The 60,948-nt window shown below is 41.1% G+C and overlaps 2 protein-coding genes across 3 annotated transcripts; one reads left to right on the top strand and one right to left on the bottom strand.

Moving 5' to 3' along the window:
* Positions 1-712: 712 nt before the first annotated feature.
* On the bottom strand, positions 713-1,327 carry LOC117058911 (calmodulin-binding transcription activator 2-like). Its single transcript, XM_033170325.1, is given in 3 exon segments — positions 713-1,000; positions 1,002-1,112; positions 1,114-1,327. Coding segments are annotated over 3 exon segments (465 nt in total). The 5' UTR covers positions 1,195-1,327; the 3' UTR covers positions 713-727.
* A 4,477-nt stretch (positions 1,328-5,804) lies between these two features.
* TMEM245 (transmembrane protein 245) lies at positions 5,805-53,307 on the top strand. 2 transcript variants are annotated; one of them, XM_033168946.1, is made up of 18 exons: positions 5,805-6,421; positions 12,021-12,138; positions 13,169-13,270; positions 13,587-13,697; positions 14,925-15,113; positions 16,949-17,118; positions 25,346-25,369; positions 33,053-33,157; positions 33,499-33,581; positions 35,644-35,734; positions 36,902-37,000; positions 37,512-37,643; positions 38,280-38,402; positions 42,330-42,475; positions 48,314-48,414; positions 48,897-49,071; positions 50,181-50,375; positions 52,050-53,307. In XM_033168946.1, the coding sequence occupies exons 1-18, from the start codon at positions 5,864-5,866 to the stop codon at positions 52,093-52,095; spliced, it is 2,568 nt and encodes an 855-aa protein (XP_033024837.1). In that variant the 5' UTR covers positions 5,805-5,863; the 3' UTR covers positions 52,096-53,307. The 2 variants fall into 2 exon arrangements, with proteins under 2 accessions (XP_033024837.1, XP_033024835.1); XM_033168944.1 differs by lacking the exon at positions 25,346-25,369 and having other exon boundaries at positions 5,849-6,421.
* Positions 53,308-60,948: the final 7,641 nt, after the last annotated feature.

Here is a 60,948-nt window from a genome sequence, read left to right as displayed (position 1 = left end):
CCATCAGGTCCGGACGACTTGGCCGCCTCCGTCTCAGCCTTCACCTCGGGGCCGCCAGCAATGTTCCGGACCTCGGTCAGGGCGGGGTAGGGGGACGGGCGGACCTCCACCTTCGGGGAGATGATCCGGTGCTTCGTGCTGCTGCATCGGTGGGGGTGGGGGACATGGCCGGGGCTGCAGAGGCAGGCGTGAGTCCGGGGAGGGGGCTTGGCCTGGTGGCTCTCCAGGATCTGCTGCACCAGCTGCTCAATGGAGGAGCCGGCCGTGCCGTTTCCGTTGCCGCAAGTCCACTTGATCCCGTGAAACAGGGGTGGCCAACTTCCAAGAGACTGCGATCTACTCACAGAGTTTAAAACTGGCAGTGATCTACCCCCTTTTGGGGGGTTCAGGTTGAGGTTCTTGAGCTTTTTTTAGGAAGGAAAGCCATCCATGTTTTGGGGGTTTGGGGTCAAAGTTGAGCTTTTTTTTAGGAAGGAAAGCCCTGTTTTGGGGGCTTCAGGGCAAAGATGTAGAGCTTTTTTAGGGGAGCCAAAGTGGCTGAGCTTTTTTGGGGGGGAGCCAGTGATCTACCACAGACATCAAGTGATCTACCAGTAGATCACGATCTACCTGTTGGACATGCCTGCCGTGAAACATCGGCCTCAACTGGCCAACCAGCTCTTCCTTCGACCGCTTCAGCCACTCCTCGCGGTCGCTGTCGATGGAGCACAGGATCTCCCCGCAACCCTCAATGGCCGGAACGTTCAGGTAATGCACCAGCACAAGATCCGGATTCTGCAGCAGCCAATAGCAGCGCCGGTGGAATGTAGGGACGACGGGCGAGTGGACGTAGCAGCCGGAGAGACACTCGGCGCCTTTCACTTTCAGCTTCATGTGGTCGGTCCTCGCGGGTGGTCTTGCCGTCTCTCCGCTTCTTCCAGCAATAGCCGTCCTTCCGGCATTTCACCTCCTTGCGGTTGTACAGGATGATGATGGAGCCGTTCTGGGGTCTGGTCTTGGGGGGAACACGACGAGAGCCACTCTTCGTGTTTCTCCAAGGTGATCAAGTAGGAAGCGATCTCCTCGCTGGTGTTCCAGCGCAGACGCTCCTTGGGCAAGGCGGGACACTTGGGGGATGCAGTCCACCAGCTTCTTGGGCAGGAAAACCTTCGGGTGGTGGTGGTTCTCAGAGACCTCTGTGGCTTCCTCGTTCATCTCTAGAGCGTTGAGTGGCAACAGCGTTATAGTTTTTGGCCTGGGGGGCTCAGATCAGGACGCGTGAGGACTGGGATCAGACCTGCTGCTGCTGCCGGGGCCGCCGCCGGCGCTCGTGCCCAAGCTCCGCCGCCTCGGCCACCATCCTTCTCGCCTCCACCAGCACCGGCTGCGGCTCGGCCCCTTCCTTCCCCTGCCCGAGGGGCGCGCTCCGCCCCAATCGCTGACAGCTCGCCGTGGCCCGGCAGCGTCCCCTGCTGCATCACGCTGTTTTCTCATGTTAAGACCCCTAGATTTATTTCACACGTACTACTAGCACTCCAAGTGCCCCCCCCCCCACATTTTATATTTATGCAGCTGGTTATTCCTGGCTAACCTTACACTTTTCTTACCAAAATTCATTTTGTTACTTTCAATAGGGACAAATGTAAAGTGTACAGATAAACCAAAACAAAATAAAATAAAAAATTATTTCCAGTAGCACCTTAGAGACCAACTAAGTTTGTTCTTGGTATGAGCTTTCGTGTGCATTTCATGTGTGTCGTCAACAGGTTTTCCACACCTACCAGCTGATCACCCATTCCCACCACCCTTCTGAGTAATACCCCTCCCCACTCCCTCACTAAATTTAAGGGTCTGGTGACTTCCATCTCAGTGTATCTGAAGAAGTGTGCATGCACACGAAAGCTCATACCAAGAAGAAACTTAGTTGGTCTCTAAGGTGCTACTGGAAATATTTTTTTATTTTATTTTGTTTTGACTATGGCAGACCAACACGGCTACCCACCTGTAACCAGATATACCAAATACAGAAAAAATTAAGGTGCCAGGCTACATAAAGTGTTCAAAAGACCTGGCTGGAACAGAAAGGTATTCATGTGGCACTGAAAAGATCCCAAGGGTACACTAGGTTGGCGTTTCTAGGACAGCTGTTCCATCTCCCTGGTTATTGCCCATCTTCCTTCTTCAATCCATAGTTCCAGTTACAGGTAGGTAGCCGTGTTGGTCTGCCATAGTCAAAACAAAATAAAAAATTCCTTCCAGTAGCACCTTAGAGACCAACTAAGTTTGTTCTTGGTATGAGCTTTTTGTGTGCATGCACACTTCTTTAGTCCATGTTCTTTAAATCTTAGGGTTAATCCAAGGATGAAGGCCGTGAGTTGGGTCTCTTGCTCAACCTACTAAAGCGCAAACATTGGAGCAATGCAGTAGGCTATACACTGTTTCAGCAGGTGGCAGCAGCAGCAGTCTGGTGACACCTCCCAAAGCAACTGAGCAAGTTGCAATATTATTTGCAATAACTGAGCAGATTGCAAGTCTGACCAGCAGCTGTTAACAGAAAGGATGTGTACCTACTCACTTTTGGTCTCTGCTGCTGCAGCCAATGGGAACAACAGATCAAGATCCCAGCCAGCAGAAATCACTTTGAAGTTTCAAAGCTGATAATGCAGTTCAAAACCTCCCTTTCCCACCCAATATATTTTTATTGGTTTTCATACAATTTAACAACTTCAATTCAGTTTCAATACACTATTCTTTTACATTTGACTTCCCATCAACCTCCATGATGTTTATCTACAAATCCTTTATCAACTGCCTTAAACAGATAACATATATCCTACATTACATCCCTTCATTCCTTTGCTTATATTTCCAGCCCTGCCTGCGATTTCATTTGACTATAATATTTTCTCAGAGAGTCTCCATTCTTCCACAAACATTTTGTCTTTTTGGTCTCTCATTTTTGCTGTCAATTTCGCCATCTCCATATAGTCCAATAGTTTTAAAGCCCACTCTTTTCCATACAAAAGGTGGCAATCACATACCGCCAGCCCTTGAGTGTTTCAAGCTAAACCCCTAGCACAGTTATTGTATGGGGCTCAGATTTGGACCCTGGATCTACAGCTGCTGTTCAATCTAAGTTCCTAAGGCAATTTTTTTCTGTTCCATCCTGTGTTCCAAATGCTTCTTTGTGCTTGGAGTCAAATCTCCCCTCTGCTGAATGACAGATTTGGTGTAGGACATTTAATTATTGGCTTTGGCTAAATTTAAACCCCACTGGTCTACTACCCTTAGTATCGCAAGATTGTCATGAGAGCTCTTGGACTACTTTTCTGGTTTATCACCACAAGAGTTATTAATACAGAGCTTCAGTAAAGCAAATAATTTAATCAGAAAGAGCCTATATATGATATATAGTGACAGAATAATATGGCCACAATAAGGAAATTTTGTCCATGGTATGATTATTTTCCACCTGGTCGTTTTGATACGTTGGCACCCTATTTGCAAATTTTAACAATTCCAAAATACTGGCGCGCTTTCACTTACGCAATATTAAATATACTGCCTTCAGCTGTACTTGAGAGTAGATTTCAAAAATTTCCACTGGAAAAACATTTATGCCCATGTGGAGATGGCAGTATTCAATCAGTAGCTCATGTGCTTCTGGCTTGGTCCCTTTATAAAGATTTGAGGAGTAAGGTTATTACCCTTCTTCTACTACCCATACTAGGTCACTCAACCATTGCTGTGTCCTAGCAGCAAAAACTGCAACAAAATTAGCAGGGGTAATTAGAAAAAAATCTATTATTTGATTATTGATATAAACCCCCAAAATGTATTTCGTATACTGTAGTTAAATTGTTACATCTATCTTCAGTACATTGTAGACCTCTGGATATAGGGTGTTATATAAATTCAATGAATATATAATAATAATAATACGTTTTATTTCATTGTTATGGCTAATGGCTGATGCAAATAAAAGGTTCTCCCTATTCTGATTCCATTTCTGCTCATACAGAATTCTGGCTACAATTTTAACTTTTTTTGGAGCTCTGCCCCTATTATTCCCAAAAGAATAATTCTGGGGCATTTTGGGGGGTGACTATTTTAAACATCTTTTTCAATTCAATGTGTATCATTTCCCAAAAGCCTGCTGCTTTTTTACGTTCACCACATATGACTGCTTGCATTTCCAATATTTATTTGATACAGTTTTGTACATCTTGGCCAGTTTATTACTTGTTAAGCACCATTTGTATATCACTTTCAAATAGTTTTCCTTTAATGTGTAACAGGCAGTAAATTTCGTATTTAATTTCCACAACTTTTCCCATGCAGCCATATCAACATTGTGTCCCAAACATTTAATCCAGTATATCATTGCAGACTTAACCAATTCGTCTTTCATTTCCGATTCTAATAGCATTTTACACATTTTTTGAAATCAGTTTCTCTTTACCTTCTAACAGTGTTAATTCAAATTCAGATATTTGGTCTATTAAACCAAATACCCTATCTTTCTTAAATAGTTCTTTAACTTGATATTGGAGTCATTCCATCACCCACTTCAGGACTTCTTGTTTTTTTAACTCACAACCATCTCCAGAGAACCTCAGTATTTCTCTATTTGTAACCCATTCCGCTTCCATAATCAATTTCTTTTGCATGCATGTCTCTATTGGGGATAACCACAAGCTGTTTTTTTTCTTTCAAATAAGTGTTTATATCAGGTCTACACACTATATAAACTTCTTATAACATGATTTTTAAAATCTTTCAGAACCTTCTCTAAAGGCTTGTCCTTATACAGCGAGTATGCAGCTGTTTGCATTGCCATTTAATTTGTGTAGTCCATGTAATTTCACCCCCAACACCAAATATGATGCTTATCACATATATATTCAGGTTGATTTGATAACCAGGCTACAAACCCTCACTTGGTGCTGCAGAGCATTTATTTCAGTGCTTCTGGCTGGGTGCATCAACTGCCAATTTCTACTAACTGCACTTTTCACACCCCCTACTTTCTCAATAGTCATTTCTTTTCTGCCTATGCTCATAAGCGTTTCCAATGAGCTACAGAAGAGAATAGTGTAGCTATATCAGTCAGTAGAGCATGAGACTCTTAGACTCAGGGTCGTGGGTTCGAGCCCCATGTTGGGCAAAGGATTCTTTGGTTGGACTAAATCAGTGTTTTTCAACCACTGTTCCACGGCACACTAGTGTGCCGCGAGATGTTGCCTGGTGTGCCGTGGGAAAAATTGAAAAATTCAAGAGAATTACTTTATATATAGTCAATATAGGCACAGAGTTAAAATTTTTAACATTTTCTAATGGTGGTGTGCCTCGTGATTTTTTTCATGAAACAAGTGTGCCTTTGCCCAAAAAAGGTTGAAAAACACTGGACTAAATGACCCTCTTGGGTCCTTCAAATTTTCTATGAATGTGTTGTTTTTTTAAAAAAAGCAAGTTGTTTTTTTTAAAAGATGGCACAGCTATCTGCAGGCATGCTCTGCCTGCGCGTAATTGGCATAATAAAAGCAACAAATCAGAAGGTGGGGACAAGCACAAAAGGGAACGCCTGTTAGTGTGAATGGGAACCCAGGCTCCCCTGCCAAGACTGCATTTCCCAGGACCCCTCAAAACCATGCCACAACCTGGGAGAATGAAAAGAACTACATCTCCCAGCATCCCCCGCGGGCTCCAGCCAAAGCCACGCCCTGAGAAGAAAAAGAACTACGTCTCCCAGCAAGCACTGCAGGCTCCCGCCTAAGCAGCCACCTGAGGAGAAAAGAAAACACTACACCCCCCAGCACCCTCTGCGGCCCTTTCCTCTGAGGCGGCCCCTCAGCAGCCGTCCGGCGTCGCCGGCGCCTTTCCCATGGCCGAGAGCGGGGACGGCGGCGGCGGCGGCTCGCCGAGCCCGGAGCCTGCGGCGAGCCCCGGCCCTCCTGGCCGGCCTCCTCCTCCGGCGGCCGCGCTGCCCCTGCCCCGCCTGGAGAAGCCGCTGCGGCAGGCCTTCTACAACACGGGCGCCCTGGTGCTGGCGGGGCTGTGCTGCGGCGCCGCGGTGCTGGTCTACTTCATCCTGGAGGCCTTCCTGCGGCCGCTGCTGTGGGCCGCGCTGTGCGGCACCTTCCTGCACCCCTTCAAGAGCTCCCTCACGGCGCTGGGCCGGGCGTGGCTGCGCCGCCTGCGCCGCTCCGGGGCGCCCGTGCTGCCCGCCGCGCTGCTGCTGCCGCTCTGCTTCGCCAACGCCGCCGCCGAGGCGCTGGGCAGGCAGCTGCTCCGCCGGAGGAGGCTCCTGGTGCTGCTGGGCGCGGGCGGGCCGGCGCTCTACGGATGCTACGCGCTCGGAGCCTCGCTCGGAGCCCGCGCCGCGCTCGCCCAGGCCGCGGGGATCATCGGCGCCGGGCTGGATTGCTTCAGCAGCCTCTGGGTGAGTGGCGGGAGGCGGGCGAGGGGTGGCGCCTGCGGGACTTATGGGCGGGGGAAAAGAGAGCCTCCGGGGCATGTGCAGAGCGCGCGGGTCGCATCCCAGGTGCGGTTTTCCCCCGCCCTTTAATCGCAGCCCTCTAAAGCGCGCGCGCCGCCCACACACATGCACTCCCTCGGTTAGGACAAGAGGATGCGGCTTCCCGCAAGGTGGTTTTGGATTGCTCTTTGGTAGACCTGATTACGCCAGGAAGAAAGGAGAGGGGAATGAGAATGCTTCACACCTACACGGTGGTGCAAAACTGACCACTAAACCAGATGATTGTTGTTTAGTCGTTTTGTTGTCTCCGACTCTTCGTGACCCCATGGAGCAGAGCACGCCAGGCACCCCTATCCTCCACTGCCTCCTGCAGTTTGGCCAAACTCATGTTAGTAGCTTCGAGAACACTGTCCAACCATCTCATCCTCTGTCGTCCCCTTCTCCTTGTGCCCTCAATCTTTCCCAACATTGTGCCCTCAGTCTTTTCCAGGGAGTCTTCTCTTCTCATGAGGTGCCCAAAATATTGGAGCCTCAACTTCAGGATCTGCCCTTCCAGTGAGCACTCAGGGCTGATTTCTTTAAGGATGGATAGGTTTGATCTTTTTGCAGTCCATGGGACTCTCAAGAGTCTCCTCCAGCACCATAATTCAAAAGCATCAATTCTTCGGCGATCAGCCTTCATTATGGTCCAGCTCTCACTTCCATACATCACTACTGGGAAAACCAGAGCTTTAACTATACAGACCTTTGTCGGCAAGGTGATGTCTCTGTTTTTTAAGATGCTGTCTAGGTTTGTCATTGCTTTTCTCCCAAGAAGCTTTTGTTGTTATTCAGTCATTCAGTCATGTCCGACTCTTTGTGACCCCATGGACCAGAGCACGCCAGGCACCCCTATCCTCCAGTGTCTCCCGCAGTTTGGCCAAACTCATGCCAGTCGCTTCGAGAACACTGTTTTTTTATGTTGAGCTTCAGACCATATTTTTAGCTCTCCTCTTTCACCCTCATTAAAAGGTTCTTTAATTCCTCCTCACTTTCTGCCATCAAGGTTGTGTCATCAGCATATCTGAGGTTGTTGATATTTCTTCCAGCAGTCTTAATTCCGGCTTGGGATTCATCCAGTCCAGCCTTTCGCATGATGAATTCTGCATATAAGTTAAATAAGCAGGGAGACAATATACAGCGTTGTGGTACTCCTTTCCCAATTTTGAACCAATCAGTTATTCCATATCCAGCTCTAACTTCTTGTCCCACATAGAGATTTCTCAGGAGACAGATGAGGTGATTAGGCACTCCCATTTCTTTTAAGAACTTGTCATAGTTTGCTGTGATCGACACAGTCAAATGGTTTTGTGTAGTCAATGAAGCAGAAGTAGATGTTTTTCTGGAACTATAGCTTTCTCCATAATCCAGCGCATGTTTGCAATTTGGTCTCTGGTTCCTCTGCCCCTTTGAAATCCAGCTTGCACTTCTGAGAGTTCTCGGTCCACATACTGCTTAAGCCTGCTTTGTAGAATTTTAAGCATAACCTTGTTAGCATGTGAAATGAGCTCAGTTGTGTAGTAGTTGGAGCATTCTTTGGCACTACCCTTCTTTGGGATTGGGATGTAGACTGATCTTCTCCAATTCTCTGGCCACTGCTGAGTTTTCCAAACTTGCTGACACCTTAACAGCATCATCTTTTAAAATTTTAAATAGTTCAGCTGGAATATCATCACTTCTACTTGCCTTATTATTAACAGTGCTTTCTAAGGCCCATTTGACTTCACTCCCCAGGATGTCTGGTTACCTAGAAAGCATGTGTCTTTGAACTATTAGGCTGTGTGGTTAGTTATGGGGAATGTAGGAACTTGAACACTGGATAATTTTGTCTTCTTTCCTGTGTTGCTCTTTCTTTTTCAATCAGCTTTGGCCCAGCCCTACCTCTAACTCAAAATAAAGCAGCAAACAAGAATTTAAGTAGGGTGGCTAGGTGAAGAAAATATGGGCTCCTTGAGCTTTAATGGGTATGGAAAAGAGGGAATTTCAGCAGGTGTAGCTTTCATGCTCTTGTGATAAATCACAGCCAATTTGATAGTTAACTGGAAAGGTATGGCAGAAGGTATTGGGATAAATATAGAATATAATGAATAATGAATTGCAGTCACTGAAACATATCTAAGATAATTTCAAGAGGTGCAGATCCCAGGAAAGATTGACCCAGGGCAGTGTGCACAGGGCTTTAATTGAGCGTTGGCTCTGCACTGGAACATGTCCAGTTTCAGCACCTAGGAGATGTGATGTAATGGGGAATTTTGTGGGGGATCTCCCACATCTTGAGTATTTAATTGCAGCCACTTGGAACTGCGTCCACAGATAAGGTTAGACAGAATGTAGCTGTGGCTACATTCTGGAACTTGCATTTAACAGAGATCAGTCTGGAAGAGGTAACCTTAAAAAGTGTGCCTCTAAGTACTGTATGTGCAGAATACAGCATCTGCATTCTGGGCTGACTACCCTATTCTCTGATGCTTCCAGTTGTCCTTTTGATCCCCTTCCACCACATAAGCAACCCTCCCTCCTCTTCCCCCTTCCCTCTTCTGTTCAAACGTGTTTATTGTCTCCCCTATTTTCAAAAAGCCATCCCTTGATGTATCCTCTCTCTCTCTCCTGCCCTTTGTCTCCAGACTCCCATTGTGTTTGACTCCCCTTCTAACTCAGAACTTGATTTTTTTCAGTCTGATATGTTCTCCCTGGATTCTATTGAAACTACACTCACAAAATCTCTGTTCTGCCCTCATTATATACCTTTATGCTGTTTTTGATACAGTTTATCACTCTCCTGCTTGGTTCCTTTTATGCCTTCGTCTAGGTTTCTATGGTTCTGTCTTGATACGGTTTTTTCCCTACCAGTTTAGGCTGAGTCCTAACCTCACTTATCTGGAAGTAAGCCCCACTTAATTCAGTAGGACTTACTTTTGAGTAAACATGGTTAGGATTGAGGTGTTAATCATTCTTTCAGTGTATTATTATTTTTTCAATTTATATACCACCCTTTATCAAAAGATCTCAGGGTTGTGTACAACATTAGAAACACAATACATCAGTACATAGTAAAAAGCACACTGACAGACAGATTAATAGTAAAATAATCATAGTAATAACAGCCCTTTCCACACTTTCACAGACCATAGATTATTTAATAGTCATAGGCCTAGGTAAAGAGGACTGATTTTGCCTGGCGTCCAAAGACATGTAATGATGGCGCCAGGTGAGCCTCTCTGGGGAAAGCATTTCAGAGTCAGGTAGTCACCACAGAAAATGCTCATCCTTGGTTTTTTCTCTCTGCTGAAGTCACTTGGGATTTGCTTTTGGCCCTCAGCACACTATTTCTGGTTGATGGTATCAACTCTCGCTGCTTTCTGTGCCACATATGGATGACATCCAGCCCTACCTTTCTACTCCTGAACTGTCTCCCTTTCTTCGATTGTGCCCCCAATTAGTGGTGGTGATTTATAGCTATATTTTTTATGTACCAGAAATGTGTATCTGTGTTTTTATGTTATGAGCTATTTCTGTTTGTGTGGGCTTATAGCCGAAATAAAGATCTACCTATTTATCTCCCTTTCTTCAGTCCTGCATCTCCAGCTGACTCTGATCATCACATGCTTTTTGGTCATTTCAGTATGTCCAAAGCCAAACTTTTAATCTCCCTTCCCAAGTCCTACTCCCTTCTAATGCTCCGTTTATCCATTGACAAAGTTACCATCTCCCTCTGATGAACAGTCACGAACAGCTTTATGGCTGAGTCCTCCTTGTTTCTTGTGTTCAGTCTGTTTTTGCTCTCTCCCTCCCTCCTAACCCATGAGAAAGTACATATGCCCTCACACAAACCAGCAAAATTTTTCAGCTTCACCAGGTATTTTCCGCTCAGAGCTCAGCTAATTATGCAGAACCTGCTAACAATCCAGGAGGAGCCCCTCATGTCTAGACAATCAAAGAAGGCAAACAAAGAACTGGAAAGCACTTCTTTCTTCCCTCACACTCACCCGCACAGGTGGAAAAAAAGAGGGGAAGATTTTTTTTTTTTGGTGGTGTTTATGTTGTTGGTTTCCCCTAAATAGCTTTCCTCTATATTAAAAAGGAAGCTTTTTTAATTAAAAAAAGCTTCCTTTTTGCTAAGGGATGCAAGTGGTGCTGTGGTCTAAACCACTGAGCCTCTTGGGTTTGCCGATCAGAAGGTGTAGTATGGCATAAGATCACTGCTCAATTCACTTAGCCCTGAAATAAAGACTTGTAGATATGTGTACCGTTTCAGTACATTCCTCTTTTGCACATGTAAAATCTCTGTTTCTTATGGGGTACAAACATTTTACAACAACATGCAGTTTGTGTTTTTGTAATATATGTCTGACTCTTGTAATTAGAGGTCATTGGAAACCCAAAGTTATGAAGCATGCTGAAGAGTGAAATCCTTTAAGCATTTGCCCTTCTGACATCAAGGTTGGCAGTACTTGGCATTCTTTGGGGGGGGCATTCTTGTCACTAGTGACATATGGCAGGTGCTGTTAACGTTTCTATTGGTTTTACCATCAGGAAGGATTAGCACATGTGTTAGTGTCATATTGCTGTGCTTAGTATTTGTATACTGTAGTCTTTTTAGCAAGACTTTCGTGTTGGTGAAGTCCTTTGTTGCTTTCCCTGCCTTTTCTTAGTTACCATGATACACTTTGGGAATTGTAACAGGAACTTCTGTGAGAGTTCCTGAAGACTCTCTGGCATTAATTTCACTCCCTTATGTTGTTTCACAATGAATAGCGATCACTAACAAAACAGTACTTGGGTTTTGGTTCTTCAAAATGACTACTTGTTCCCATTAAACTAAAAAACATAGGGAAGCACAGTAAAAAAAAAAGCTGAATCCAGTATATAATACTGGATTATATAGGATTTATGCCTATATCAGGGATGGCCAGAGGTGGCACCATCTTAAAGTAAGACCTTCAGTTATAGGTAAGCACTCGGGCACAGCCAATAAGTCTCATATAAAATGCAAAGAGGAGAAGTAGTATGGCTGGGCAATATATTGATATATCATCCAAAACTGGTTTGAAGTCCATATCATGATATCGGTTTCATATTTTTTGACCTGGCAATACTGGTATATCGTGAATCATGGGTGTGTATGTGCCTGCTATGCAGAAATCACAATGTGGGAAAAACCGTGAAGCCAGCCAATGCCTCTAAATAGTTCCATCCTTATTTCAGATGTCGTGATATATCTGTATATCACAATGTTGAAAACCATATAGCACCCAGCCCTAATGTATGGAATAGCTCATCATTTAAAACCACAGAACATCTTTTCCTTTCCATTCTTGTTGTACCTTGATTTTTTTTTTTTTAAAGAGACAAGGCTGCTAGGGACTTTAAAAAGCTATTTGGATTGAAGGAAGCCTGTGCTTGTTTTTCTTTTAATGTAATCTGTTTTTATTCTGCTTAATAATTAAAGTTGCCAGTTGGGCAGCTAGCTTGGGTTTGCCAGGAGTGAGTACTGATAGCTGTTTTATTCCCATTTCCTGTTAAGATATGGACCTTGATAGCAGGCTATCTATTGACTGTATTATTCAAGTGGAACCCAAGCACTGAACGTTACTTGAGAACAATCTCTGTTCCTGTCTGGATTCTACTGCTCTTCCATTTGGGTGAGTAACCTCATTAAAATATTTATTTCATTTATTTGTTGTTTTTCAGGACTTGGCTATACAGTGGACACTCGGGTTGCGAATGCATTCCATTTGGGAGGCGCGTTTGCAACCCGCTGCGTCTGCACACACGCGTGACACAATTCGGTGCTTCAGCGCATGCGCAAAGCGTGATTTAGCGCTTCTGCGCATGCGCAAAGCGCCGAAACCCGGAAGTAACCCATTCCAGTACTTCCAGGTTCAGTGCGTTCGTATCTTGAAAACGCGCAACCCACAGCGAGTGCAACCCGAGGTATGACTGTAAATTATTTCTACAGATTTCTGAAAGAGATGTCAAGCTTGTACCAATAATACTTTGCATGCAATTAAGTGTGATAATGATTCAGTTACTGGCTGTAGGTGAAGAGGACCAATCATCATATGCTTACCTTCTATTTTGCATACTGAGAATTCAACACCATCCCTTCTTCACAGTTGTCATTTAAGGCCCCAAGCAACACTTAAACCAATTTTCAGTGAACCAGACAAAAGATTTCCCATATCAAATACGTTATAGAATACCTTGAATTAAAACTTAATGAAAATAAATAGGGTTTATTCACAAATATGCACTAGTAAACAATGATTCATGCTGGCCTTGCAAATTGCGATTATAAATTAAGGTTTGGTCATGGTTTTGCATTGTATCTGAACCATGCCTGGAATCCAGTTGTAATGGGAAACCATGGTTTTGTTCTGTGAATGAATGGTGGTTTCCCTTATATGAACTGCCCAGAGTGTGGTTATTTTATTACAGTTCTTGTTGTCTCCCTTTGGAAATAATACTTGTGTTTTCAGAAGTAGTAGTGTCAAAGTAAATATATCCAGTCAAAATGTAGTCTTTTCACTTCATCTATAATAAGGTTTTTGCAAATATCTGTCAGGTAGCGAAGGTCCTACCTGATCGTTCTGTTCATTCCATTTACTAGTTTATGCATATTATTTAGTAAAAAGGATGTCAATTTTATTCATAGGACCTCATTTTTTTCAGCTTCGGCAGCAGGTTCTTGGAAGATTCCAGTGTTTTTGGTTATAGTTGTCTTAATGACAGTGGGTATGTTGCACGAGCACCCGAGTGGGAAAGAGTCTTCAGGTGAGAAACTCTATTTTTCTTGTAGTTCCATAGTAGAGATAGCTAAGCCCTTCAGATGTGTTGGACAATAGCTCTATTAGCCCCAGCCAGCATCACCAATAATGGTGGATGATTAGAGCAGTAGACCAACATATCTGTAGAACAATGGGTTGTTTACTTCTGTTCTAGAGTAACTTAAGTGAGTGGTAGCTGCTGAAAAAGAATGTTGTCTAGGATTATTCTGGTGTGACTGAAGCTGTTGACAGTCCTTGAATGGGAACAGAAAAAAACCATTTGAACTACTTTCAGACGTTCATAAGTATTTTTTTTTATATAGGGGTAGAGCTTCCTGGTCAGATGGTTTCTATTGCAGCATCTACAATAGCCATGGCAATATCAATTACAGGATTTGAATCGAGTAATGAGGAACATTCACCGCAATCCTCAGGTGACTGAATATTCTGTAAGAATGCCAGACATTTTTCAATATGTTTGCATGCTTTAAGCTTGCTCTTTGAATTTATTAAATATATATACTGTTCTTTGTCCAAGGATCGCAGGGCAGTTTACAGTATAGCTATGCTTATTTTGTTATTGCTTGTTTGTTCTGTAATTCATCTTTCAGCTTTGTCATTTGTTCCTTAAGATTACTGCATAAAGTGCAAAATATGTGACTTGTATTTTAAACTGTCAAGTAAGTGAAAGATAATGTGGCATTATAATGGCTGAATGCCAAATTGAAAAATAACAGTTTAACTGTTTGTCAGATGATAAGGCACACAAGTAAGCCTTGAGTATCTATGGATAAGCTGTTCACTGGGCAGGTGGTGATTCTTACATTAGCAAGTCAGATTCTGTCAAGTCAACTTGGTTTTTTATACACTCTGCAAACAATAAGGACTATTCTCAAAATTTCACAGAACATAGTTGGAAATTTGAGAGTGCTGCAGCTATGCTCTGTAAATTCAAACGGGAGACAAGTCAATGGTTTACAGTCATCCGTCAAACCAAGTATCTGATTCTTAGTTTCAGTTGAAACATTGTGCTAAACCATAGTTGGACTTTAGAAATCACACCAAATCACGCTTAGCCAAACCTTGGCGTATGAATGGATTATTTGTATATAAGCTTCCTTGAGATTTGAGAATTCCAGGCATTAAGCCTTTGATTAAAACACTGCAGCAAAAGTTATTTCTGTGTACACTGAAAGCAAATATTTAACTGAAAACTCGAAAGCAATTCTCATTTTTAAGTTTCGCTTCTTTATTTTTCAGAAATGTATGATTCAACTTTTTTAGTTCTGGATACATAGGACTTTTGGGAAATTACAGTGTGGTGTTAAATTTGTAGTAGCTGGTATGAGTTTACATGAGACTGGTGGACATGGCTTCCCAAGGCTATAAGCATCCTAGAAACAGTTCTGATGACTGCTGTTCTTTTGAATAGCAGTTTGTCTATTTATTTAAACAATTTATATATCACTTAACTGCAGCCATCTCTTAAGTGGTTGCAATAATTGAATACAGAAAACGTAAGAATCTGTTAAAATGATAGAATCAGACTTCAGTAAAAATGTCTGACCTCAACTGGAAGAGAGTGCCACAAAATTCAAGTTAAAGTTAAAACTTGCCAGTCTTGTTGAATGTATTATATAGCTGACTTTTTCTTCTTCCAGGAACCACAGAAAGTAGTGACACATCTTCTCCATCCACTATGAGTGGCAGACAGAGACCTGAGATTGGAACACTTCTTAAAAAGAAGAAAACAAGTGATATCTACTTTGTTCTGCTTGCATGGGCCATTGTAATAGTTCAGATATGGTTGAATCTCTGGATAATACAGCTGCTGCCAGTACCTGTTGCAGGTTATTCACTATTTTCTTATATTGTGAGGTAAAACAATATTTAGATGAGAAACCTTCAACCAAAGTCTCCAAAGTGCAGATCAGTTGTGAAGGTGGAGAAAAGAGAGTTTGTCAAATTGTAAGGAAACAGAAAACTTTCAGTTGCCTGAATCAAGACTTAGGAGAGCAAAGCAATGGCTGTGCAAGGGAGTTTTACTACCTTTTCCTCTATACTGCAGCTCCTTGTGTTCCCTGAAAAGCCACCATTATGGGTCAGAGGATCTTCTGAATTCCTGTGGGATGTGGCACAGAGGAGAATTTAAGGAAACTGGGCAGGCATCTTCTGTGGACCTCTTGATTCTGCCTCCTAATACATGCACAAGCATGTTAGGTCACTTATTTGTGCTACAGAGTATAAGTAGTAAGAGGCACTAGTTGAGCTGGTGTGGACTGTATGGAACATAAGCAGGGAACTGGAACCAACCAGGGTCTTAAACCATGTTAATGAAATTAATAACACCCTGGCTTGTTCTGAAACTGTTGACCATTGTTTCCCAGTTTAGTAATGAGTGTTTAGCTGGTGATATATCATGAAATTGAAAACCAGATACTATCAAGCCCTACTGTTTGCCTCTGCATAGTTCTATCCTTATTTCAGACATCATGATATATTGGTATATCGCAATGTTTGGCTGGTGATATATCACAGTGTTGAAAACCAGATACCGCCCAGCCCTATTGACTACACTGCATGTGATCATGTGACAGTTGATGCCTTGAATATTTTTCCAAAATGATCATCAAATTAGTTAGAATACTTCTGGACTCCCATAGGAGGAAGGAAGATATTGGAATAAAAAGAATACTTAAAATATAAAGAAAAAGAAACTCACTTGAGGCCTAAAGATCAGGCTGAACGTGTTGTGACTTGCTCATATATGGATTTCTATTTATAAGCCACAGTGACATGTATCTGATTTACCTATTGCAGTATAAGAATACTTCAAAAGTTGGCAAAGGAATTATCTCCCCTGTCTGGGAAGACTTTGCTGTGTGTGCTCATAATCTTTGTCATTTGTTCCTTAAGAGTACAACAGTCATATAATTCAAGTCTTGTATACATAATTTTAGCCCCAAAGCATACAGCTAGGCTAGATTTTGGTGATAATGAGCGGAATATATTTAATCTTTATGCTAGTTACTTAAGTGCCTCAGAAATTCCTGGTCAGTCTCCCTTACGTGGGGGGAAAGTAAGTACCCAACAAGTTGGTCTTCCTCCACTGACTTGTCTTATAATTTTGATTTTCCCAAACTGTGCTTCCAGCAGCATCAGACTGAGCTGTGTGCAGTTCACATTGAAAATTATAGGCACCATGAGTAATTTCAAGAGACCACATTAGTTTCAAACTATGGTTTAGGCTTCTCTGAGTCTTTCCATGTATTATGAGACTCCAAAACATATTTAAACATGTGCCTTGTTGCATAAGTATGCCAGTTGGGCACCCACCCAAAAACAAGCATTTTGAAGACTGTTGATTCAAGTGGGAGAGATCTAAAGCCTGAGCTTATCTCTCATTAGAATCAAGGAGCCTTCAAAGTACTTAATGTTGAGGTGTGGTGTGTGTACCTATTTGACTCTAGCTCTTGTAACTACAGAATATGTATTACTATCAGTATGAAGCTATTAGCTATTAATGTACCTGAAGCACATATTTTGTTTTTGTTTCAGGCAGCCAAAATTATTTTAATGCCTATGTCAGCAAAAGAATTGTACCAGCCATTTTAGCATAGCTTGCTGCAATATCGCTGCGTTCATTTCCCCCGTATTCTTAGTAAGTCTTCTTTTAATATTGCAGTGTGGGTTGTCAAAAAACTTGTGGTCCACTTTGGAGTAGTGAAATTTCTGGTGAGTCACTGCAGTGTCTGGTGGCATGTCCTTGAAGATTTTGTGAGAGAACGTCAAGAAGCTCTTGCGCCACGACCAATCAAGGGCCTTGGAAGAGTCATTCTAAAGCTAGACAGTAAGGTATTTAAAGTTGCTTCTTAAACTTGTACATCTCTCTGTGTGTGTATATTTTCATATATAAAATTTATTTAAACATTTTTATCCTGCTTTTCAACCAGAGCATCAGATATATTGGGGGAGTGGGGGCAGAGTCAAACCGGTTTTGCCTGTTTCAATTACAAATACGTTCATGCACTGTAATGAATGGACAGAACCCTTTAATATTGTACAGTCCTGAAGGTGATTTGCACCGTTTGGGTTTTAGGTTGCAAACAGTACTAGTTACACAGTTAGGGTACAGTGTTCTTTTGAACAGAACTCAAGTCATGGGATGCTGCTGCAGGTAGGGAGGGGACTTTTGCTGATTCCCTTTGTAGCCCTTTGTTGTTCACGAAAATTTGTTCCAGCGGGTTTTGGGATCATCATACACATGCACATGTCTGCCAGTGGGAGTCCCCACTGAATTGGAGAACTTGGGTTCCAAGCTTTGTCTATAGTCAACTGACCCTCTACAGACCAAACTTCTTTTTCCCTTCCCCAAGAGGGACTCCCAGTAATAAACTCATCCAAAAGAGTTGTCAAATACATACCTCCTTGGCGTTAGTAATGGAGAAGCTTCCTTCTAGATGACTTGCTGGGCCACATTCTGCACTTTTCAAAGGGTGGGAAACAGCAGGCCAGGTGAGAGCTTGCTACATTAATGGAAAAAAACTGCTGAGACAGATTGTAAAGGTAACCACAAACGTTAGGGTGCCTTTCCAGTTGTGTAGTACTTGGCCAGTCTCAGAAGCTGTAACAGTTGTGGGTGAAATTTGCTTTCTAACCTACCATGTCTAGTCATATGGAGACTATCCTGATAATGTTTGTTTGTTGTAAAATAAAAAAATATTCTTTAAAAATGGTAAAATAGAAACCTTTCTCAGAAACGTCACTGTGGACATAGATCATGATACAGTTTGCATGTACAGACACCCCTCCATTTATGCACATTCGTTATGTGTGCAACCGCACGTACGTGCATTTCACCAAACCTGGAAATGACTTTAAAAACGGCCCTAAAAGAGCTGAGAAAGGGAAAAGAAAAAAAAGGCATGAAAAGAGCGCCCAGCTATCCCAGGAGCCCTTGCACCAATGGTTGAGGCCTGTGGAGAGTTGGAGCCTTAGAGGGAGCATGGTGGAGTTTGGCATCTGGTAAGTGCCGCTGGTGTTTTAAAGGGTTTTTCAAGGATGTTGAGAGGTTCAGAGGGTGTTTGCAGGCTTTTCCAATGGTGTTTCAAATATACACAATTCCACGTATGGGCGCGGTGCTTCGGAACATAACCCCCACGTGAATGGGAGGGGGGTTGCTTGTAAACTAATTGCTGTATCAGTGGCAAACAGGAATGGATGGTGTCTTTAAGTAATCAACAATATTTTTATTCATCTTTGAATATCGAGCTTCAGCTTTAAATAATCAATCCAAAATCATCAAGCTTCACCTTGTGTTTCTTCTTAATTTCATTGCCCCCCCAGTGCCTTGTACATCTTTTACATTTTCTGATGACACTGACTATTCTGTTATAATATCTCGGTAAACACTTAGAACCACCTTACCATACCTGCAAATGAGCATTGTGATATGAAATCATTTACAGCTTTTCCTATGCGAACCAGAAAGTACTTGCTGTGTCTAGACTAATATCTAAGATAAACAAAGTTAAATAAACACTGCAAACTAAAGCACAGAGTAAATCATCATCATTCTACTTTTTTATTATAGTATGATTGGGACAAAACAAACTAGAGTCCACTGAATATTAATTGAATGTCTGGTTCTATGAGCTTTTAGCTGTATTGGCCCCAGCCAAGCAGTTTCACGGAGTCCGCACCCCACTGCTGGCTTGTGCGGTTGCCTCTCCCCTCAGCCAAGCAGTTAACGGAGCCCCCATCCCACTGCTGGTTCATGCAAGCTGGGACTTCTGAAATGCAGAGTTAATCACTGAAATCCTTAAAAAACTGACCAAATCGTAAATTGTTCCTTAGATGTTTGGGATGATGGGATGTATAATGCAATATTATCTAAGGAACAATTTATCATTTGGTCAATTTTTAAGACTCAAACTTAATTCTTCTAATCCACGGGATTTCATCACACATTCTAGATACCTATCCACATCCCTGGCACAACGAGGTTATCCTCACTCAGTGATTAACTCTGCATTTCAGAAGTCCCAGATTAGAGAAAGATCAACGCTGTTAACATCCAGTACACAGGACCGCGCACACCCATCTCGTATTTTTGCTTCTCTTGAGTATAATTGCATGACCTCTAAGATTGTGGCTCATGCAAGCTGGTAGCAGAGTAGGGGATCCTTTACAGTGCTCCCGCCCCCCAGCTGAACAGCCCTGATGCATTGAAAATCTGACATTGCCCAGCCCCACTGCTCAGTGAGGCAGAATATTGCCAATATGTTAACAACGCTGCTGAAAGTGTCCAGTGAGCTGCCATGCTTAGTTCAAAGTGCTGGTAAAGGGACCCCTGACAGTTAGGTCCAGTCACGTACGACTCTGGGGTTGCGGCGCTCATCTCGCTTTACTGGCCGAGGGAGCCAGCGTACAGCTTCCGGGTCATGTGGCCAGCATGACTAAGCCACTTCTGGCAAACCAGAGCAGCGCATGGAAATGCCCTTTACCTTCCCGCCGGAGCAGTACCTATTTATCTACTTGCACTTTTGATGTGCTTTCGAACTGCTAGGTTGGCAGGAGCTGGGACTGAGCAACAGGAGCGCACCCTGTCGCAGGGATACGAACCGCCAACCTTCTGATCGACAAGTGCTAGGCTCAGTGGTTTAGACCACAGTGCCACCCACGTCCCTTCTCAAAGTGCTGGTAAAGGTAAAGGGACCTCTGACCATTAGGTACAGTCGCGGATGAATCTGGGATTGCAGCGCTCATCTCGCTTTATTGGCTGAGGGAGCCGGCGTACAGCTTCCAGGTCATGTGGCCAGCATGACTAAGCCGCTTCTGGCAAACCAGAGCAGCGCACAGAAACGCTGTTTACCTTCCCGCTGGAGCGGTACCTATTTATCTACATGCACTTTTGATGTGCTTTCGAAGTGCTAGGTTGGCAGGAGCAGGGACCAAGGAACGGGAGCTCACCCCGTTGCGGCGATTTGAACTGCCGACCTTCTGATCGTTTAACCCACAGTGCCACCCGCGTCCCCGCAAAGTGCTGGTACTGGTGTACAAAACCCTATGCAGTTTGAATTTATTTTTATAGTTGATGCTTTTATTGTTAGATCACTTCAGGATTGTTTCTGGGAAGCAATTCATAAATAAATAAAAATCTGGAATGACGATTGAGGTTGGATCCACTCTTCATCTTATTTCTTGTTCTGATTTTCTAGAAGGTATTGCAAGATTATGTTCAGGGTTTTATCTTCAGATTTGCTCATCGCCCTTGTAGTAAATGCATGAATTCTCTGTGTGGTGAATTCCAGTGTTGCATGCTGTAGTTTCCTACTGCCGCCTCAGTGATTGACATGCTGCAATCATTGTAGCAGACTGAAAGTGCATGGCTACTTCATTACTGACTTGCTACCACTGTTGTGGATTTTCTGGGGGAAAGTCTTATACAAGAGTAATTTGCATAGGAATATTTTCAGTTTGCATTGGAAAATATTCTGATGTCTTATGAGAATGAAGTAATTTAGCATGTTTATTTTACTTCCGTTTAGTAAACAAAGCTAAAATCTTTGAAAAGCTTACCTAATACTGATTTGCAATTGGCATCTATTTCTTTGTTAGTAATGAACTTAATCAAATTGAAAAATTGTGGAAAATTTTCCGCCCTACATCACTGTTTCACTGGCCTTTAAGAAGATAATTAATTGCATTTGAAAGCTGCTTCATTCTATAGTACTTGCCTTGGCAATGCCTAGCACAGGGGTGGCCAACTCCCAAGAGACTGCTCACAGAGTTAAAAACTGACAGTGATCTACCCCCTTTTGGGGGGTTCAGGTCAAAGTTGTTGAGTTTTTTCAGGAAGGAGGTAAAATGTTGAGCTATTGAAGCCCTAGTCTCCATTAGCCCTGGCAAACTTTGAAGCTGAAGTGCCAAGTATTTTTCACCTAATGCCATTATTCCAGTTGATGGAGAAGGGATAAGAGAGTAGAAGCTGCTCTTTGAAAGAATTCTTAGGCCTCAGCGGCAATGTTTCTCAACTTTTTTTACATGAGCTGCCTTTGGGTAGATGGGCTAATGGAGCTGAAGTCCAAACAGTTCAAAGATATATTGAGGAAGATAACAGTTTCCACAGCATTCATGGTATGTTTGTTCCCCAACTTGGTTGTTTTTTTTAAAGGGTTTTTAATAAAAAATTTTTAAAAAGAATGTTTTCATTTGTCACACAATGAAAAAAAAACATTAAGGACATGGCTGGGGGGGGGGAATAACATAACAGCCAACGTACTGTGTTCCTCAATTGTTGCCTAAAATATGGTAATGACCATGAACCAGTAATGCTCTTAAAGAACTGAGAGCATAGGTCACCAGTGGGGTAACTTGGATAATTGTGGCTAAGGAAATAGATTTGAGTTCACATACCCATATCCATCTATTACTTTTGCTGGAGCAAAGGTGTGTGATAAACCACTGGATGCTAGACTTACTGAAGCTAAAGAATGCTATTCACAGCAAAATGGAGCACAATTCCAAGTTGCAAAAGTTTTTTTTTTCACTTCTCAAAGCATCCAAAATGGTAGTCGCACAGCCCATCCAAATTCAAGTGATTGAGACCAAAGCCCCTTTGCAGAGGAGTGCAGAGATGCTTGTCCAACTCTCTATGGGTCTTCTTTAAACAATTCAAGAACTAGAGCTCCACCTGATGCCAGACAAAACCCAGCATGCCCATTAGAGGCTGACTGTTCCTGTTTGCTTGCATCCAGGAACAGACAGTGGCAGAGTCCTGTGTCTGAAGCATTGTTTCCAAGGAATACATGCTAATATTTACTTTCTGACTTGGGGGCAAGTTTCCTGGGGTCCTGGACTTGGGGGAAGCAACAAACTACCTCATAAAACTCCTCTGGGTGTTCAGGCCATCAAGAGATGATTCAAGTTTTCTTGACCAGAGAGAGAACAGAAGGTTCAGGCTTGGGAATCAAATCTCCTACATCATTTATACCTCTCCCTAGACCGATGGCTGTCTCTACAGTGTTTTGTTGTTGTTTTCCAAGGATTGAAACTTGTCATCCCTGACAAACTTGGTCACCACAAATGGCAGCCCTGTGGCAGTGGGACTCACCTCAAAGGATACAGGCCCACAAGAAGCATTGGTTGGCTGCAACCAGGAACTAGTAAATCTCAGAACTTGTTTCAAAACGGCCATGTCCTTGTTTGAACAGTCAATGTGTTTTGCAAAGTTGTTCATAAGCAGACAGGGAGGTGGGTGGTTTACGTCACACCACATAAAAACCAGTGACATAATGAAATGGGCATAGAACCCCCTGTTGTTCATCAAATTGAAGTGTCAAGCCTGCAGACTCGCTCCGGAAAACATATTTGCAGAGAGATGGAATGAGTCCTCAATCCCAATTTTTGGAATCTAGTTCAGTGATTATGAAAACCTGCGCTGAAAATACTAAAGATTCAAGATTCTTTTCAAGGCATCTCTTGTCTCAGTTCAAAGAATACAAATACCTTTTGAATCCAAAATTTCATACTACCCACCCACTTCCCAGAGAACCAGTATAGGCCATGTTACACTTTTATAGGTGTAAATCCAATCCTGACCTAACTATTCAGTTTATGCCAAGGACATTTTCTGCCTGAAAATTCAGTTGGAGTGAGTTAGCCAGTCACTCATAAACCAAACCTGACAAGAGGAATATGTAAATGCTGATCATCCAAGAACATAATTTATCTATTTTAGCATTATTTATTATTCAAATAGTGTCATTTGTAGAGCAAAATGCATATATATTGCATAATAGTGCATATGAAAGGATGTACTTAACATACATTTGAAGATAATGATAATAAGAACTCCATTAACATCAATCAATAATTAACTAATAATTATTAAAATTGATCACAGTACTTACATGCTTTGTGAACAGTGTCATTCTCAACCAAAAAATTGTGAATGCTGTACTGCTTGTGACGTGCAGATGGCAAGCTCCTAAAAGTGGGCTGCCATATTTAGCTGTGTCATCCAATTTGGTTGATAGCCAGCCCCATGTGATACCGGTACTTTCCGCTTCCAGCTACATAATGTTAAGAGCTGCTCCATATCTGGGTTTGCAATGCTACATGTTTTGTGTGTAGCATCTGTGTGTCTGCTGTTGAAAGAGTAGGCACATTGGCAATCGTGGACATTATTGAGCTGTGATGTTCCATCATACAGGAGTAGAATGAATCGCTGCAGCAGGACAAGTTTTTTTCATCTATCAGAGAGTTTGCTGTAGAGGGCCAAAGGAATGCTTCGTCAGTGTTTTGAAATGCCACCCATATTTTCCATGCTGTAAGTTTTTCCTGTGCCACAGAAGAAATAAACTCTATTGCAACCAGTAAAGGAGTAGAAATCCATCAAAGGTCTGTGCAGTTCTGCTGGCAGTTGAGAACAGATCTCATTAACGGGAACAAACTACTTAAATATCCCACTGTTGTATTCACTCCACAAAGACATCATTTTATCTATACAGATTTGATATGCCAAATACTGCCTCCTGGGGGTGTTTGGGAGAAGAATTTTTTTCCTCCCTTTTCCTTTGGATTCTGACTATGATAATCCCTCAAAATTACAAAGGCATGTTGGTTGCCAGAAGCAAAATATTGTTGGTTCTTTTACCTTTTTACATGGATATCAGGAAGTTTCCCTTCCAACCTTTTGTCCTAAGCTGGAGCATCAACAGGCAAAGATGTGGCACAAACTGGGCATTTAAGGGGCTCTTTAATTGTACTTGGGGAGAGTGACAGACACTCTGAATTTCTTTTTGATTTCTTTCAGATTGGTTCAGATTGGTTAGGAAAGTATCAAAATCTACCATTTCTAGGTAATTGGGTTGCAGCAGCCTCCTGAAGTCTTTCTTCTTTGGCAGAAATTTGCAAAGTGGTAGTGTATTTTCCAGTACACACTTTTTAAGGCATTGAACAATTAATGCCCTCAGTACATGCAGCATTTAGGGGAAGGGTCTTGCAGAAAGTAGCTATTAATAAAGTTTTAGTCCCTGGACCCCACTCTGGGACAGTACAGTGGTACCTTGGTTTACGAACTTAATCCGTTCCGGAAGTCCGTTCTTAAACCAAAACATTCTTAAACCAAGGCGTGCTTTCCCATAGCAGCGGGGGACTCAGTTTACAAATGGAACACACTCAACATGTTCTGCTTCCAAGGCAAAGTTCACAAACCAAAACACCTACTTCTGGGTTTGCAGCCTTCTTATTCCAAGTTGTTCATAAACTAAGCTGTTCTTAAACCAAGGTACCACTGTACTGATTTTTAAAGAATTCTGAACATTTTTGGAATGCCCTTTTGAGTCATGGGAAACGAAGATATCCTATTCCTGTTCTCCATGACTGCCAGAGGGCATTCTGTGCATGTCTGTGCTGTCCTTTGGGTCGGTGGTTGATTAGGCAGGGAGCCCTGGGGTTGTTCCTATGGTCCTTATAGGGTTGAGGGGTTATTCTACTTTAGTCTGGGTAGAATGAAGGCCCCTCCCCTTGATGGAGCAGTTAAAGTGATTGCACCTTGCACGGGGTTGGTGAGTCATGGAGAAGAAAAAATACATGGTAAGTAATCTCCTTTTCTCTTCCCTATCTCCAGTCCCATGGCTTGTTAAATGAATTGAGCATTTTTCTCACCCTGGAAGAATGAACCCTTTTACAGAGTGTCATCCAAACAACCCCAGAAGGCAGTTTGTCTTCTGTAGGTAATGCAGTTGTGTATATTTTAGTTCACAGTGGCCCATAAAGCTCAGAATACACTAATATAAATCAGCAGAGCAGTCCAACATTTGTTGGTACAGTGCATGTTTCAAAATTTCTTTATACTGTACATTTTTTTCTGATTGAAAAAAAGGGTTTTGATGGTTTCTGCCACGTCTTTATGGCTTTGATGAAAGTCTGTCTCTGGAGTGGTTTCATTTCATTCCTTGGATAATCCAGGGGTTTGTGTTTTTTCATTTTTGCACTACAACTGCATTCTTCAATAATTCTTCACTGTCTTCTTGTCTCTTTCTCTTCTGCGTTCTCCCACTTTCCTTCTCCCAAGCTGTGGCATTGGCTTAATAAGAAGGTAAATAAGCAGACAGTTTGTTTGCAGTTAATATATTTTGTGCCCTTTCCCAGCATGAAGTGGTTTTTGTTTCTTGTCGGTAACATGGCTTGCTCTTGATTTGCATCACAGCAATTTTATTCCAGGCCATGATATGAGCTACAGAAGGTCATTCAATGCCCTCTAGTTTTCTTTACCATGCTTGATGAAGAAGGATTACTGTATATTCTGGCATATAAGACTACTTTTTAATCCAGGAAAAACTTCTCAAAAGTTGGGGGTCGTCTTATACGCCGGGTGGAGAATCTGCAGTCAAGTATATCTCAAACTCTATATTTTAACTGGAAATGTTGGGGGTCGTCTTATACACCCAGTCGTCTTATACGCCGGAAAATACGGTATGTACTAAACATTGACATTTAATGATATATGTTCCATTTGCCTCAAACTGAGATAACCAAACTCCACCTAGCTCATGTTTATACACAACCGAGAACTTGAAGCTGAGGAATAGATATATAAGCCTACATAGAATGCTCACACAACTGTTGGTAAATAATAAATAATATGGTCTTCATGTATTGCTGCCAGAAGTGCAAATTGGATGCCAGCAGAAGAGAGTTATTAGCAGGAGAGGAATGGCAAGTGGAGGGTGCTTGTTTAACTCTTGCCCCTTTGCTGCTTTCTCTCTGCTTCCCCTCCCCGCAGGTGGTTTCCCCCACTTACCTTCCCAGGCAACCAAGAAATGAAATTACAAAGAAAAGCATGGAGTGGGGCAAGAGTTCGGCAACCCTTCTCAGTTAGCTTTTCTCACCTGTAGGTATCCCGTCCCTGCTTTGGGAGCCCCATGTTTTGCTGCCAAACACAGAGTTCCACTCATCATCTCTAATTGGCTTCTGGGGGGGGGGGGTTCCTAAAAGAACATAAGGCTGGAGGAGCTTTTCAGTGATGTGATGGTGAATAAAGAATATAGAATGTGGGCAAAACATGGATTACCTGGGATTTTCATTTGCAACTGGGAGATGAGAGGCTGCTAGCTTGATGTGAAGAAGCTTCTGAAACTGGAAGGTTGCTGGGGAGGGGAGGTGAAAGAAAGCAGAATTCCAGTTACTATATTGTTCATCAGCTCAGGTTCCCTTGACTATAGTTTTTTTCTAAAAAGAAAATTATAACTTAACAATACTTTTAATATTTGAAATTGTTTAAGTCTACTTTGAGCTAGTTCAAACAAAACCTGAAAGCCTGTTTAAGGAATTACAATGAGCCACAAGCTTGTGTATTCGCCCTCTCCTTCTGCACAAATTGCCCTACCATAATTAACCATGGCTGATACGTCTGTACTGATACCATTTGGGAAATTCAGTAGAATGCAATTGGCAGTTGCAGCTAGAATTGGGTTTTTCCATAATATTCAAGAAAAAGCTATAAAACTTACTATTATAAATACATGGTTATTCCTTGCATATGGCTTTTCTTAACCAAGCTGAAGCCAGTGCAATGTAAATTACTAATAGGCTGATCTAATATTGATGGGACATAATATTGCTTATGTTTATTTATCTCTTAGTAGACCTAATGGGCTGTATCTTGACTAAGTCATATTCAGAATAGACTGTATTGATTTCATTAGGCCTACTCCCATGTATGATTTATTCAGATACAACCTGATTCCCGCAAATACTGATTTAAGAGAAAAATTGCATATTTGCTCAGAAAGATATTTCGTACATAATACTCTGTACACAAATATTTGATTGAAAAAGAATTAAAGATGTATATAAAATACTTGATGCTTGCCATGCCAAATTATTGTGTGCAATGCTTTATCCTCAAAGGACGATTTCCACTGTATAAGCATTTAAATTAAATTTCATTAGTTATACTGAATTCACTATTTAAAACATTTTGAAATTTTATTCACTGCAGCTTTGCCCCCTGAAATTCTAAGAATAATAACCAGAAAACAATATTTACAAGAATTTCATTTAATGCATTTATTTTATACTAGGGTTCAAAATGCAACTTTTGTGTAAAGTTATTTTAAAAATAATAATAATTAAAAATGGGTTTCATTGACTGCATGCTTTCTCTTCCTTAAGTGAATGACCTTCTGGGACTTAATGGCTTGGTATCCCTAACTCATAGATAACCATGACATTTGTTTGTAACTGTTAATAACTTCAGTTAGTTACTTGATTCTGAAACTAAATCACTAATATCTTAGAATATTTCTCTGTGTGGCCAGGGAATGCAATCACTGATCATGGCCAGCCTGGTAAGGGATAGTGGATGCAAGTTTAGCTTAATTATATTTCAACTCCTTAACATAAAATACGCAGATGGTTTGATGCAGAAACCAAGATCACCAGAAATGTAAAGCGTGATCACTGAGGTGCAAGGTGCTCTTGATCACTGAGGTGCAAGGTGCTCTTGAAAATCCATTCATTTATTTGCCGCTAGCTCACATTGATTTGCACCAAGGAGCTAGCTCACACATCGTGATTCTGATCCTTTTATTGTGGTTAAGGAAGTGAACTGTGGGGTTTCGTTCCCTTCCACACAAATTCCCACCATGGCTTTAACTATTACTAAGCCTTATGTCAGCACTGATCTTAACTGTGATTAATGCTAACCAGGGTTTGTTATTACCAGAGTTTGATTAGGGACCTCATGTGTGTATCAACCCTTAGTTTATTTCTGAAACTATTGGAAAACCTTCAAAGTCTAGACCTAAATCAGAGTAGCCAAGAAAATTGCATGATTAATCAGATGACTCAGCCATCAATTTGCACCCATGAAGGGGAGAGAGATTAATGATACACACAAGAGTATTGGCAGGCCTGGAGGATTTCCAAGGGTTTCAGAAATATTTTTAAAATTTCTTTGAAAAAGAACCCTAAGGAGGAAACAGAACCAAAAATGCTGCAGTGGTGGCTGAACACTCAATAGCCACAAAACGGTGTGTGTTGCGGGTGAAGAGTGGAAAACCAGGATGGGGAGGGTGGAATGTAGTGGAATGTTCTAGAATAGAGCATGACGACCTAGTTGGAACAGTGAACAGGAGCATTCTACACTGCAACAATTCGTTGGTCCCATAAGTGTGAATAAGTGCCTCAATAAATAATCCTTTTGCAGTTGCAAGTAAAACATGTTCTAGAGTTAAAGAACTTTTCCATTGTGTTCACTTACTGTGCGCTACAGTACCAAATTGTTAACACCATATGGCTAAATTTGCTTATTTGTTTCAGGGTGGCCTAATTTATGCTTGCATAGTTGAACTTTTTGTTCCTTTAATGTGACCCATGTATAAAAGGGTTATGAGACAGCGGTGCAAATGTATATATATAGTAATCAATAATAAAAGAGGAACATAAACCATTGTTCTTCTTTGTACTCTCTGTGCAGGCACACAAAGAGGGTCCTGTGCAGAGCACAATTCAGAAACATGTAGAGCTTAAACTGACACATATTTAGGAGCCAGCTGCACCCCCTGAACTAAGTATGCATGCTGTCAGAGATGGATGCTACACCTTCTTCAACTACCACCTAGCAGCATTGTGGAAAATATTTCTGAGATCTCATGATTCCACTCACTCTAATGTTCTGTTCTGTTCTGCTCTCCCTCTGTCTCTCTGTCTCTCTCTCTCGTGTGTATGTGTGTGTTCTGTACTTTTGATTTCACTTCACTGGTATTTGATGTTACAATTGTAGTGAAGGGTCTGTGGTGCAGCTACTGTTTTAAAATTGCAAAATGCACAGGAGACAATGACAAACCAGTGATAAATATGACAATTGTAATATTTATGTAAGAGAAGAGCACAGGGTTTAGAGTGGTGTTCGCTGTCAGAAGATCATCAATATACACACATGTGGGTGATGCTTTGGGAAAGAGCTTCCTGTCTCCCAAGTGAATGGTTAATAATGCCTTGGCTATACACAGCCAGTGTTGGTGACTCAAGTTGTTTACCATTTCCAGATGTGCAGGTAATTGTTTCAGTGTCTGAAGAGGAGACCAAGGAATGTTCTTCCCTTCACTCTCCAGGTTGTGATGTGAAGTACCCACGCAAATCAATATTTGTGCCACTCCTTTCCACAACATTAACACTTCCACCGCTCCCACCTTTTGTCCCTGGGCTGGGAACATCAGATGTCTCTTAGGAGTTCCACCAAGGTGATCATTAGGACTGTTCATGTTTGAAGAACAGAGATCCTTTGTTCTCTATTCCTCTGTCATGTTTACTCCTCAATCCAGGTAGAGACTACTTTGCCCTAGAGGGAAAGATACTGCTATGCTGCAACCTAGATCTCTACAATATCAGTGGCACCAGCTTCTTCCTCCCCTTGAAGGTTGCTATGAGGATCACTAGCCATCTTTACGTCCTCTGGATTACTGCTGCTGTGCCCTGGCAGCTGTGTCTAAACTCTCTGTTAGCAGGAGCGTCCTACTCTCGTGTAGGACCCTGGCAGAGACACATGCCCGACTGGCATGTTCTCTCCCTCCTGGTCGATCATTTGGGAGCTTCAAAAGCTTTCTTCTGCCCGAACATAGCAGTGACTAATGCCAAAAAGCACCAGCACACCGGGGATCCACAGAGTCTTCTCAGCTTGCATAACAGACCTCAGCAACTCAGCATTTTGGCTACTCTACTTTATTTACATATAAATACACACAGAGCACTGCAACAGAGCACCCTCTCTCTCTAGCATCAGATAGCAAAGAGAGAGAGAGAACAAAGGACAATAATCCCACTTCACAGAACACAGTAACACAAACATCCTGTCTCCGTCACTTCCCATTCTGTGGAATGAAAACATACACCGTCATGTGATAGACAACAATCCCATGACTGCAGACACGGGGAATGAATCTCCAACACTCTCCTGGGGTTATGATGATGTGTTTATATAACATTTTACATACTTTAACCTGACTTCCCTTCTTCTCTTTCCATGGTTCATTTTGCATATCTTACATCCCTGCATATTTTATAATAACTACCGGTATTCCGATCGGTTTTCCTCTTACGTCCATCAGAAATTATTCATGTTGAATTTATCTTAATGCTGCCAGCGTTTTCAGCTGTACACAGTTATTTTCCATATACTCAGTAAACGTTTTCTAGTCTTCTTTAAACGTATGTTCTTCTTATTCTATATGTTAAATCTGCAAGTTGTGCATATTCCGTCAACTTAAGTTGCCAACCTTCTTTAGTTGGGACCTCGCATACTTTCAAAAGACAGACCACAGTTGTTGCATACATAAATAATATTCTCTGACACCTGAGGATTTCAGTCTGAGTTATCCCCAGCAGAAAGGATTCTAGGGTTTTTTTGGGGGGGGGGGGGGTAATTTTAAACTTTTTTCAGTTCATTATAAATCATTTCCCAATACTCTTTTACCTTTTTACATGTCCACCACATATGAAAAAAAGTTCCCTCAACCTCTTTACACTTCCAGCACTTATTTGATTCTGTCTTGTAAATCTTAGCAAGCCTACTCGGAGTTAGATACCATCTATGAATCATTTCTAAATAGTTCTCTTTCAAAGAATAGCATGCTGTAAATTTCAAGTCACTTTTCCAAAGTTTCTCCCAGAGGCTAAAATCTATGTTGTGTCCTATATCTATTGCCCAGTGCGTCATTGAGGCTTTAACTAGTTCGTCTTTGTTTCCCATTCTTTTTCAAATTGTGAGCTTTGGTCTGAAAAACCATTCTTTCTATTTTAACATATAGTGTAACTGACGATATTGCAACCAGTCCATAACTTGGCCCCTTAGGTTTTCCATTGATTTCAGTTTGCATTCCGCCCCTGTGAAATACAGCAATTCCCTGTGGGCCGCCTATTGTCTATCCATATTAACTCTCTTAATTGTAATTGCCTCGATGGGAGATAGCCATAAAGGTACTTTTCTTTCCAGCAGATTTTTATATTTCTCCCAAACTCTATACAGATTCTTCCTAAGAATATGGTTCATAAAACTTTTTATAAATTTTCGCCTTCCCATACCAAAGGCATGCATGCCAGCCAAATTTTAAGTCATGACCCTCTAGATCCAGGATGTCTGCATTATCCATTGTAATCCATTCTTTTAACCAACACAAAATAAGTTGTATTATTAACCAAAATTTGCCTGACAGAGCAAAGCCTCTCCATCTTTTATATCTATCATAATTTTATGTTTAGTTTTTGGCTTTCCCCTCTGCCAAATAAATTTAGAAATATCTTTTCCCCATTCTTTGAAGTAGCCTGAATTGTTTACAATTGGGATTGCTTGGAATAAAAACAGCATCCTGGGCAATAAATTCATTTTAATGGCTGAAATTCTATGTAGCAGGGAAAGCTTCATTCTCTCCCATATGATAAATGTTGCAAATGTTCAATATCCTCTGAAGTTTCATTGGTTGCTTTCTACATTGCCATCCATGCCAACATTCTTGTCTCTATAGCCTTGTCTATTCTTGCTCCCCCCCCCCCCCATATCCCAGACCCAGATTATTTCTGAAGGAGCCATTTTCTCTGCTGGTTAATGTTGGTATTGGCACCAAAATCAATAGCAAACACAGTTCTGCTATTATTGATACTGATATCAGTGCCGATCACACTGCCTCTTGCACATACTCTTTTGGCTCGTTCACAGACCATGGCTTCCACCACCTCATTTCTGTTTTGCTTCTAGTTTCACAAACAGCATTTGTGCCTTTTACTACTGAATTCCTAGCACTTGAAACTCCCATTTTACTGCTAGTATTGTTGGTCCCCATAGCTGGTTCAAATGAAAATGTGCAAACCGGAGTGCTGCTTACATTACCTGCACCGGCTCCAAGTCACTAAAGACTCGTGAGACAAATATTGTATTGATTTTACTGTTTTCTGATCATAGGCTGAGGACAGTGCCTTCAAAGGGGGGTGGTATAAGTTGCATCTGGTGTTAGCAAATGGGCCAACAGAATCTACATTTAAAACCATGTAAGTTTGCTCAAACATTGCCTCTAGGCAATTAAATAAATGATGTGGCATACACTAAATGTGTGTATATGTGGAAGCACCCTGGCTTCTGTTGATGGAAAGGAGTTTGATGGTTAATGCTTTTGAAAATCATTTGGAGTTACAAAGGCACCAAGTTAGCAGCTTATTACAAGCTGTACTTTCCATGCATAGATAATGACCCTCTGATTATTAAGTGCAAGAAGCTGAGAAATTAATAGAAGTTGCTCTTGAGTCTGGTAAATAATGTTAAACTATTTTCTAGGTTATTGTTCTGTGTTGCAGTGCTGAATAATAAAATCTCTCTTAATATTTCTCAATTCTAGTGCTGTACACTTTGTCTTATGTGTCAGCGCACCTATATTAATACCATTTCTTGCAGTTAATAGGTCAGTTCCAGGCTTGGTCAAGCTTACACTATTCCCTTTGAAATCAGTAGGACCTGTTAGTTATGACTAAGGCTGCAATCCTACGTCCACATGCCTGAGAATAAGCCCTACTGAATTCAGTAGGTCTTCTGAGCAGACATGGCTAGGATTGTGTTGCATGTCTCGTGGATTTCTGTGGGCCTGTTCTAAGCATGGTCTAAGTCTGGATCCAACCAAATTTCACTGAGAGGAAAGGCTGCCAGTAGGGTTTGAGTATGTTTACATACAATTTTGATTTCTAAATGTTCAATGACTTTTCTTTTTTACCTTTTCCTTTTTGTTGTGCGCAGATGATCGTGTGGCTGGAAAAAATGCTAGATAAAATCATTAGCATTTTCATCATATTTGTGCTAGTGATAGGCACCCTTCTGCTAGCTCTGCTCCTTACAGCAAAGGTACTGAGTCCAATTAAATACAGTCTGTTTTATTGATGAGAGTTATGCTTTCATGTCTACAGTACATAGTTGCCTGCTTCTTTTAACTTTGTTACTTTTAACTTTGATATGTGCATGACTGTTTTTTAATAAATACTTTAATTTCAATTTTCAGTATATGATAGGAAAAGTAACTGTAATGAAAACAACAAATATTTAGGCATGAATTTGCATGACTATTGGGAAAGGATACTTTTTTAATGTTGTTTCTAAAGCCTAGGCTTCATTGCCTTTCCATTAATTTAGAACATGATATATGCTAAGTTGCATTAATTTCATTTATATTTTTCCTCCTAACTTAGGTGCACCAAGAAAGCGTACATATGATTGAAGTCACAAGCAGCTTGATCAATGAAACTGTAGCCAATCATCCAGAATGGGCCAAGTAAGAATACTGAAATAATGTGATAGAATTTGCAAGAAAAATTCTGTAAATGCAATGCCCAGTAGTGTACCAAATGTTCTCTTAATCTTAAGTCCGCAAATATGATTGGCAGTGACAAGTGCATCTTTTTAATCTGTTCAGCACGTTACTGGTGTTTGTGAAGAAAGGCTTTATGTGGTACTTTGGAAGTACTTTGAAACAGCAGTGCTTGCTTAGGTAAAGGTAAAGGGACCCCTGACCATTAGGTCCAGTCGTGGACGACTCTGGGGTTGCGGTGCTCACCTCGCTTTATTGGCTGAGGGAGCTGGTGTACAGCTTCTGGGTCATGTGGCCAGCATGACAAAGCCGCTTCTGGCGAATCAGAGCAGCGCACGGAAACACCGTTTACCTTCCTGCCGGAGTGGTACCTATTTATCTACTCATACTTGACTTGCTTTCGAACTGCTAGGTGGACAGGAGCAGGACAAGGATAAATGTTGTTGGGAAAAGAGTTGTGTTGGGGGCTCTCATTTTCAATTTCAGACTCCTTGATGCAACTCTTGTTACCACTTCATTGATCCTATTCACACATAATGCTATGCCAAACAATAGCTAAGCCTGTATGAGTGAGCAGCATGCAAATGTATGGAGTGAAAATCACGGCCAAACCAAATGGTAAGTCAAGAACAAACCTTTGTTTGGTTTGGCTTAGTGTTATGTACCAACCAGGCCACTGTCTCACCTATATCTGTCTGGTTAATGCTGGGTCCTATAGATCTGTACTTACATTTTTTTTGAAAAGCCACACCCATCACTTGGTTATGCTAAAAAGAGCACAATACATTATTAAGTGTTTATATTTTCTAAGCTAAAATTCATAATGATACAGCAAATGTACAGAGAGGGTACATTTGTATTTTTTTACATCTGAAAATGGTCTAATGGCTTTAGGGTACGTTGGTATTACTTTTACAGAGGCATTTGGTAACTTTCATTCACATGACCTAAGGAGATCAAAGAAGCTGAGATGGAGCGAGTTTATTGTAGTTTAGTCCCAGCTTGTCAATAGAAGTCTTCTAAACATACTGCAACATTGTTATGTGTAAGGTTCATTTGACTTTATTCTTTAGGCCTTCTGGCTTTCAGAATTAGAACTTGGATGAACTGGGAGTTTATATAGCATATACCTGCATTCACTTTTGGATAAGAGGTAACAAATGATAAAATAATAGATCTGGCCATTAATTTAGGTTAGACTTTCATCATTAAGACTTGAATCGTATTATGCCACGTGAGCTTAAGTACAAGGTACTTAACCAGGCTACAAATCAAACCTGCCAGGTGCAAATATATCACACACAAGTAGAGGCAGGGTTTTTCAAAACAACTTGCTGTCTAGAATCCTTTGCTGAGGAGGAGGTTATTTGATCATTTGACATGACTGCAGATTTGTGTTCTTCAGAACACTTAATATTGGATTAACATCCCCTTGCTGTGGTTTAAATCCTCTTTCATCGGGAACAATTAAATTTATAAATAGTAGTAAGGGAGCAATTCTTAATGCTACTGATATTACCAGGGCTGTACTCATTTGCAGAATGCCTTTGTTCAGTGTCAAGAGACCTGAATATTTTCTTTCTAGGAATCAACCCCAAAACTGTATCCACTACTGTATATGAGAGTGATTCCTATAGAAGCCTTTGATCTATATAAGCCTGCCATATTGTTAGAAAATGGAAATTGTTAATAAGATTATAGTTTAAAAAAAGAAACTGTGTTATGTAAGGGTGCATTTGACTGGATCCAAAGAATCACAGGACTAGTTTAACATGCCCCAGGGAACTTCAGGTTCATATTCCTTCAACAACAGCCCAATGCACCAAGTTTTTAATATCTTTTGAAATCCTGAGTAGACTTCTAAAAGCAAATAATTAAATGGCACGGGGATCTGCTTTTTGAGGGAGGGGGATCAAAATCCCACCGGGCATGGCTAATCAGTATTTTGTATCTCAGCCATTTATTATAATGACACAAACAAATTGATCTGTAATAAGATTTTTTTTAATTTACTTTTAAAAACCAGCTGGCTTCCTGAAGCTCAGGTTTTTCAAAAGGCTTTGAATTCAGCTGCCAATAATGTCTATCAGTATGGCCGAGAATGGATAACACATAAGGTAAGGATGAAACCAGTCTTTCTGCAACTACTGTATATGCTATAGAAGAGCTAGTTATTATGCCACTATCCATCAAATCAAGAGAATACAGTTCAGTAAAGAAATTAGATTAACAGTAGAAAGTTTAAATCTCTGCTCAGTTTAAAGAACTTGAACATGGGATCATTCCAAGGACAAAGAAGGGAATAGTCTTATTACTTGATTATAAGGATTAATAAGTTAGAAGACAATTAGGAGAGATGTCTTTTTTCAATGTCTTCATCTAAGAAATCAGTAAACTACTGCTCAAATATAGTACCCTGAAGGATTTACAAGCTTTGAAACACTGATTTCAGATGTTTGTAATGTGCTTAATTTATAAAATCATTGAAGATTTGAACACTTGGCCCCACTCTGTGGTTTCACATAGGTGTTGAATGGAACAGGGAGCAAAATAAAGCTCTGTGGCATACCATGAGGCAAAACAATAATGCCTTGGTAGCACCTTTTAGAAATTGCCATTGAGATAGTAGAACCGCTGGAGCACAGTCTCCCCGATCCCTGGCCCAGGCAGCGGTTCCAGAAAGATTCCATGACTGATGGTATTGAAAGCTGCTGAGAAGTCCTGGGGAATCGGGAAGGTCATGCCACTCTGGGCGGCTCCTAACACAGTATTAAAAACACGATAAAACATCAAATATTTAAAACTTCCCTAATAGATGTTGACAAAAAAATGTCCTGGAGTTGCGTGGCAATGACTCGTTCTAGCATCTGTCCCCAAAAGGAACTATTGGTCAACCAATAGTTAGAATGCACTCGTGGTCCAGAAAGGTCACTGTCACAACAAGTTGTCCTCTGCTATTACAAGGAAGCAACATGTGCAGTGCTTCCCCTGGGCAGGGTCTGCTAGACTGCCATACACTATATTAATAGTGCTTATGGATTAAAAGAACGAAAGATTGCTCTTCAGAAGGGGGAGAAAACAGCTTAGCTACTGGCTCCCTGCGACTTTTGCAGTGTATTGCTTGCAGGAGAGTAGATGAAGGGAATCCACTCAAGATGGATTACTCTCTTTAGCTAGCAAATTAGTAGAAAATGTAAACAAAATTAGATTTCCTGATGTTGTATTCACTTTTACATGTTGCCTTTCAGTTATTTTGACATAAAACTCCCTCTTGTATGTTGTAGCTCCACAAAATATTAGGAGACAAAGTGAACAACACTGCTGTGATTGAAAAACAAGTTCTGGAGCTCTGGGACAGACTATATCATTCGTGGTTTGTGAAAGTAAGTATCCCAGTCTATTGACTCAGGGCAAATTAATATTAACGATATTGGCAAAATAAAAAAGACAAATCCCACAGTTAAATAAATTCAGTATCTCCTGGTTCTTGTACTTGCATGAAGGGAATAGGGTAGGATATGCTCTGAGCTTAAGGTTTGCTTCTAGGGCTGGGCGATGTCAGCTTTTCAACATCACAATCAACCAGCCAAACATCGTTGAAGCAGTTTCACCCCAGCGCTGATGGTAGAGGGAGTCAGGCACAGGCAAGCCCCACCTGTGATATACCGCCAGGTGAAGACATCATCGCGCTCTGGCTCCCAAACTGGTCCTGAATTATGTATTGATATATCGCCCAGGCTTATTTGGTAAAATTGTCAGGTGGATGGGGAGAATCTGAGCAGGCTCAGAGAGTTGCAGTTTTAATAGTGTGCGTGTATCCCTTGTAACTTCATGCATTTCCTAAATCACAGAAATGTTGTGAGCACCAGTTAATGTTTCTCGCTTATTTTACAGAATGTAACTCATTCAGGAAGACACAAAGGACAAAAGCAACATTTAAACCGTCAAAACAGCTGGCCAGGTGACATGCTTGATTGGCAAGATGTTGCCTCCTTTATTCATGAGAACATTGAGACATTTCTTTCGGTACGTACCTTTAATAGTAAAATGCTATCAGTTGCCTCACTGATGTCAGATACCGGTGGGTTGTTTCTAGATCTTTGTGTAGATCTAGATCTACCGGTATTTTCTTTACATATCTAAGAAGTGCTCTTAGAATCATAGAATCATAGAGTTGGAAGAGACCACAAGGGCCATCCAGTCCAACCCCCTGCCAAGCAGGAAACAGGAGAGTATGACATCCAGTTATATTTTTGATTATGTAAAGGGATTCTTGCCCAAAAAGCTGCACTTTTTTGGCAAGAATCCCTTGCTAAAGGGATTTGAAAGACCAAAGCATAGGGAAGGTATCTGTCCCCGTTTTCCAAAATGGAGTCAAATATCTATATGGTGTTAATTCACAGGAAAAAATATTAAACTGAACAAAAAACACAAGATCCCTGGTTGTTTATGTTTTACATTGAGGAAACATTATACTGTGTATATTAGACTAGGTGGTTATATATTTTTCATGGTAGTGTTTCAACATAGTTTGAGTTAATTTGTATTTATAACAAAGAAAATAGTGGGCTTTCCAGTCACAAGATCCACTGCTGCCGGCACTGAGGCTAACAAAAATCTGCCAAGCTAGTGACTTCAGGATCTGATTCTGCTCTTTTCCAGATCCTGGAATCCCTCTGGATAGTGATGAGCCACAATGTGAGCCTCCTTTTCACCACAGTTACAACTTTAGTAACTGTCCTCTTTTACAGTGGCACTGCTCTTCTCAATTTTGTGCTTTCGCTGGTAAGTGCAGGGTTTTTGGTTGATGTTTTTTTTAAAAAGGGTTTACATTTCTGCAGGCAGTAACTTTCTTGAGTTCACTTATTCTTGAGCGTACTCACTGAGAGGAGCAGCTATATCTAGGGCTGCTCAGTGTAGACCATCTCCTGAAGAGGTTGCAGGACCGCAACTTGGTTTTCCATTGACACTCTCACTAAATACTATAGGCTTTATGTTTTTCTCTCTGCTGAGACACTTAAGGCAATGCATAAAGGTGAAGGGACCCCTGACCATTAGGTCCAGTTGTGCCCGACTCTGGGGTTGCAGCGCTCATCTCGCGTTACTGGCCGAGGGAGCGTACAGCTTCTGGGTCATGTGGCCAGCATGACTAAGCCGCTTCTGGCAAACCAGAGTAGCACACGGAAACGCCGTTTACCTTCCTGCTGGAGCGGTACCCATTTATCTACTTGCACTTTGACGTGCTTTTGAACTGCTAGGTGGGCAGGAGCTGGGACCGAGCAATGGCAGCTCACCCTGTCATGGGGATTCGAACGCGGGGATTCATCATGGGGATTCGAACCGCTGACCTTCTGATCAGCAAGCCCTGTGGTTTAACCCACAGCGCTACCCGCATACACACCCCTTAAATGAGTACTGCACTGTCTTATTATGCTCCGATGGTGCCAAGTAGAGAAAACAGAGAATTTTCTTGCCTGTGAATTTGCCAGATAGCTTCTGCCCTGTAGAGTGGCCGGTCTGTATATATTGTCAAGAGTGTGTTAGTCTGTATGAAGCACAGCCAGCCAGCGCAAGAAGTAGGGCGGCACTCTGCTACTGGCGGTGAGAGGGAGGTGTTCCAGCATGCTGTGTTGCCGCATATCTTTCCTAAACCTGGACAGAGAAATCGAGCCACAAAGCTTTGAGGAGTGCCCTGGCTCTTGCCAAATTTGGTGAGAGCTATGAGGGTTCCTGCATGCCACGTTGCCAGTTGGCTTCATAGGAAAACTGAGTGGCAAAGCATGAAGGAGTGCCCTGACTCCTGCCGAATTCGGAGAGAGTCAGGGTATGGCAGTGGCAGAGGTTTGAGGGGAGTGGGGCGGGGTGGATAGGAGGTAGCAATTCCCATTTTGCCTCAGGTGGCAAAACTGGTTGGGCCACCCCTGGTATGAAGCAAGGGCTATGGTTTAGACATTAGACAGTCATTTTGGGTACCTTCCTAGCTTTGGTCATATCATCTGCAATTAAAATTATTCTGTTAACTGCTGCACAGAGTGGAGAGCACCTCAGTATCTGAACCATTGTCTGGCAAGTGAGTAGACCAGGCATCCCTAAACTTGGAGCTGTTTTGGGACTACAACTCCCATCATCCCTAGCTAACAGGACCAGTGGTAAGGGATGATGGGAGTTGTACTCCCAAAACAGCTGGAGGGCCGAGTTTGGGGATGCCTGGAGTAGACTATCAATATTTTATTTGCACTAGTCTCTGAAAACTGACAGGTATCCTGTATTCAGTAATATTTTTATGAGGAGAAAAGTTATAGCAAACTCTATTCTTCCTATATTCATAAGAGGGTAATTCCGTATCAATTCATCTGATTTTCTTAATATTTTGTACACTTGCTGAATGATCAAAACTAACTTTAAATCTAAAAATTATCCCGTTTTTGAGTTATGAGGGTTTGAAATTTCAAAAAAATGACATTTTTGGCCCTTGCCGGACTACACATAAACCTTAAAAGCTCAGCCAAGACTTGAGATATTTCAAAACTAAAAATACCAATCTCTTCAGAACTTCATGGACTCTAATATGGTATGTCACATGATGGGTTTACTTTAAATTTTAAAGTTAAGTTACAAAATTTTAAATTTAAAAAAGTGATTTTTAAAAATTAATATGGTTTCTAAAATTCCCCCAAATGTAATGGTTATGTAATATTTCTAAGAGCTACCTGCAAAAAATTTTTTTACATACCTGTCTGCCTTATTGGGTTCTATTTAGGATAAATGAGTAAAATATAACAGAATAAACAAGACTTCAAACTATAATATCAGTTACTTCAGGCATTTCATTAGAAAGTTATTCAGTTGAAAGGTATCTGAAAAGCTAATCTGGCTATTCTTAAAAAAAAAATGTGTTCCAAAATGTGTTGCTTTAAATGCAAAGTTTTATTTGGCAAGAGTGGAGAGAGCTTGCTTTATGTTACGGCTCGTTTTCTCAGCGTTTCCTTTGATTCTAAATTTGGCATACACAGCTGTGTGGCACAGTAGTCATGTTAGAGGTGATTTCTTTCCATTTGAGTTTTGTGTTATGACAGCTGCCATGCTTGTGGAAAATTTAACGGCTGGAACATAGCCCCGGGGCTTTTGATCACCTAGATATTGGATATCGAGCTGGCTTATGTCAAGGCTTGTGAATGTGTGATTCCCCCCCCCCCCTTTAAACATACAATCAATGACCTGCGCTAAGAAACTATTGTAGGTTTTGCTGGATGCTGGGGAAACAACCACAGCTTTCTCTTTAAAATAAAAATGCTAGAAAAGAAAGGTTTGCTAACCTTAGTTGCAAAAGCTGAGTCGGTAAAAATGGAAAGAATATCTGCCCTTTGGGTTGGATAATCAAAATACAAACTTTCGGTGCTATTGAAACGAACTAGAAGCTAACTTTGTAGGTTCTTTTCTACATTTAGAAAACATCAAAATGGCAATGTTGGATTCTTAAGGGTTTTTTTAAAAATCACCAGAAGTATTTCCTGATTATAATTTGAATTGGGAATGGAGAAAGTGAAACCATATTTTTAATGTACGTATCTAAATATATTAAAATCCTTTGGTAACAGCAGCGAAACTGCTTTTTATTTTTAAAGAAATTTGGAGCTTGCAAAAATAGAAAGGTGCAAATCTGGTAGGCAATTAGAAAATAAATCTAGCAGACACAGAATTATCCATAAATAACAGTACTGTAAAATATAAAACAGATGTATACAGTGTGTCCACTGATGCAAAATCAGATTAGTGCAGCTCAGGGAAGCTTTACCATCAAGCTTGGGCATGGTGGGGGAGCATTAAGTTACCTATAGTCCTAAGCAAAAGTTAAGTGGCTTGGTCGATCTGAGCTTTGTGAGCGTCTCCAGACATTTGGATAATGAACAGCCGTCAAATAGCTGCAGTCTTCAGGGCCACCTTTCCCTCTTCGTATCTTCAAATGATGTGCATGTATTCCAACACTGCAGTCAATAAAGCTTTTTTAATATCACATATCAGGATTCTAGTTCAATAATGTTCCAGCTAACATAAAAATGATCATTTCTTTCATGTGGGGGTTACTAGATTCATCAGTGAATGTGGATAATAGAGATAGGCCAGGGTCAGAGGGGAACGTCCATGTGTAATATTGTACCCATTTCCTGCAGTATTTTATTGCTAAAAACAACCTTGTTAAGGCAATGATTGGGTGAGATGGAATATTTGCAAATAACGCCATCACCAAGCAAGGCTGGTCCAAAACGTTTTGTTGCTCAATGTGAGGCAGCTCAGGGTGGGTCTCATCTAATACAGTCCAACCTCTTATGTCTGTCTCCGCTCGCGTCCATTTCACCCAACGTCTTCGGCAAACCCAGAAGTAACCGGCGGGTTTGCCGCCATTCGTGCATGTGCATGAGCAGCTTTTGCGCATGCGCAAGGAGCAGCGATTGCCGTTTGCACATGCGCAGAAGCAGGCAGTTGCCATCTGCACACAATGGCGTCTTTCCCAGCGACCCGTTTCGACTTCCGGATGGGCCTCTGGAACGGATTGTGGTCGTGAGTAGAGGTTCCACTGTGTGTTAAACAAGTGTTTTATTCCCTTCTCAGTTATATTAAGAGGTGCAAAGCAGAATTGCACTACCCCCCCCCCCCACATCATACTATGTTTCTAGTTAACACCCGGCTGCTTTATTTCTTGTCTGTTTGCAGGTGATTTTCCTGACCACATTGTTCTACCTTTTAAGTTCCAGTGATGAATACTACAAGCCAGTGAAGTGGGTGATCAACTTGACTCCCTTGTCACAGCCTGGCCCTTCCTCCAATATCGTTGGCCAATCTGTGGAAGAGGCCATAAGGTGCACTGTTACTTTCTTACAAGTTGTATGATAAGTATAGTTTTGGGCTATGTCTTCTTCTGTTAATTCATTTTCCTTCTGCGCCTCCAGGTCACTGGGTTGGGCTCAGGCTCCTCCCATGCTAATGAAGGCAAGAGAAACAACTTATCGGGATGTGGGCGTCTCTCTGATCAGTGTTTGCTCCTGCCTTTCAATGAAGCTTGGGACACGGGAGGCGCTGGGGTCTAAACCACTGAGCCTAGGGCTTGCCGATCGGAAGGTCAGCGGTTCCTATCCTCACGACGGGGTGAGCTCCTGTTGCTCAGTCCCTGCTCCTCCCAACTTAGCAGTTCGAAAGCATGTCAAAGTGCAAGTAGATAAATAGGTACCGCTCTGGTGGGAAGGTAAACGGCGTTTCCATGCGCTGCTCTGGCTTCGCCAGAAGCGACTTAGTCATGCTCACCACATGACCTGGAAGCTGTCTGCGGACAAACATCGGCTCCCTCGGCCAGTAAAGCAAGATGAGTGCTCCAACTCCAGAGTTGTTTGTGACTGAACTTAACTGTCAGGGGTCCTTTCCCTTTCGGTGAAGCAGTCTCTTCGCTATTGCTCCTGCACTTCTTTTAAACTAAGGTTTATTCTCTTTACCTTTTCCCCCTTTTGCTATTTCCCCTTTTAGGCTTGCTTAATTGGCTCCCTCTTTTAAAACTGGCTGCCTTTTGCTTCCCATTTCCCCCCGTTTGGGCTCCTCTCCAGTGGATTGGCTGCCTCCTTCCTTCCCTTTTCATCACCAGAGCATGCCAAATAAAGTCCCATGCCACCCTGTTGATTACCTTGGGGTTCAGGGACTTTCTGACCAAAGTAATACTTAATCATTTCTCCTAGAAGTTTTATTCTACATCTTTCATTCTTGTTCGTATTTTTACTTTTTAAAGCACTATCTAGGTATGTAAAGTTTCTGCTTTGAAAGATGCAGCCTATGTGTCTGGAATATATCTCAATTCATATATCTTGCTGGGAATTGCCATTTTCTGATGTAGAGAGGAAGAAGTTGTGAACAATTTGAAAGGATGAAGGGAGACTAAAGGAGTATATATGTTAAGGCTAAACTATTTTGCAGAAACAAGTGATCAATTTTTTTGATCACAATTAGTCATAGGGTATGGTTATAGCTACAGTTAATTTTTTTAATGCTGTTTGCTTATTATTTTATGTGTAATGAATAGTTTAATGGTTATCAGTCTCTAGACCGTATCCATTACAAAGTATTTCCATTATGACTTTCAGCTCATCTGAAAGGAGTTTGTTTGCCGGCATCTCCCAAGTTATGAATCTCACATTGCTATGCGGGGGGGGGGGGGACACTTGCAGATTAGACAGTACTGACTAAATGTAAGAATCTGCTTCTGTAAACGGCAGCTTAATGCTTTCACATCTGCTTTTGCAGAAACAATGGTTTGTTGCAATTTACATTTTTCCAGGAGTCAACTTGCTGGCTTTGGGGAATTAATAGGCTTATTTTAAAAACACAGGCTGCAGTGTAAAAATTAAGCACAGGAGTTGCAAATAATTGAATATGTATTTCTTGGACACGGTTCTAGAAGATGAATTTTGAGTCCCCCATGCATGTTGCACTTTTAGCCACTTCCCTAAGGAAAACTATAGGGTCATTCCTACCCCATGTACACTATTTGTTGCATTTGAAGCCCAAGCGAATTGGAAGCTTCCATGTGTGTTAGAAAAAGACCTGAAGTCACTGAATTGACATGTGTTCGTTAATCTTTGGACAACTTTATTTTTTTTTAATGGTACATTTCTGGGTCACATGGTGGAGAGCAGGGTCCAAATTCCCAGGGTTTCAGTCATATGACTATCTGGGTCTCATAGAGGAAATACTTTCCATGCATGCTAATATGAAGTGGGAGGTGTGCATGACTATATGGTGGGCATGTCTGCACCAGAGACTCTGCATGGCCTTCAGCAAAGGAAAAGGTTGCCTTCCCTTGTCACAGAAAAGTTCATTCACTCTGTGAACTATTGGGATATGAGAATATTGCATACTTGACACCAGAAGACAGGTTGGATGCATCTGTTGTATAAACAAGAGCATGTTCAGGGAATCCTTACCAGTCAAGGAAGTGAAGGCAATGCCTTGAGTTGGGGGACTCGAAAGCAGCCAAATTTGTATGCAGATGTATTTGCCATTTAATAGTATTTCTCTCACTTTTATAAAAGTGTACTGCAATAAACTGATAGTGTAGAATTTTGAGAGTTTAGAATAAATTGCCTGAGCAATAGGCTGGTCATTGATTATACAGTAGCTTAAGACTTTAAAGTTAAAACCGTTAGCTGTGGATGGTTCAGATGAGAATCACTCATTTTCATTACTACCTTACCATTCAATAAAAATGGTGCCGCCTTGATAGCGTTATTCTTAAAACTAACAGGGCAGTACCTAACCTGTCTTACGTTCTGAGCAACCGAAGCAGAGATCGTTGAACTTATGTATCTCTGAGTTGCATGCACACCTTTTGCCTGAACCATTGTCCTCCCACTAAGTGGCATGCTCTTCTCTTCCTGAATGCACCAGACCCTTCTTCCCCGAAGCTCCCATTCTGCTTGCTCTGGTGGGGATATTGCACACTACTAAGTTGCACGTTGTCACGGCCTCAGTGCAATTTAGTGTGTGCGATATTTTCACATGAGTGCATGCACACGCATATGGCTGTGGCTTAAAGTTACTGCAGGGTATGTTTCTTTACGGGGATGAATTAGTTCTGGAAGAGCCTATACCCATATCAGTATTTTTGCTTGAAACATGTTAGCCAGTGACCAGGTTTACATGTGCGCTTTCTTTCCGAGAAAGTTTTATTGCTTGCTTCATTTTCTTCATCCACCGTAAGAACCACAAACAATTACGCTCAATGGGCAGAGTGGTCACTTAAAAAAAGAAAAGAAAAAAGTTTCCAAAAGTCTCTTTGCTAAACCACTCTCATTTTTCCTAAGACAAAATTGCCCATAATGCTAAAGGTAATTTGATGCAAACTTAACCTAATCTTGGTTACTGAAATCAATTATGATTACTTGTCATAATTGCATCAGGCCACTGCAGTCAATGAAAGAGCATGATGATGGAAATGATATGGTGATACAATCTCCAGAGAAAACAATTCGTCTTCAAGCATATTAAAGTCTAAAACATGTAATATGCTAAGGAAAACCAGCGTGAATGCTTGGCTACAATCTCAACATCATTTAATTGGATGGGTTAAATGACGTTGGTAATCTGCGTGCAATTTGATGGTCTTTCAGTGCCAAGAGAATTGTACAATTAAGAATGGGACTTAAAGCATTCTTGCTTTGTCCCAGGTTATACTCTGTCTTGCACGTACTTGTTAAACTAAGTATTGATGGAATGATGGTTCAGAATATATGCTTTGGGACCCCCCCCCCCCCAGCTTTCTACAATCATTGGAGTATATTATTTTTCCTAGCATTAATAATTTCTTCACTTTTAGACATTCGCTGATTTTAAACCCAAATCTTTAATGAAACCTTTCTGGAAACAATATTATCAAATGTAGCTTTTCAAACAGCACCACTAAAGATGCTGAACACAAATTCATCGATAAACCTGTTTCTGGGCTGCACCACTTCAGACTGCAGTTGGTGGCTCACATGATTGGAATGCTCTTCAAGACACACTTTCTATGCACATAGAAATTAGCTTGTAAGGGAAATGAGTTCTAGTCTAGCAGTCTCCCTGAAATGCTAGTTTTCTGTGTGCAGAGAATGTGCATGGATGAGCATTCAGTCCTGTGAGCTTCCACTAGCAGTCTGCAGTGGCTTGGACCAGACACAGTTTTACCACCTCATTGAGAAATAGACCATAATTGAGATGGCTGCTGTTGAAGTTTTGCTGTACCTAAATGAGAGAGCTCCAGCTGTGAATGTAATTCTACCTTTAGTGAATTACATCCAATTTACATCCAGGCAGTTGTTACTGTTACACTATGCTGTGGAGTGATAAATGCTTTGCTTTATGTCTCTGAGACACGTGAAAATTCATGTATCAGCAAAGTTCCTTTTCTGAACTCAACATCTCAGTGGCTTCGAGTACATAGCCTGTAGTAATCAAACTTTCTTTATAAACATCCATACTTTCCAAACAATGCTCCTTCAACATTTTGCTGAAACTGTAAAACTTTTAGCCCATGGAGGTTTTTGCAACTCCGGTTAACTGGCATCCTACTTTTTCTTTTTCTTGCATAAAAGGCCCAAAGGAAAGTTTTCAAATTGCTTCGTATCATGAAATATTTTCTGTAATTTCAGATATAACACTAATTGCAAGGGGTAGCCGATGTCTTCCATCGAATTCTCAGGCCAGATTAAAGATGATGGTCTCTTTTTAAAATGATGCATCATAATAATACAGAGAAATATTGTATTTTAAGCACCCTACACACTGGAACATTTTAATCATAGTGTTTAGCGAACTTTCCATTTAAATGGGCTGGACATACTTAATATTTTATTTTAAGTACTTAGGCTTTGTCAGGGTTTTCTTTGTTACAGTTCAGCAATACCTTCCAAATTCCTACCGAGCTAATTAACAATTTTTAAATGTTTGCATTTCTATTTGCACAAATAGCACATTTATTGAGTAGCTCCAGATATGTTTTTTGTAACTCACCACGGCTGCATCTTTTACAGAAATGTAGAGCAATGCTATCTAAGCTTAGGGAGGTTATGTTTTAATTGCATTTAAAATTTTTGTGAATTCTGTTGTGATGTCTAGAAGTTGCATATTTGAGGCAGACACATTTCATTCTGGACAGGAGTGCTTGCGAGGAAAGGTGTAGGTACTAAAATGTAACTTTAGCAAAGGAATGTAGGGGTCAGGAGGTGTTTTCTGGAGGATTCCATCACAGATGTTTTATCCAGTATTTGGATTAAGATTCCTTAGAAAGCCTAGATCACTTTCCCTCTCAACCATAGATGTTGGGCACACTTACAAACATCAAATCTTCAGCCACACTTTTCTGGTAATACCTTTAAAAATCTACAGTGTTTATCACATTTAATATTAATATAAAACTTACTTTACTATTCAATGCAGCAATTTATATACTGCTGAACACTATAGTATCTAAGTGATATTTTGGTCCCGAATCATACGTATATTGCATCTGTATAATGCTTTTTGTTTCAAATTTTTCACATGCATTATGTTGTCATCCTTACAACCACCTCATCCGCTAGATCAGTGGGTTGTTGCCATTTTGCAGGCAGTAGGGTGCTAAGGAAGAGTGGTTTGCTCCATGCCATTTGTGGCTCATTCTGGTATTAGTCACTACGCAAGCTCTCTTGTCACGTAGAAAGACTACTCGCTGCATCAGAAGAATGTCAAACATCTGGTTATGAAGTGCTTACATTCACAGTTTATAGGACTGTAAGAATATTTACATATAAAGTTGGGTATTCGGAGAGGTCAAAGACACCAGGTCTGTATTCTTAGCACTGGGGAGGGAAGGTCTCAATTAAGAGCTGCTACATTAAATTTTTTTAAGTAGGTTTTGTTGTTATTTCAGGGTAAGCTACTTTTTAAAGTTCGTTTAAAAATAAAATAAATATTGTGAAAATAATACTACGAAAATAATCATAAAAGCATAAAGACAAAATGAATAGATAATGAATAGGAAAACAGCAAAGTATCCCAAACTGTGATCCCAAAGTATCATTTAATGTGCCATTTGTGTAGCAAATAGCTTTAATCTTTAAGGTTTGTTTTAGCAACTTTTGAATACATATATGCTGCTCAACTAATAGATTTTATATTGAATTATCTCATCCTTCTAGAGGTGTGTTTGATGCGTCCCTCAAAATGGCTGGGTTCTATGGAATGTACACCTGGCTGACTCATACTGTCTTTGGAATTAACATTGTCTTCATACCATCAGGTGAGAGAGGAAAAAAACAAGGTTGAGTTAATTTTTGTGTGTAATAGTGAAAAGGACTGTATCCACTTCTGGTAGTTGCCTCAAAATCATAACCAGTTTTTAGCAATAGATGTTGTGTTGATGCTCAGAGCAAAGAATCATGTGCACACTGGTCCTTAAATGAGGTGTCCATTTTCCAGGAAGATTAGCCATCTTTCGCTTCAGTATGATGAATCATATTTTTCCGCCTGAATGGCAGGATATAACTTTAAAAATGAATAAAGACATTGTAAGTCCATGGCTTAAGGCACGACCAGGAACTTTGAATCAAAGACAAATTATGCACTCTTGACTTGATCTGTTACACTGCATCTAAATAGTCCTGTGAATGTTAATGCAACTATGTGCTATGAAGAGATGCAATATTTTTTGAAACTATTTCCATTGACATAATTGTGGTTTTTTAATTGTCATTTCTAACTCCAGACCTTCTCTATCCTTAGCACTGGCTGCACTTCTTGGAGTTGTTCCATTTCTAGGAACATACTGGGCAGCCATACCTGCCGTTCTAGACCTCTGGCTTGTCCAAGGAGAAGGATGCAAAGCTGTGCTTCTCTTGGTTTGCCATCTGCTGCCAACATATTTTGTAGACACAGCAATCTATTCAGATATATCCGGGTAAATATTTCAAAATAGCTTCTTCACTACCATGGGAAAAATCATTCTGTAACAATACCTTAAAACCCATATAAAACTGCTGAGGACCACAATACCTCAAGGACCACCTCTCGCCATATGAACCTACCTGGACCCTGAGATCATCCTCTGAGGCCCTTCTTCACATGCCTCCTCCATGAGAGGTTCAGAGGGTGGCAACACGAGAACAGGGCCTTTTCTGCAGTGGCTCCCTGTTTGTAGAATGCTCCTCCCAGGGAGGCTCACCTGGCGCCTTCATTATAAACCTGTAGGCACCAGGCAAAAACGTTCCTCTTCAACCAGGCCTTTGGCTGATTGACATCCAGTGCCCTTTTAAAATGTGTTGTGGGAGGGGGGGTTATCGGTTTGCTTTTGTTCTTGTTTTATGTACTGTATCTTGTGTTTTTTATATTGTAATTTTATGTTGTGAACTGCCCTGATTTCTATGAATGAAGGGTGGTGTACAAATTCTAATCATTATTATAATCATGAACACCATCTAAAACTAATATTATTTTACTTAACTATTAGATATAACAATAACCATAAAATTAGTTTCATTACTTATCTATTGCAACAAGAAGCTGAACCAGTTTGGATGAGGTTGTAAGGATGTACAGCCTACACATGCAATGAAAGAATGAAATATCCCACATGCTGGACATCACATTTGCATAAGGCCTACCCAAAGGCCCTGTGCACACACTGCTTTCAGTGTGTGGAAGTCTGGTGATCCCAGAAGTGGCACAGGAATAATGTGTGGGCAGTTAGTTGTGCAGTTTTGTTCTCACACCATTCATGTGCTCCACACACTTAGACCCTTACCCAAAGTTGCCTGCTTAGTTTCCCCAGAAACCCTCCACCATCTTGCATAGATGTGAAAGTTATAACTTAACTGAAATATAGTGTGCCTAGAGGAAGCTCCTTTCTTTTAATATTTGTAATGTGACCAATACGTTGGGCCTTTATAAATGTTCCTTTTAAAAGGTATGCTTGGAAATGAATGCCAAATTTTATTCCCTAAACTTTTGGTGGGAAGGGGTTAGAATTATAATATGATTGGAATTTAACTGGGCTTGTTGTGATTGCAGAGGGGGCCACCCATACCTGACGGGCCTTGCAGTAGCTGGGGGAGCATATTACCTGGGAGTGGAAGGAGCCATCATAGGACCCATACTCCTCTGCACACTTGTGGTTGCTTCCAATATCTATAGTGCTATGCTTGTGAGCCCCACAAGTGCATTGCCCACGCCATCACAGATGCCTTGGCCTTTGCAGATATACCGGTAAGCTTCTACAGTAGTTGTCACATCTCTTAGTAAGGTATTTTTTAATCTGTAGTTTACTGACCTCTCCCTTTATCTTTAACAACCAAAGGGCAGAAATAATAAATATTTGAAATATCTAGAAATACAGAACACCTGAGGGCACAATCAAATCCAAAAGAAAAGTCTCTGATAATTAAATTATGCCCTTCTTTAGCCATTTGTTCCCTGAATTTAGTAAGTAAGAAAGAGCAAGCAGGGGAGAGGAGGAACACAGAGGGGGGGGGAGGAAGAAGTTGTGTGTCAACTGAGGAATCATGATGCACAAGAGATAATAGATCACAAATTGTGGGGCAGCCCCCTTGGAAAGCTCAAGACACTGGGAGGCAGTTCTGCAGAATGGAGAGCATCCTGCAGCAGGCAGAGCCAGAGACATTTGACTCTGTGCAGCAGAGGCTGCAGCCACAGAAACTGAATAATAGAATCATGAAATTGTAGAGATGGAAGGGACCCCCGAGGGTTATCTTGTCCGACCCCCTGCAATGCAGGGATCTCAGCTAGATCATACATATAGAAGAGGCGTGGAGTACATGGGAGCTTCTGACGGCAGCAGCTCCTCCACCGGCTGGCTTGAGAAGGGCGTGTGAAACACCCTGTTCCAGTTCTCCTCTTCTGTCAGTGTTCTATTAGTATCGTAATTTGTATATGTTGATCAGTGGGCTGCAAAATATGCAGCTGTGTGCACAGTTTCTATATCCACCTATCTATCTGCTTGGTGCTTTTGGTAAAATAAGTTTAGAAGTGGGGAGCAGGCAGAGGCTAAGTTCCAAAGAGTTGAAAAGCACAGGTTTTACACTACCAGTGTGTTTTAGTGGTTAAGAGTGTTAAATTAAGACCAGAGACACTTAGGTTCAAATCCTAACTCGCTGGGTTCCCTTAGCTCTCAGCCTATCCTATCTTGCAGATTGATGTGAGGCTATAAATAGAGCCCAGGTGTAAATGCAGGTCAAGATCCAACATTGTGCTATCAGAGGGGATGACAGGACTTCGCTTTCCTCTCTTTTCCCTTGGCCCCCACAGCTGCTCCAGTGTCCCCCAAACCTCCTGAGCAGATGACAGGGGAGGGGGAGGAAAATCCTGTTTGCACAAGCAGATGGTTGTTGTACAAGTGAGATGCCAGAAATGGATGTCAATTCTAATAAATAAATAGTGTAACAAATTTTAATAAATGATTTTTGGACTAATGCTTAAGTGGACAGACTTAACAGCATATGCAGAAGAAATCTGTTAGCAAGACAGTAGATAAATGAGTGTCAAAATACGTGGGTGCTCATTATCTTATAATTTATTATATTTATTTCAAGCTATTCCTTTAACTGCAGCCGCATTTAACAATAAATGTTGGGTCTTTTTCACAAGTTCATTTCAAGTATAATATTAAATTCAGGAATCCTGCATTGTAGTTTAAAATTGAGATTCAGTGGTCACAAGGAGGACCTCTGGTCAGTTCATATTTTGGATAACTCTTCACACACACACACACACACACACACACACACCAAATACTCTCCATTTCTTTGCATCGTTTTGTGGAAGCTGAAAAAACTACTGGTTGTTCCAAGTATTCATAAATATTTTATCCTTTATTTTTACTGAAAGTTTTGATACCAGCAAAGTGACCTTTTTCCTTTGTAGGTCTTCTAGAGAAAGTCCTGAGGAACAGAAAACTGCCACGGAATGACACATGGAGTATTTCATCTCTTCTTTAGGAAGAACTCTTTCTTATGGGAGCATTGAGCTCAGGAGAGTTGTGGCCTTTGATCCTTTCTCCAGCTGTGCCTCCTGACAGCTTTCACTGGTGCAGCATTCCCTGTTGAGCATACCTGTTGACACACGTTGCCTTAGGTCACGTACATTTCCTTTGTAAGTGGAAGTGTCTGCTGCCTGCTGTTGGCTTATTACACAGACCTGGGATTTGGGTGCCTGGTTTGCCAAATAATTCCTCTTAAAAAAACCACACCTTGCATCAAGTTTTGTTGACTTGATTCCAGGTCGGAGCCTGTTGTAAATTCAAATTTGATATTAATATTTTTTGCTACCTGCATAATTAGATTCTAGGTGTTCAGTTCCCACAGCTTTTGCTCTTAGAATATTCTTGTCTCAAGGAGGTATAGCTATTAAACCATTAAAGTCGAGCACCTGCTAAAAGTTAAGTATAATTTTGTGCTGCTTTGTGAAGGATGCCTTATTGCAACTTCATAGTCACCTTTTAATCAACTATTAGTAAGACAGCAATATTAGTCTTGTCAGGATGCTATATCTCACTGCTGGCTATATAACAGACTTACAGAATTCATTGCAGTATGGCTTGGGGAGGGTGGTTGTTTAAAACAGCTTTGTAACTAAACTTTTTTCATCTAATCTCCGTTCAAGCAAATTTACCTACTGATGAAACATAATCAGTGCACTAAAGTAAAAACAGACAATGTACTCCAAATAATTTGTGCAAATTTATGAAGGTGCTTTAATATTTTCTAGGAAATGTAGCACTGGATTAATATATCTAGCTCTTACTAGTGATAAAGAATAAGATGTTGTTTACATTGTATTTTTAAAGGTATTAACAGAGTAATGAATCAGGGTGGAAAGAGAAATCTGTTCTATAGATTCTCTGGGTATGTTACTGAGGAATGTGACTGTCAGCATCGAGTTGTTGTTTTTTAAAAAAATGTCTACGAGCTAAAGCGTATAGCACAGGAATGTTCCATGCTGGCTAAACATTTTTGACTTGAAATAGTGATTTGTTAGCACCAAAGAAAATAATTGTGAATTGGTGGTTAAGCGGTGACAAGCTAAAGACACTCCAAAACACTTGTTTAATGAATAGATTAAGACAAAGCACTTTTAATGGTTATACTTACTTAAAACAAAGTAAAACCATAATATCAAAGTGTCTGCTTCCATGTTTAGTCTTGAGTGCCTAAACTAGTGCACCTACTGCATGCATTTCACATCCATATAGCTTCCAGTACACCAGTACATGAAATCTGTCAGCATCAGACTATCACATTAGGGGTTTTATATATATATATATATATATATATATATATATATATATATATATATATATATATATATATATATATATATTTAAAAAGCTTGTAATGGCAGTGTGCATCTTACTATATTAGGACCAGTGGTTGGTTGGTTTTCATTTGAAGGTGTTATTAAAAAAAAAAATACCTGTTGTGTTATGAGTTAAATCCAGACAACTGCAGTTCAGTGCCTGCATGCAGAAGAAACCCCACAAGCTTTAATGAAGCCCTGTTCTCTCGCTCCCCACCCACAACACACACCGATGGGAGCAGATGCATCATGAAACTTGACATCTGCAGAAGACCCGAGGCCTAAACACACCTGCTTCATCCAGGAACGTACTGAGTTCTCGTTCTGTAACCGAGCGGATGTGGCTATCTAGCTGGGACTTTGGGAGACACAACACAGGCCCTCCCATTCACCACAATGACCTTGTGTGGTATCTGTTGATGTGCTCGTATATATTATACCTGCAGAGGGTGGAAGGAGGAAGCAATACTCTGACCCTCCTGTAGCTGTGCCTCTGCACTGCACTCCATGTGGACTGGATTGAAACTTGTATGTGGAGAAGCTAAAATGAAATCATGCATAAATACCTTGGATGTGTTTGGGAAATGAATCCAGTCATTGGAAGAAATGCATATTTTAATGTCCGTATTTCGCAAGTTGTAGGTACAAACTATCACGTGCCTGTTTTGAGGCTACTTTTGTAAAGTTTGTTTTGAACACTGGAGTTTGTATTTATTTCTTGACTTAGCAAGTTGAATCCTTCAGACTACAAGGTTCTGAGGTCAAGTTAGCTCTTGCATACGTTGAAATAAATGAGCACAGCAGCATTGTGGCTCAAGAGTTCTATTTCCTTCCATTGGTGAAAAGGAACAGTTGACAATATCTGTGTCCGATTTAACATTGGAATTAATAAAAAGATGAATGGAAATGCCATTACCATGAACAGATAGCAGTGGAAATGTATATTTCAGTTTCTGGGTCTGTTTGGGATACGGTTGTCCTTAAATAGGTTACTTATGAAAGCCTGAAGCAGCAGGTACCATATGAGAAGAGACATTTCCCTTTCATGCAGGAGGAAACGCCTCTTCTACAGTGGTCTCTGCTCTGACCCACACATAACGTTATTTAAAAATAAAGTGTGCACTTGGTTTTCTTCAAAATTGTTCTTTATTCATATGCAAGATTGGTTTAACACTCAGCTATGATCCATTATGTTAATATCTATGTAAAGGAGGGGTCCATGGGTTACTAGCAGGGCACAGGAGCAGTTTGTGTGGCCTTTCTTTCATCAGAGCAGTGCATCCAACTTCAATTTTATTGAAGTGGCATTGGCATCCGCCATGCAGAAGCAGCTTCCATGCCACTCTTAGAGCGTGAATTGCCTTTGAGTATACCCTGCCTCCAGTTGGTTGTCTTGCCTGAGGCAGATTCATGAGCAAAATCTGCCTAGTTTCTTCAGCCTGCCTGTAGGAAATATTTGGCCACATTTGTATTGGGTTTTTAATGGTGAGCTCATATTAAAAGACTTCGTAATTTTTAAGAACTATGTTTATTTTCAGTTTGCCAGAATATTTTTCACAGGTAGCTTTTAATCAAAGTCAGCAATACTAAAAGTGACAAGAATTGGATTTCAGATCCAGTAAACCACTTCCTAGCCACTTTGTTATTTTCCTAATACAGTTGTACCTTGGTTCTCAAACGGAATCTGTTCTGGAAGTCCATTCAACGTCCGAAAATATTTGAAAACCAAGGCAGGGCGTCGGATTGGCTGCAGGAGCTTCCTGCACTCAATCAGAAGCCGCATCGGACATTCAAAAAAAGTTCACAAACCGGAACACTCACTTCCGGGTTTGTGGCATTTGGGGGCCAAAATGTTGGACTCCCAATGCATTCGAAAACCAAGGTATGACTGTAATTGTTTTTACAACTCTCTCTCTCTCCCCCTTACCATTTAGAGAACTGCTAATAGATTAGAGACACAGTGTCTCTAATAGATTTCCCTTCTAGATTTCCTATCTAGTTTTAGATAGGAAGTAAAATGTTAAAATACTGACATTTTGAAACAGTGAAAACTACTTACGTTGTGAGACTGACTGACTGACTGGCTGGCTTACTAGTACCTCTTTTTACAGTGAAACTTTGAAAATCTTTATTTGCCTCAAGGTTAAAAACAATTACCGGTAGCTCTTTTAAAGTGTTCTTTGTGTATTACAACTTAAATAAATTGCATTAACTTTTGGAGACAGAACATAAGCAAATTTGCATTCAAGTTTTCAACAAAAAGATTGAACCATTTCTTTAGACTGCAGATTGTATGTTCTGACTGAGGACCAAGATACCGGTACTACTTTTGAAAAACTGTGTACACCGTACAGTGAGGCATATGCCAATGTGTTACTCGTAATATGTGTGTGGAAGCCATAATTTGTGGCAAATTTGTGCAACATTTATACAGATAAAATGCACATGTAGTAGAAAGCACATACATTTTTCACACAATATTGAGCACCCAGGAAATCAATCCTAATGTGTGTGGAGTTTTTCTTTTTTAAACTTACGTGAAGAAACCCTAGTTTACTAAACCTCAAAATATAATCTTCCAGTTGCTTTATTAAAGACACAGGGGTATCACATTATCAAAATGTGGGAAGACTTGTGGATAACATTTCTACTCGGTTCATACAAGTATATTAAAGCATAGTCATTGATTTCATTTCTGGTAGAAAAATGAATGAAGCTGCTATTGGGGGAAAACGTTGGAGATTGGTGGCTTGGATGCCAAATGCACAAGACCATACCTAAAAATGCACACGACTTTCACTACTGGGAACATTTTGTTTTTTTTTTGCAGTGTGACCTAGAGCATTTATGATAAGCTTTTATCACAGTATATATTTAATCTTCACACCTTTACAAATGATATTTTTTCCAAATAAAATTCTACATTGAATGTCTAAAAATTGTTGCAGGCTTGGTGTATTCTTAAAAAAATTGGGTCTGACCCTACAACTGTTGCTATAAATGTTTAAGTAAGCAAGATGTTGACGTTTCACTTGGAAACCTTGTAGGTGTTTGCCTGCAACTCCCAGAGGGCTTTCCAGAGCCTTAAGGATAGCACTTCCCCTGCAAGCCGGGCGCAATCATGGTTCCCCCAGGAGAGAGACACTGCTGCTCTTTCAGACCAGCCCTGCCGAATGACAGGGTTCCTGGTGAACTCTCTAGAACTTTTGTTTTTAATAAAGGATCCACTCCACCCCGTGCTTATATTCAGAATCCATGCTTGAGGATCACATTGACTTGGACCTCAGTGCAGTGATAGCCTAAGGTAGCCACTCCGCTTAGGGGTCAGATCGCCCACCAACAAATGTGACAAGGAAACCAAGGACAGACCTTCACACTCAACCCAAGAAGATCAGTTTGGGGCACCAGTTCCAAGCATGCAGCAGAGAGACCACCACCACCAATCAACATAAACTCTGCTGCAACTGCTTCCAACCAGTTTCCTGTGGGCCATTTATGGGACTCTTCCCAAAACAACCATTTCCCCCCAGACCCAGGGGTATGTAGAAATTAGTCTACTGTTCAAATGCATATTGTGCATTCATTGCTCTTCCCACTTTTCCCTCTGGCTGAAAAAGATTCCCCACCCTTGAGTTAGAGCATGATGAAAGCCTAAGTATTGTACGGGGGCTCGGCAGTTTAAGAACAACATGGGGAAATGCATTTTCTTATCAGCTGCCTATTTCCCCCACCTGACAGAGCAATAGCACTGATGCTCTGGATCTGAGGCATATGTGGAAACTCCGAAAGGGTTTCCCTCCTCACCCTGCCAAATTTTTGAAAAGGCTCTCTTGAAGGTTTCCGAGTTAGGGGGTCTAAATGACAAGTCAGTACACGTATGCACGTAACAGTTCGTACATTATTTTTTAAGTGTGTGTGCTTGAGGCCATCATCTGGGTTAAAATGGTGGCAACCTGCACTACTATTTTATTGCCCTCCACACTTCATCCTAAATCCTGTACATATTAGAGGTGTGTACCTGATTTTCCTTGCTTGAAAGCAAAGCAATGGCTTTTCAATGGGGCATACTGTATGGCTTAAGATAGCCAAAGATTATTTTCAAGGCAACCTGTTTGGAACCCAGTAAGTAGTGTTTATTTTACAACTGTCAGGAGGGATGCTTTTCACATGTACTGTTGTCAGGAAGATTTTGGGCATCACATGGCAGGACAAAGTCTCAAACAAAGATGTGCTCTTCCAAGCCCACATTCCCATCATATTCACACTCCTGTCTCAGAAACTGCTATGCTGGCTTAGTAATGTCCACAGAATGCAAGAGCAGGTGACTGAGCAGGACAGGTGAAAGTGCATAGAAGGAACTGCTATTGCCTTGTCTCCTCCTCCGTTTGGGTCTATGGCTGGTGTTCAAATTGCAATCTCACTAAATGCAATTGCCCTTGTTTGGCAAGGCAGTCTTTCCTCTTTTCCAGTCTAAGACAAATACACAGGTGACCCAGGGAATGTCTGAGTAAGAATTGGCTCCAGGTGAGAAGGCACGTGCCTTTTTTGTGAATTATAGTTGACTGCTTTTCTCTGCTCATCCCATTGATGAGCTGCAAATACTTTAAAATAGGTATACCTGGGCAGGGAGTCTGCTCAGAAGTTCATTGTTGTTGTTTAGTCGTGTCCGACTCTTCGTGACCCCATGGACCAGAGCATACCAGGCACTCCTGTCTTCCACTGCCTCCCACAGTTTCGTCAGACTCATGTTGGTAGCTTCGAGAACACTGTCCAACCATCTCATCCTTCTCCTTGTGCCCTCAATCCTTCCCAACATCAGGGTCTTTCCCAGGGAGTCTTCTCTTCTCATGAGGTGGCCAAAGTATTGGAGCCTCAGCTTCAGGATCTGTCCTTCCAGTGAGCACTCAGGGCTGATTTCTTTGAGAATGGATAGGTTTGATCTTCTTGCAGTCCACGGCACTCTCAAGAGTCTCCTCCAGCACCATAATTCTAAAGTATCAATTATTTGGTGATCAGCCTTCTTTATGGTCCAGCTCTCACTTCCATACATTACTACTGGGGAAAAATCATAGCTTTAACAATATGGACCTTTGTCGGCAATCTGATGTCTGCTTTTTAAACAAGGCTGATCTAATGTGTATACGGGGTGGGTGGGGTGGAGTGCATGGCTGCGACTTCCTTTCTGCTGGAATATTTAAAGATGCAACACCATCTCCTGGCATACCTGCAAGTCTGGCTCACTTTCCCTTCCATCCACTTACCCTCTGCATGTACTATTAAAATGCTTCTGTTTCCTCAATATTAAACTACCCCTTATTTTATGGCTATGTCTTATTTTAGGAGAAACAGGGTACCTTAAATGGGACATACAGACCTTGTGTTCAGTCCAAGGTTAATAATGTAATCCTATCCCTTGGCAGCTGACAGTGAAGTTTACGGCATTAGACTAAATCTAATATATATCAGTTGTATGAGAGGCAGCTGTGCTACCCCTTCCTAATTTGCAGTTGGTCCTGTGTCCTGATGTTATTACTCTGCGTTTGGTATAGAAATGCAGAGAGCATCATGGTGTCAGGATAAGTGGAACTACACATTATAGAGGGGGGAAACATCAATTCAGGGCTGCCATTTTTCAGCTGCTCTCTCTAATGTGTACTTCTGCTCTTATGTTTCTTTCCCAGGTTCCATCTTGCTGGAAAGTTGAAGTTATATGAATGGTGGGAGGTCAGATCAGCTGATCTAGAAATAGGCTTGTAGACCGTAACTTCCTGTCTTCCGCGTGTTGGTGTTGAACTGTTCAGCATGCATTTATTTATTATTCTGCACTTTTAAAGTACAACAGGTTATGTAATAAATTTCCTGCTTCACGGGGATGGAAGTGAGAATTACCTATAGAAACCGATGGAGAAATCTGAGATTTTAAGGTGGCTTGAATGTGTCTCCCTACCCACCCACCCACCTCTCTCCCCAAAAATCCTAAAGGTAGCTGCAAAGATACGAATCCCTGCTCTTTTATAATTCAGTTCATATTTAGTGCAAATTTGCAAGTGGAAATTCCAGCACAACAGCATACTCACTTTGAAGTTGGAAGGGTCTGTGGCTGGGAGAGAGTATTAGACCCTCTTGTGGGTTGGGATAGGACTGGAGCTGAGGGAAGTAGTTTTACAACAATGGTGGGCAGAAGGTAGATTAGATCTCTGTGTAGTTTGCAGGATATTGGCAAGAGCTTCCCATTCCCAATTGTTTTAAGAATGGCTACAAATAAAATAGGCCCCCTAAATTGGACAGCTTAAACAAAGTAAGTGTGCATTAGCCAATAGTGGACATCTGTATGAAAACTCAGAGCAATTTTGGCACCGAACACAGTTCCCCCAAAAGCAAGTGGCATGCTTCCTATGCTCTTTCCCAAGATCAGCTGCAAAAACCAGATTTCTGTTGCCTTTCCTGGCTATTTTTCCACACAGCTTCTGTCAAGACCTCAGTTAAGTGAGTAGGGTTTGCAGTGGTTAGGAACCACCAGATATTGAATTATATCAATGTTCATTTAAACAAACTACTTCAAACTCAAATTGAAGGCAAAAGAAAAGGCTGCCTTTTCATCCGATGAGGATGTTGGGCTTTTGTTTTAACTGGAAAAGCCTCAAAACCAGTTTAGCACTTGGAGTGGTGTCCAGCAACATTTCCTGCTGCGTTTTCCTGCTTCTCCAGTGCTTTTGCAGAGTTGTTCAAACTTCTTACTTCTTCTTGCACAACGGTATGTGTGCCTTGTGCCTCAGAGCCTGCCAACAATAAATTCCACAGAGTCTAGCTTGTTTAAAGCAAGTACGCTTTATTTACAAGCATATAAATCACGGAGCTTCTCCCGGGCTTACGGACGACATGTCCGCTCCGGTTCAAAAACGAAATGTTGTGACACATCTTCCCTGTGGGAGGGGCATACTGTTGAGCTTATTTAACCCTGAAAGCTCCAAACCTCACAGAGGACAATGCTATTTTTTTAAAAGTTAGAATTGTCATGTTTAAGGGTGTTTCTAGTTTTATTATTTTCCAAGGATCAGAGTTTAAAATCCTAAATTAAAATAATGCATAAGGCCAAAACTGGCTGGAAAAACACTCTCTGAAAAAAAAACAAAAATGGAAGGCTGGCCCTTCCATCTATAAAAAAAATCTCTTTGGTTCTCTAAGTTGTTTCTGTTTTATTCCTTCCCTTTCTGTGGCTTCTGGACTTTTACCTTTTGTCACTTATCGCCTTGATTTTATTTTGTGAAAACTGTGGTTAAAAACAGCTTTAAATAAATGAAATACAAAGTGGTCTGCTACTGTCATTAACATGCCTCTAGGGTCAGCTGCTCATTGTTTCTGCAAGACAGTGAGAGACATTCTACATCCTTAAAAAAAAACCATGAAGCCTGCTGGGAGCCATTTGTGACCCAAATTATCCAAAGTTATTGAGCTAATGAAAGAAATA

This window comes from Lacerta agilis, chromosome 14 (genome assembly GCF_009819535.1).
Source record: "Lacerta agilis isolate rLacAgi1 chromosome 14, rLacAgi1.pri, whole genome shotgun sequence".
Taxonomy (NCBI): Eukaryota; Metazoa; Chordata; class Lepidosauria; order Squamata; family Lacertidae; genus Lacerta; species Lacerta agilis.
Note: the sequence above shows the minus strand (reverse complement) of the source record. Positions and strands in the feature narration are given on the sequence as shown.

What these genes read in the sequence shown, in the direction of transcription:
- TMEM245 (XM_033168946.1), top strand. Translation starts at nt 5,864, where the DNA reads ATGGCCGAGAGCGGGGACGGCGGCGGCGGCGGCTCGCCGAGCCCGGAG. An exon ending in GAGTGGGAAAGAGTCTTCAG is followed by an intron (nt 13,271 to 13,586) that starts GTGAGAAACTCT and finishes TTTTTTATATAG; the next exon opens with GGGTAGAGCTTCCTGGTCAG. An exon ending in ATCATTCGTGGTTTGTGAAA is followed by an intron (nt 37,001 to 37,511) that starts GTAAGTATCCCA and finishes CTTATTTTACAG; the next exon opens with AATGTAACTCATTCAGGAAG.